A 72,089-nucleotide genomic window follows, 5' to 3' on the forward strand; every position below is an offset into this window, starting at 1 on the left:
TTGGCCTTTTACCGCATGTGCAATAATTTCAGGCTTCAGTGAAAATACAATGTAAGTATTGATCACTTGAAGGTATGCAATGTGTAGAGGGGTTTAGGTCATGTCACTTTTCCTTTATTCAAAGTTTGAGATAATTCGGAAGTTGTGTAATGCATTCAATTCTTATTCAAATGCCATATCACGGGTGATATTTTCCCCCAGAATGGCATTCCTTTCTACCCATTCTCATTCCTCTTTAACAGATTTCCATTATGCACTTTCGACAAACTCAATTTTCAGCCCTGGCCATTTAAATGTCTGAAATGTTGAAGACGGCCTTGGTTTTACCCTTTACACGAGACAGTCTCGAGACAGTCTTGTTTTGAGGGAATGGAAGGAAAAGAGTTGCTGTCTGTGTGAGCGTAAAATGGCTTTAATAGGAGCTGTATTCAAAGTAATTATCTATTAGTCAATGTAATGTTGATTGTGACACATCAAGAAAACTTATTATTTCTAATATATTTTCAATAAAATTGCAAACTGGTTTAAAGAAAACTGAAAAACGGATGCAAAACATAAACTTGGAACTTCAAACTAAAGAAAAATAGTCTCTTTTAAAATACAGCTCCGAGCTCAGGTGCACTAAAAACCTCCCCTATTCACCTCAGCCATCCAGGAGAAGTTGATGTTGTCAGACAGTGTCTCTGTCTTTCTGTGTCCTTGCTCTACAAAGGTTATCCTGCAGAATCAGATAGGATGGTGGCAGTAAAGAATCACTTCTGTGGTCGCTGCATCGCCCACGTATGGTCTATGCCACCTGTCCCCAGAGGATAGTGTGTGTGCGCTGATGTCTATGTCTGCACAACAATAATGTGTCTGTGTGTGTTTGTGCGTGTGCGTGCTGTGTGTTGATAAATATATCTCAATGTGTGTGTCTGCTTGTGCGTGTAAATGGAGCAGGTGGCGGTCCTTGTATAGGAAATGTCTACACCAATCAACAGACACCCCCTCAACCTTGGGATCCAGGGTCCCACCCAAGCCTCAGTCACATCGTTTACAAAGCGAAAGAGACACACAGACAGAAGCTGTTATCCAGCCTTATTTACTCCCCCACTCAGCAACACACTCACTCCTCAACACCTTTTCCAAAGAAAAGCATGGGGGCCCCTAAAAAGAAAATCAGCTCAAATTAAACTGATGAAAAATAACTTTGGTTACTTTATTAACTTAACAAATGAATCATGAACACGAGCTCATCAGTAATGGCTCTGTTATACTGCTGATGAAAACATGAGTGCAGAACAGATATCACAAGCATAATTTAGCTTTCATTTGGCTATCTCTTAACATATGGTTTTGCCCCGGGTTCTACCTCTCAGGATGCATACAGACCGTCCTGAACTCCTCATTGATGGAGCTTCTTGGCGCTGAACACGTTTTTTTTTTCCAGGATGGCAAAAACATGACCTGCCCTACTCAAGCAGCAACCTCTGAGGTTGAAAAATGAGACTAATGAAGAGGTGCTAAAACTGCAGTTCCTTGAATGGCCACTTGAGGCTGGCTCTGAAATAGAGTAAATCTCCATAGACCCCCACGTTGAAATGCCTTTACAGCAGAAATAAACATGTTTACATCCTGGTACAAAAAAAGGTTTTAAGCTCTACCTTTACAGGGAGGGGATTTTTAAAAGCTCATATGATTTTATTTTATTAATGCTTAAAGTTTTTATTTCCTATTAGGGGGCGGGGCTATTTGAGTGACAGGCTGGCCACTAGGCGCTGCTACTCTATAAGTCCTCTTCAACCCTCACTCTCCCACAGCTCCAGCCTCTTGCCCAAATATGATCATTTCTGGCTCCAAAAGTCCAAAATGTCTATTATTTATACAGTCCTTGGCCCTACTCTGCCTCTGCCTGGCTTACCGTGATATTCTTACCCTAAGCCTAACCAGTCAGGTAACAGATACTGGCCAATCAGAGGGAGAGTAGTTGGTCGGGTAGGGAGGGTCATGCCGTTACCACACAAGAAAAGAAAAAATGGCGCTGCATGCAGTTTGTGAGGAAAACCGGAAGACACTACTTAGGGATGAAAAAAATAACTCAACATGCTCATCTTCTTATCTTTAATTACAAATTATTCTATCTTAATTTTTATTCACACCTTACAATGTGTAATTAAAACATTCTCCAAAAAAGACACTAGAATTGAGCATCATTGAAAAATAAAGCAATGCATATTACCAGTAAGGTCTCTAATGAAAGGTTTGTATCCAATAATACAGCAATTTACATCTGCATGGCAGTTTTCTGTTGGTATTAATGTGTAAGATGAATATAGTATACGGTATGTAGATTTTATTTTTCTGAAGCCAGAAACCCTGACCAAACCTACATCCTACACAACAGCATGTGAGACAGACATAGACAAAGTAACTTAAACCTGCTGTAGACATTAAGCAACTAATGTAAAAAGGAAGTTGATGCTTGCCTGGCAGACTCAGGATGTACAGTATGGTGAGTTTATCAGACAAGGCAAATGATGAGACTGAGTGGTTAAGACAAAGTATTGCCCATTGGTCCCGTTAGTGGGATTCCAGCCAGCCAGTGCCGCTGACAGCGAGCAGCCGGGACAGCTCCAGAATCAGCACCCTGGACAGCGGCCGTGGCATATTGAGCAGTGTTAGAGAATTTTGGCAAACAAACATGGTCTGTATGAGGCAGAGTGCATTTTTTCACGTGAGCATTTGGCTACATGAAAAGGTTTACTGCTCCGGTAAAAGTACAAACCATGATCAGCAGGCTCATTGCACCAACAGACATTTCACCAACTAAAGACTGAGCATTTAATGGGATAGTGCACCCCAAAATAAAAAACAAAACAAAACCAATGATCTATTAATATTATCTATAATAATCCATATTATTTTAGTGTGCGTTGCTGAGTACCGGCGATATGGGCCATAGAGATGTCTCCCCTCTCTCAAATATAATGGAACTAGATGGCACTCAGCTGTTTGGATTCAGAGCACCAAAAAATTCATTGGAGAAACTCATAAGCAATGTCTCTTCCTGAAATCATGACCTGGTTACTCAAGATAATCCACAAACCTTGTTGTGAGCAGTTTTGTGAATGAACTATGTTCCGTCCACCAAACTATACCCACTGACTGTGAACATTACAGCTCAGCTGAGAAGAACACCATCAAAGTTTACATCTTGCACTGTCATAAACACGAGCCTTTCATCCATGAGTAGATGCACGCCTCCTTCTGTGCGGTGATGTGGTTGATGGAGTTTTAAAGAAAATAGTTCCTATATAAAACTGCTCACAACAAGGTCTGCAAACTATCTTGAGTAACCAGGCCATAATTTCTAGGAAAAGACATTGCTGTTGAGTTTTTTTTAGATTTATTGATTTATTTATTCTTCATTTATTTTGCCATACCATACCGGAAGCCGAGTGCCATTTAGCTCCATTATTTTGGAGAGAAGGCAGACATCTCAAAGGCTGATATCTCCAACACTCTGCAACTCACACTAAAACAATCTAGTTCATAAAAAGCACTACAGGTAAGAGGGAAAATATGAATATTTGATTTGGAGATGAAATTTCCCGCGAAAAATACTTGTTAAGGTTATGGTTAGACCTAGAAACTATAATGCTGACTTAGCATGGGATTAGTTTCTGTTAATGATAATCATAATATCTCTAAATATAGAGTTAACAGTTAAGCATGTCAAAACAAACTTGATGTTGATATGGCAGTTTCCATTTTAAGCCTAGAATCCATTTTAACCCTAGAACTGAAATTTCAAAGGAAATCTTGGGATTCATTTATATAAGATGGTCTGCTTACTTGCCACGAGTTAGATGAGAATATTGTTACTACTCTTACCCCCATCCAGTAAATATAAAGCTACAGCCTGTTTTATTCTCAGCTTGGCATAAAGACTGAAGACAGGGAAATGGCTCCGTCCAAAGGTAACAAAATCTACTGACCAGCACCAGATTAAAAAATGCCATATTGTGATTTTAAAGGGGCCACAGTTTGTTTTTGAGAGACAGTTTTCCATTTTCAGCACAAAAGCAAAAAAAATAACCAACCCTAATTTCTATATTAAATTCAGTTTTTACAGAGCATACCCTGTTTTTGTCTTGGTCGATTACCTTCATGCCTTGAGCTTATTTTAAGAATTCTGATGCTCCCCCATATTTTAGATTTGGTCCAGTGGCTCAGATGTTTGCAAGCGTCCCTGTCAACATTGTGTTGCAAGTCTGAGAAACAACTGACCCAATCAGCAAGCAGAAAGTCAGTGACATTATCAAGCTGTGTTAGAGCCAGACAGATCAGGACTCCTCAGACAGATGTAAGGTCAAAAGGTTAATCACTGAAACAAACTTAATATTCTTTGGTATTTTCTTTCTATATTCAATGTTTTCTGCTTGATTCTCAGTGCAGACAGCAAGTCACATGAATGGAGATGCAGCACTGCCGACAGTATTTGTAGAATTGGTGATGTCTTACAGGTTATACTTTCAAATTTCACCAGCTTACTCATAATTCAAACGACAACTGAAATAAACTGAAATAGGTTTCTAAAATAACAAAATACTTGATGTGCTGGAGTTCTTTAGTTTGATGGTTTTGAGCTAATTTTTAATTTCAGCAACCAATGAAGCTTTAATATGAGGGGCTTTTAGGTTTTTAGAAACACAGCTTTTTAATTTTTTTTAATTAATAACTTCAATTATGAAATCTAAACAAAGTTTCCATTTTTATTTCATTAAATAGCCATCATATAGTGTCAACAACTCTCTCCAAGTTTCCCCAATATAGCGAATTAATGGATTTGCAGAGCAAGTTTTCCATTTGAGAAGCAAACCGAGTCATGATTGCATTCACTCAGCATTAAAGCACATTCGAAAACTGATTTAAAAAGGAGGTCTGATTTGTTACATACTTTTCAATGAAACAGTCACTGTTTGTCTTACATCAAAGTTGGCTTTGAACAAAATGTTATCCACTGATTTAGATATCATTCGCATGCAGTGGGCTTTTGGATTTGCTTTCAAGCTTCCAAATAACAGTTAATTGAGAATATTAGCCTCAAGGAAGAATATGTCATATCATGGCAGGATTTAATGTTTTAAAATGATGGGTTTATTTTCATCCATGGTGAAATGCCAATACACAGGTGTAGTGTACTTATTGAAGCAAAATTGGGGAAAAAACCCTGAAATACCAAACAGTGGATTTAAAGAGAATCCAAGATGAAAGAAAGTGTTCACAGCCTGGACTGTGTTTACATCTTTCTGAAGTTTTGACCAATGATCTCTCTTTGCAAGCATGTTAAGCTGGACATTATTAAGTGCTGAACTAGTTTGGTACTAGAGTCTTCATAGAAACACAACAAAACAGGGCCCCATGTCCACCAAAGTGTCTTTTCCCAGTTCAAAAACAGTTGCCTCTAAGGAAATGCCCATCTGGGAGCACTTGAGAACATTTTAGAGGCGTAGCATGTAAAAATGTAAAAAAAAGTCAAAATGTTGGTACAAGGTATAGTACTTGCTCTGGATAAGGGGAAGACTGATGCATGTATGGAGAGAGGACAGACCCATGGGTCTATGTGGGTTCACGAGAGGAAACTTCCATTAACGTAGATAATATAAATTAACATATTTCTCCTCCATTGTTCAGCACTTGTAGCTTTACTGCAAGATGTGATGGTTGGTCTTTGTGGGATTTAGACACTCAGCGCCCCGTCATGCTGCTTGCGTTTGTAGCATTTCATGAATATGCAGTCCTCCTGTTGCAAAGAATTAAAATAACATGCTGGCCCGGGAATCAAATGCTTCTGTGGGCATGGCCCCTAAGGCTTTGTTTGAGGCTGGGTACGAGCACTCGAAACATTAAAGGTATCAGCCAAAATAACCCAGTATCGAGTAGTAGCAAAATTTCACCAGTCAATTCTTGCATTCGATCCCTGATCCCAGACTGTCCTGACTTACAGCCAGATAAGCAAACTTTCTGTTTTATGCTGTCTCCTGCTCTCTTCTTGGAGAAAGGACCATTAAATCGGCTGTTAAATGATCCCAGCAAAATCAAGCTGACACAGAAACAGCTCGACTTAACTTATATTGGTTAGGTAACGTTAGCCCTGCGTCTGTGCAGGAGGACTCTCTGTCCCGGATGCAGAGCTCACACTCCTCTAGCGGCAGTCACAACTATTGACAAAGTCGTCAATTCAGTGTGCCGAGATGCCACAAAAATGTTTGAAAGTATGGCTATGCAACATGTCACTCATTCACATTATGGGTAGCGACAGAAGTCCCAGTATCACTTTTGGGATACTGATATTGGTTACTGATATTGTCATTTTTAAATGATACCCAGCCCTAGCTCTGTGTATGGGAGCCTCCAGAAAAATGCAGGGCTGTGAGCAGTTGCCTAGTGTACTTATGCCACAGGCCAGCCTTCATGTAGTCCTTTGCAGCACAGCTTTATGGTAAACATGATGCATTCATTTGTCATGGTTCCTCATGAATTCATTTGTAAGGATTTTAAAAGTCTGTTTACGTTTTGAGTAGATTTTCCTTGCAGCTGCACATTGTATTTCGGTCTCATTGGCTTAGCTCCCATTTGAGATGCTTATCAGTTGCTTGCACTAGCATCTGTCATCTCCACTATGCGTCTTGTCAAATCACTCAGTTTGCTCAAAACACTCTAAGGGGAAATGTACTTGTGTAATGCCGAGCTTTTTCTTGGCTTGTCGGTGAGCACAACATCAAAAAGTTAGCGAATAAAGAAGTTCTGCCATAGAAAGAGTAAAGAAAAGAGAAGCCCTCTGTGTGGGATTTCAATTATGATCTTTTTTTCCTCCACCTTTGTTTCTTTAATAGAGGTCCTCGATTAATTTCAGAAAGGTTTTCTCCCATTTTTCTCTCAGCTGCCTCATTTTCATTAAATGTCCCTGTTGGAGCTCGGCACACTGTGTATTACATTAGCCAGTTAGCCAGGAGAGAGCAGATACGTTGGTCCACGTTTTATTACAACCCGTGTCTTTGAGATGCAATGTAAATCAGCAGGTCAGGGGGTCAGCAGAACACATTAATTCAACGCCGTGGATGAAACGATGAGAGGAGCCTTGCCTCCAAGGCTGTGTTTCATTGCCCCATCCTCATCACATGCAATAATATCTAACACTGAACAAGGACCTTTTAAAATAGTATATAGTTAACATGAAATTAATCTCAACTGTGGTGTCTGTTACGTTAAAGACATTTCACTAGAGTACAGGAGCACAACATGAGGGACATTAAAAAACTGAAATAACATTAAATTCCAATTGGCCTATTCTTTTTTATTTTACCAATGCAAATAATATGTAATTTAAAGACAGTGACATACCAGTGTTTTTTTTTTTTTATACAGATGTTTCCAGTTAGTTCAGTATATGAGTTTTCAAAAAAGGGAAATTGAATCGATGCATTTAGTTTTGAGGTGACATATGTAGCATAATGCATTGAAGAGAGGGTGATCACCTCTTACATAAATGGCTGTTTGTAATACTCATTGAATACTCCATAAGCATGTTTTTAAAAGCAAGCGCTAAAGAGCATTATTGTTGATTTGTAGTCTTTATGAATGTGGCATTTCATTGATGGTCATTGAACATCATACAAAGCATACTAAACCTTTGCATCACAATTATCCAGCATGTATTCATCTCCTGGCAGGGTGTTACAAGGGTTAGCAGCTGAAGAGGAAAAAAAAATTTAACAATTTAACCAGCTGCTTCACTTCAAGAAATGTATGGCATTATGTATTTCTGCAAACCACAGATATGTTACATTTGTACATTTCATACATATGCATTTTCAGTGGCTTTATAGCCCCCAAAAGTTGGTGTTGGTGCATTGCTTTGTTTCCACCAGGAAAAGTGTCATGAAGCACAGTTGTTTCTACCGAGACATTGCTATGTTTCCAGCTGGGATTGGCCATCAGAAGAGGGTATTTTCTTAGCAAAAACATCTTTTCCTAACCATAACCTAGTTTTTTTAAACCTTTTTGTGCCTTAACCTAACCATATGTGCTGTTGGAACATAAAAACAAGCGTAAAATGTAAACACATCCATGTCATTATAATGTACAAATGTAATGTATCTGTGGTTTGCAGAAATGTACAATGCCAAAATGTATTGTGGCGACTGATTGATTCAACTGCACCAATAATCACACTTTAATAATAATAATAATTCACCCATATAGTCAATGGTGTACAAGGTGCAGTCCCATGAACAGAAATACTAGTTTATACAGTACTTTTACACATACATTATATTTATCAGGTTTTACACATTTTGGGAATGCTAAATCAAAGAGAGCGTACTGTATCTCAGCTCAGGTCAGTCAACAAGAGCAGCTCTACAGCTGCATGTTTCATGTGAAGGTTAGTTAAGTGAGACACAATGTAAAATATATCTACTGTGATATCAGCATGTTGTCTATTCTGCTAATGTTTTGTTACAATTGAAATGCTAGATTCAGTTGACGAGGATTTTAGGATTACTCCTTTAGCAGTAAACTGTGAATCTCAGATTTCACATAATATATAATTCTGGATCTTTGGAGAATATTCCAACTTTGACATCAATTTACAAAACATAATTTTTGAGACATGGAGTTTTGTTTTCTGAAAGTGAGGCAGCCAAACATTAATTCCAATATCCACACAAGTCAGATTACGCAGATGAAATCAGCATAATAATTTTTGGAAGTTTCACACAGTTGGTTGCAGCTGCTCATTACTGTTGTTGCCTATTTAACTTAGTGGTCGGCCAAGCAGTTTTTTTTTTCTTCTTTTTGATCTTTATTTTTTCCTCAGCAGTATTCATCAACCTTCCCTTTTCTTCCTCATTCAGTGTATTCTTTGCTGGAGAGGCAGAGCGCGCACTCACAATAAGATGCATGTTTAATTTATGAAAAGTCAGACTGTTGGTTTGCATGTAGAGTAAAATTTCATTAATATGTGCATAAAGAGAATATGTCCATGTGTGTTTGCTCAAGTTGAAAGATAAAGAAACAAAGAAGGAGAGAAAGAAGGAGATAGAGTGCAACCTTGTGTGTGCACTCCTCAGGTGTGTACGTGCACTGTGCATGTGACTCTGTGTGTTAATGTGTGTGTGCACAGAGAGCATGGATAGGTGTGTTGGCCAAGCAGTCTAATCACCTCCTGCTACAGTGAGTCCAGAGCCCTCTCAGCAGACGCCCCCTTTGGGCCGCCTCCACCAGCGCCAGATCTCCTCTGAGTGCGCACTTTAATTAATAATCAAGCTAATTGGATTGAGGTCCCCCATTGTGCAGCCGATGTGTGGTGTGTGTGTGTGTGTGTGTGTGTGTGTGTGTGTGTGTGTGTGTGTGTGTGTGTGTGTGTGTTTGTGCATACCATACATATAACATGAGCACAATTGGCTGCATACGACAGCATGTGCAAGTGTGTTTTTGTGCATGTGTGCGTTGGAGCAGGAGAGGCAGCCACCGTTTAGGTTCTGCTCTCCTTGTGCAAACTAAAGACGATAGTAAAACTTGATGGTGCTCAAGAGGCGGCTCCCATTTTATAGAAATGTCTTCCTTATAGGTTGTAAAGCATGTACCTTTCGCTACCCTCCACACTCCAAAGGTACAATAAAGTGATAAAGTAGCACATTTATTGCATTTATTGTATATAAACACCCGAGGAAAAACAGCATTTCATCCAGAAACTTGACTGGATATTCCATCTCTTTGACAAGCATGACAATTTTGTAAATAAATTAAGGAAATTCTACAGAACCAATTCATGAACATGTAGTTAATCGCAGATGTTAGATGTGAAATTTTAAGCTGTTTCAGTTTCATTAGCCCTTATGTCTAATGGTGCATTGTGGTTTTTTGTCAACGAAATGCCACTGGCGACAAAGGCAAAGGTACGTGCCAGGCACCCTTGATATTTTTCTCGTCTGTCAGTCTGTGAGGATATATTGTAGCATTTGTATTTAGTTACTGTATGTCTTTCTACTGTGAGAAGACTTCTGAGAATTTAAACTGACACACCTCCCCCACTCTCATTTCACCCCTCTCAATATCTTGTCCTCTAACGTTCTCTCCTCCGCTCCTCTTTTTTTACCCCATCAGTTCATCCCGTCTGCCCCCACGATGTGTTAAATGTAATCTTAAAAGATTTTGTCAAGAAGCTTGAGATATTAGAGAGGGAATAGTTAAAAGGCTTTTGAAGCAGTTATTAAAAAATGTTTTTCATGTGAAAACATAATTTTAAAGGTTATTATATAAATGTGTATGACTGAATATGTGCACGTTCAAAGGTAGTGTAATAAAGGGCTTAATAACTTTAAAACAGTTCAGCTATTATTTTTTTTATAATGAAGATTTTTCTTTGTTTCCCAGACACAAAAGGGGGGGAGTCTCACTTTTTCACAATAGCTACATTCCTCCAGTGTAAGGGATTGCATTTGTTTGAGATTGGAGGACAAAGGGTAAAAATGCATCTTTGAGCTGATTTTTCATTTTTGTTATTTTTATCATAATATTAGAGATGCAACGATTTGTCTGCCGTACATTGGAATCGGCTGAAATTCACCTTGTGTACTGTCATCGGCTTATCCGCAAATAAGATGATTTCACAGATGGCTTTAATCAATGTTTTTCTGTTTTGCCACATCAACTTTGCACAGTAAATTTTTAACTTTACTCACGATGTGTTAAATGTAATCTTAAAAGATTTTGTCAAGAAGCTTGAGAGATATGTTTTTCTGTTAGAGAGGGAAACATAGATTTAAAAGGCTTTTGAAGCAGTTATTAAAAAATGTTTTTCATGTGAAAACATAAATTTTAAAGTTTATTATATAAATGTGTATGACTGAATATGTGCACGTTCAAAGGTAGTGTAATAAAGGGCTTAATAACTTTAAAACAGTTCAGCTATTATTTTTTTTATAATGAAGATTTTTCTTTGTTTCCCAGACACAAAAGGGGGAATAATTAACAACCGGAACAAAATAAACAACAACAAAAAACATCAGTATGGATACTGGCTAAATTATTTAAACATCAATATCGTTGTTGGTATCAGCCAAGAATTTCAGAATCAGTGCATCCCTACATAGTACATTTGGATCCTATATTATTTTCACTCATTTACCTGAATACTAGTAGTTTTAGAAGGAAAAATATTCACATGCACTGTATGGATTGACACAAATGCTAAAGAACATTTACCACATTATTCCAATCCAAATGACTTCATCTAAATAACTGAGTAGTAACTGAGAATCTGTCTGAATGTTACTACATCATTAAATTCTGCACCAACTAAATAGCATTAACAGATTATAAGAGATTGCATGAGTTCACACTATAGAATGAATTAACAGCAGCAAATGTTCAACACCTCAGAACGGTAAGCCTAAAATATAGGAGTTCATGCGACATCTTTCCCGTTTATGATGGTATAAAAATCATGAGCATACGACCTGTGCGTGGTGTGTGTGTGTGTGTGTGTGTGTGTGTGTGTGTGTGTGTGTGTGTGTATGAGAGCGCATATGTGTGTGACACAAGGTGGAGGGTATACAGGGAGATTTCTTGGATGCATGAGCTTCAGTATGGCAAATTAAATTTGAATGCAAATGCAGCGGTATTTCTTGACAGTCGGTGATAAAAACCCTATTATGTTTTAATGATATGCTTTGTGAATGTGCATGAGTGGAGAGTGGTCTGCAACTCAGAGGGGGCCATCTTCAAAAGTCTGCCTACCCTCTCTCTATGGTGGCTTTGAACGGTGGAGGTGCACAAAATGTGCGTACACTTTCTTATGTGCATGTTTTCACCACAAGGCTACAGATTCCCTCTAAAAGACTGTAACATTTAGCTGAGCTCATCGAACCTCTGAAGAATTACATGAATGCCTTAAAATACTTTGTGAATAGCTCAGCTGAAGTCGTGTCCTTCACAGACTTTCATGTTTTGTTTTTTTTTCCTTCTGGTTTCCATGGTGCTCTCCGAGCTTTGCTGAATCATTCAAACATTGCATGCTTCCAACAATGTGGCATTGAAACATTTCCTTGAATTAATTTATTGAGTAAGACGTCTTATTTGTCAAACCTGGAGGCACGGGGAGATGAACAGGGGTGTTTTATTTCAGACTACGTACGACGTGGCTTTCCACAAGACATGCTGAAAAGGGTTAGGGGTGTGTGTTTTTCTCTCTCTTCCTTTTGTATGTGTGAACGTGGTGTATTTGTAGTGTGAATGTGTGTGTGTGTGTGTGTGTGTGTGTGTGTGTGTGTGCATCTAAAATATGAGCTGGTTGTCTTAATGAGGGAGTGAGTGTTTAGTGACCTGTCCATTCACAGCCTATTGATTTGGTTTGATGTCTCTGTAAATAGCCAAGCACTTTGTGGAGATGCATAGCAGGCAGAATCATAAAAACAGATGCATCAGTCATCGTACAAACATACTCGTTATGTCACCACATGGCTGCACACAGGCACCAAATCCATTTCTTAAAAACAGTCCCAATGGTTTCAAAAAGTCCAGCCACAACTGTAGTTAAAAGTAATGACAGTTTCCAAAAGATTTCATGTTCTGTCATGCTTAGAATCTCTTAGAATCTGCCCTGGTTTGGTCATTTCCCTTTTTAAAGCAATATTACTAGCCTTGTCAGGTAGCAGGGGCAGTATATTTGAATCCTTTATAAGCACTTTGGTTTGATCGTCCTTGAACTACTGTTAGGCTTTTTATGTGAACTGTCTACAGAAGGTGTTGAGTTTCATTAACAGCTGTGAATGAAAAGAGGCAGAACAACAAAGTAGAAGCTAGAGAGAAAATGACTGAAAACAGTATTTCTGTTCAACATGATTTGTTTCTACTTACAAGAGGCTTTGCTGGGCTTTGAGCGAACATGCTCATTATAACAATGCTAACATGTGGATGTTAAGCAAGTAGGCTACGCTGTATGAGGACAGCCCCGTTAGTCCCTAAAATGTCCAATTGAGCTAAAAAAGCTCTTTTCTCCATTAGCCCTTTATCCTTTAATGGAAATATCATTTGCTCCAAAGTCCTGTTTCTCTAAAAATACCCACTCCCCACAGTTAGAAAACCTACTCAGCAGAACAAAAATAATTGCATCGTATGTTTTTGTAAACCACAGATTAATTCCTGTGGCGTCATCAGTGCTGTGGTTAGTGTGCTGTTGGGTTTAGGCAAAACAAAAAAATTAAAAAAACACTTGGTACGCTTAGGAAAATATCATGTTTTGGCTCAAAACACCCATGTTTGGTAGCACAAATATCGCTATAAAAGCAGGGACACATCGGTGAAAACACCAAGGACTGGTGACTCAAACACCGCTGAAAAGTATCGGACAATGAAATTTTGATCAGATAATGGTACATGCCACTGTATGAAACATGGAAAGATCACCAAAGTTTTTGAGATTCATCCTGAGGAGATCATGAGTGTTGTTGGCAATCCATATCATATTATGACACTTCACTTACAATGACAATCATAAATGTCAATCTGCAGGTGGCGCTAGAGGAAAAGTGAAGGGATCAATAATGCCATTAGGATTAATTATTTGAGAGCCATAAATGTCCCAAATTTTGTGCCAGTTGGCCTGATAGATGTTGAAATAATGTTCAGGCTAAGGGAAAACTATGATCTGTTGGTGGTACTACAGGAAAAGTAAGAGGATCACCAGAGTCTTAGAATTCATCCTCTCAGCACCATGGACAGCTACACAATTTCATGGCAAGCCAACCAGCAGCTGTGAGACAAACAATAATGTAAGCTTTGTGGTGCATTAGAGGAAATATCAGGGAACACCAAACTTATTAGGATTCATCAATTGGGCACCATGGATGTCTGTACAAAATGTCATTTAGCCCATTCAATTATTGTTGAAATATTCCAGTCTGGAGCGAAGTGAAGGACCAACCAATCATCAGACAGACGCATGGCAAAACAGTGGCTTTCAGGGTGCAGCGGTGCCATTGTTGCGTTTGCTCTGAAAGGCCCATTAGACTTGTCAACCCATTTTGACTTGATTTCTTTCAAAAACTTTGGGAAAGGTAAAAAAATAGAAAAAATAGTAAAATGTACAAGAAAATAACTTAAAAATTAGTGTGAAAAAAATAAACAAACTAAACAGGAAAAGACTTGAAAAGTGCTATTAAGTATATTAATAATCTTTTTAAACATTTTTAAATATATAATTATGACAATGAAAAATATGATTTTAGGGATTTTTCCCTTGCTTTTAAAAAAAAATTATAATTTTCCAAAATCTTTTCCAAATCTACTAATTAAACACTTCTTGCCAAGTTGCTCATTGCCTTTTCCCTTTTTTTAAAAAAAAAGAAAAACAAACCCGTTTGCTCAGATTTTGAAGGCTGAAATACTTGTGGATACATCTGAATGTGGCACAAGGAAAGTGATGTCAAATAAGGTTTCACAGTGTTAAGACAGAAACAAAGGTCTGCATCTAATAATGGACTGCCTCTCATTTGAGATAAATAAACAATAGCATTGGGGGATTTGTACTAATTACATGTAGTGTTATTTTAATGTAAAGTGTTTAAGACTTGGCTCTTGTAGTAATACTTTCTTTGGAAAATATATTACAAACTGTATTTGGGGTTTTCATTCAAAGGGTCAGTGCTTCCTTAGCTGATAAACTGGACAGTACATTAATGCTCGGCTGACGAAATGCATGAGAATGGTTTATTAAGCTGTATGTTTTGCAGCTTGCATGGTAGCAGCTTTGTCCTGTGGTGGGGCTCGGGGGTTGGCTCCAGCCAGGTGGAATGAGAACAAACAAGCTGTCAGAAGTAATCACATCTCCCAGACACTGGACATGTGAATTCACCAACATATCTGTCCATCAGAGCCTCAGAGCCAGTGGCCAGTGTCTGGGGGCCCCCCGGGCCACATCACAGACTGACAGAAAGGTTAGCACTGATGAGGGCTGTTGTCTTGATATTCCACAAAAGAGGAAATTAAGCCATTCTTGGAATTTATCTCGCCTGAATTGACCAGCATGGGCTGTGCTATAATTGTCTTCGAATGTATAAACAATAGAATATAAACCAAGCAGTGGCTTGGCTTTTGAATCGTGAGATTGAAAATCCATATATAATATTGCCAATGACCAGTGTTTCTTTGAGTGAAAGTTCCTCCAGTTAAACACACAAACAGGAGAGAAACACTCAGCACCTCATAAATGAATCTCTTAAATGCTTGTCCCTGGTCTCATTTAAGTTACTTATCATTTCAGTTCATTATTTCATGTTCCTAATGCAATTTTGTTTACTTTCAAACAAACACAAAGTTTGAGGGAGGACTGCAGGGAGTCAAAAAATGAACTGGAGTGGAATAAATATGCTTTACTGCCAAATCCACGAGGGAATGTCCCTCCCTCAAAACCTGTTTACCAGCAAAAAAACATGAGCACTCTTTCTAGTTTTAATCCTCTCCTTTTGAATGACAGGATTATTTTTTGTGGCGAGAAAACATTTGAGATAAGTATCACTATCTCTTCTTCCATCACTCCAACTGCAGGTTATTGAATATCCCAGTGGAGGGGAAAAACTAATTACGAAACGTGTCTGGCTAAGAGAGTTATCTGCGAGATAGCCCGCAGTGCAGCCATGTTTTAGCCCTTTTGTTTTTTTGTTGTGCAAACTAATTAGTTTTTTTTTCTCTCTTTTTTTTTAATGGAGAAATGCTCAGCTGCTCCCCAAACTAGTAATGACCTTCCATCGGAATTATGACACCGGCAGATGTAAAGCTTTTGATTAAGCCCATTTACATGGAGCCCGCACTAGTTGAGATGTTCAGCTCTGATGCTTAGGATTATAAGTCCCATTCTGTTTTGCCGTAGGTGGAGTGCTTTTCCAAATTGCTTTCATTATGAATACTAAATCTCTTCCTAAACTTTGATGAAACCTTGAGATGATAGATTTACTTAGGTTTATATTTTTCTGAGCAATTTCTTACAAACTTTGAGAAGCTATCGCTTGCACATGCAATTTTGTGTTTGCCAGTTATTAATATAAACTACTTCAAACTAAGCTCCCCCATTTAAAAACTGAAATTGACTTGGCTGAAGTAGTGTGGATGTACTGTATTAGTTTGGTATTTTGGTCCTTAACTTTGGGATAAAACAACAACACAATTAGCCGCTCTAGCGGATGACTGCTCAAATCCCTGAAATGTGTTCGACTAATAGACTCTGTTATTAATGCAAGTCAAAAAGTCATGTTGACCATTTTGACACCGACAGATTACTCACTGCATGCTTAGGTAACTTAAACTACAGTATAGTAATTAAGAATGTGCAAAGGATTTAAGTTGGTTCGTCTCTAATAAAGCTGCTGATTCTATTCAACACATTAAGAAAAGCACATAATCACTATTTCCATAAAAGATATTCTTGTAAAATGTGGATCCACTGGAAGAAGAAAAAGTCATTTGATGATTTATGCATTTTCACTTGCTCTTCTCATCTTTTCATTAAAGATGAATACTTTGTTTGTACTGACGCTCTCCCTTTGATGATCTAGTGAACAAATCTAAATGCAAATACACAATAAGTTCATTGACATGGCCAAGACTTGTTTAACTCTGTTCAATTAAAGGAACAGTTAGAGATTTGGGGAAATATGCATATTTATCTTGCTGCCAAGAAAACATCTATACCACTCCCATGTCTGTACAATAAATATAAAGCAACAGCCACTTAGGTTAGCATAAAGACGAATTTTTTTAGGTGTCGTGAGGTGACTGTGAGGTTGTAACCAAGTGCTTACCTAATTTGGGTAAAAAATGAAGCTAAGATGGAAATGTCAAAGTATGCAGTTCCTGGAACGGCCACTTGAGGCTTGCTCCAACAGCGAGTCAATTCCCCTTGTTAAAATGCCCAACTTACAGCAGAAAATAAACATGTTTACAGCCTGCTACAAAAACTATTTTGGTCTCTAAAGCTAATGTTCCTATTCATAACCACCGCTGAATTTTTATACAACTTATCTGTTTACATTTTAGCTTAACGCTATGGCATGTTTAAGCTCTTTAAGCACAAGAAAGTGAATGGTTTTATTTACCAAATTTTTGAACTTCTCCGGTAAGCTAAACTATCACTTACACCCTGTCATAATTGGTTCAACAATTAATGATATTATCAGTTCATTGCCAGTTTACATATGATGTTGTGCAGTATGCACTGATAAGCCATAACGTTTAGGCAGCAGAACATATGAGATGGAATTTGTCACTTAATGTGAGACATTTAGAGAACTGCAGGGTTCATAGTGCAGAAACTGGTAATGGAGGGCATATATCAGGACCCAGCTTTGATGTGAGGGGACAGAAATAATAATACATTGCTTTCTTCTTCTGTTAGCTCGAAACCTAGGTATATTAGGAAGGCTTGCCTGCTGTATAGGGCTGCTGAGAGAATAGAAATGGAAGGGAAGGGATGGGGGGGTGTCAGTGAAAAAGCAGGAGGAATAAAAACGAGTGTTCTCTCTGTATGTGCCACAGGACCTCACCCCAGGGACTTATCTCCCGTGCCCGTGTTGCCGATCCGTTAATGGCTGGCATCATAACTCTCTGCGCAGAGGCTGTTTGCTGCGGCTTCTGTCACAGGTTCATCATTACGCTGATAGCTTAACACTCGGCAAGGAAACAAAGTAGCCTCCCACTGGTGTAGATCAATCCTCTGACGCCAGGAGAAACCCTGAGAGTACATCCACAGCACACTAATACAACCCACTGAGAGGATAGAGGAAGGTATATAAAGCTATTCAGAGGCATAGACTGGAGAACTAATAAAGTGCTTCGAATCAGCATAGCTGTTTGTAACTAACTGATGCCACAGAAAACAGTTTTACACAACCAAAATGATCACATTGAACAGCTGATTTGATTGAATGCAAACAAAATATCTGATTGTTTTTCCTGGTTTTTCTGTCAATCTGTTTTTAAGTTTTTTGCAAACAGAAAAATAGCGCAACAAATTTTTAAGCCTTTCTACAATTATAATCCATCTCATAATTCAATTCATGGCTAACTCGTTATCACGTTGTCCCTCTCTGGCAGGAATAGCACGTATTCTTTAACCCTTTAACATCTAGATCGACATCAGTTTTCTTGTGCTGGGTTCAGATGCCTTTGAATAGTATTTAAACCTCTGAAACCTGAGACAATTGGTTTGATTGTTTTTTTAAAACATGGGTAAAAGGCAATAAAGAACTTAATAAAGAGAAAATGGCTTACAAATTACAAAAAATGTGTTAAAGATGACAAGAAAAATGACCTGAAAATTAGCTGGGGAAGGGTTGATTATTAGATATTATCAAAAAAAAAACTAGGAACAAATGTCCAGAAAACTATATTTATAATTCTTCTAACTATATCATAAAATTTATGTTATAATAAAGAAATATTTTTTTTTGCCCTTTTAAAGGTAATTTTCTCTGCTGTATTTATTTATTTTTTGTAATTTCCTTGTTGTCAATTTTGAAGGTAATTGGTTTTAATTTTTTTTACTAATTTCTTGCTAATTTTTTTGGCCAGTTCTTGTTAAGTTGCCATTTGCCTTCTCCACTTGTTTTTTGTAAGAATTCATGGCAATTTAATCAGGTTTCAGAAAATTATGAGAGAAAAAAACAAAGAACAATACAATTTATATACACAAGCAAAACAAGACCTTCTGTGATTATAAAACTTCTCTTTATTAGACAATGTTGGCCAAACCAAGCTCTGTAAATGCTGCCAAATGGGCTATTACAGCTACAGAACATTAGATATAAGGTATTACCCCAGCCCAGTAAGATCATGCAGCTCCAACTTACAAAGCATTAAGAGTTTATTTTTCCTACTTTAACAAAAGATTTGGTTCTTTCCTTTTCAAGCTGTGGCTGAGCTCTATCTGATCTGACAAGAAACTGGACAAACAACGAAAACGTGTTTGTACTAAGAAGTAAAGAAAATCTCTGTTAATAAGCCACATACCATCTAAATGGAGTGTTGTGTTTGCACTTCTAATCAGATTGTCATTTAAGTTTTTGTTAAGTTTATGATATTTTTCCTGCCATGAAAAATGTCCCCAAATACCTTGCAAATCTATGGCACGGCTTATTTTCACAGCACTGTGAAGTATACAGTGTTAATACTGCAAAACCAAGAGAAATCATTTACAGTGTTTACAGTCCTTCTATTCCCAAAGTAGTAGCTTGTGTGTCAGACTTTATGGTCAAACCTTCACATGGTTGTCTTCTCAGAACATTGTAAAACACCAGATCTCCCAACTTTTAAATGACTTCCCTTGGGCTGCACTGAAGAACCACCATAAGACAGAGGGGCTTGGCTTTAAACTCAAATTTTAATATTCTATGCTGAAAAACACATTTCACACATACAAGTTTTAAGATCTGTGGCTGTGAACTGAAGTCGAGAGCCTCCGGTTAAAGCTTTATACAGTCGCTGGCTCGTATGTTAGTTGGTAACAGCTGTCAGGTTCATTTCTGCAGTGAAGTGCTTAGGAGACGTTTCCTTTCTTTAACACAGTCATTTATAGACAGCCAAAGTCCTGCAACCACCCTCCCCTATAGCTGACCTGTGTCTAACTTACTTCTGTTCCCATAGAGGTTTTCTTTGATCAGGTTTTCTGACAGTGGAATTTCCTGTCAGGTTTTGAAGGTAAATGAGTATCTGCTACTGTACTCACAGTGGAATTTGAGCACCTCATCATTTTATCTTGTTGGGATTCGACTACAGCTCTCACAAGGCTTTGTGGCGCTGGTGTTTGATTTTGGAGAGCACATTTATTTGGAAAATATAGGATTTCATCTGAATTTTATTATGATGCTCATAAAACTAATATTTACAGTATAACAATGCTTGTTCTGCTAAAAATACTAAGATTTTCTGCCATCTGAGTCATATGACTCCAAGGCTTGTGTGTTTAATCATTAAGTCTTAAAGGTTTCTTAGCCCATCATTCCACATGCGTCATTCTACTTACAAGGACACCCCTTACATTTTAACCTGTGTGGGTTGTTCACACCTTGATGTCACAAAGGACTCATCAGCATCATTAAGTCAATGTGGCAGTTACTTAAGATGCAGAAATGTGAGTTGTTGGGAAAACACCTGGGGAGAGATGCCAGAACAGGATGTGACCTTGATGACTCGTGTAACATCAACTTGAAGAAGCCACACAGGTTAAAATAAATTTTTCCCACTACGCCTAATATCTCTATTCATACATACAGCTAAGATAAATGTGCACAGCACTTTCTGTTAATAGTTTTTGTGTCTTCATGCTCTGCTGTTCACTGCATCACACAGGAGTTAGTTCTCTGCACTTTGAGATGAGGCTTGTCAGCTGCTACCACATTTGGCTTAAGAGGTACTGCTATTAGTGCCCTGTTCTCAGCAGGGTCAGTGCCTTTACAATGGTTTCCCTCTGCACTTATAAAGATTGCTACGTTTGTCTGGTCTGTTGTGGGAGTATAGGGAGACCTGGACCCTCTCAGAGGACAAGACCCTGTATGAGACGGAGGTAACAAAATGCAATTAAACATGTGTTGTACCATCTGTAGGTCTGGGGAAATAGCTCATATGCAGTGACCAGAGCAAAGGATGGCATGGTGCAATGCTGTGGCTGTTTGGCTGATGACTTCATTCGTTATCAAGTTAACTATTAGCTGATTATTCTGGTTGATGTCACTGTGTATCGGTTTTATGTCTAAGATCACAGTAACTGCTGGTATTCAGAAGCTGCGGTGCCTCTATAGAGTATTCTGTCTCTGTGCAGTGGGTAAGAGAAGGGAGACTTGCCACATCTGTACTGTTCTGGTCTGTAAATCATTGGTTAGAGAGCCTAGAGACTATTCATGCTGTCAATGAAGCTTGCAGAAGTGAAAGGCAACAGAGAGAGAGTTTCTGTCGCAAATCTCATCCTCTCCTGACACCTGTCATCATTCACTTTTTTTGCAGAAGAAGAGCAGTTTCATTCTGTGGACCCAAGAAGAAAATAGTATTGAATAACCCCCTTGGTCAAATATTTTTTGAGGAACTTCAGGCGGTGTGATAAATTAGGTGGCCCTGTGGATCGATAGCGCCTTCTTTCTTCATAGCTCAAGATGGGATTTGTCAAATTCAGGGCTAGAGAGAGAAGTCCATTAAGTTCATCACAATGACTGGCTGTAATTTGGAGGTAAGGGAAAACCAACTGCATATCAGGACTGTGTGTGTGTGAGCCTTGGTGGGTGTGTATAGAATCAGAGTCACAATCGGGTTTATTGACAAGTAGATTTTCACATACAAGGAACTTGCTTTGGTGCATAGATGAAAAAAAACAAAAATATACAATGAAAAGAAACAAAAAATATTTTTAAAATACCATAAAAAAAAATTGGGTTAGGTGTTGTTTAGATTTAATTGTGGTTCAGATTCAACTCATACAGTTTTTATTGAATCCCATTTGTGATTCTTTGTTTGTTTTTTTATATATATTACTAATATTTTATATATGAATTCAGATAATATAAGTTTTATTAATTTTAGTTTAGAATTAGCTAATTGTAAAGTAACAGAACACAAGATTGAAAAATACCCTCAGGCCATGGCAGAATGAAATCTTAATAGGTTAACTGCAAGATAAATTATATTATGCTGTTATGTAATGTTGACTTTGAGTAATTGTTGAGACAAAACTCACTGAAGTTATTCACAAACATTTAATTTTGTACTGGGGGCATCACTTTAATTAGATTTAATTAGACGTCTGTCACTTGCAGGCATGTTCTAAAAAAACAAATTTTCCAATCCATGACAGTTATAACAATGATGATATATAAGCAAGGACAGAAATAACCACAAGAGGAGTACAGTTTTAAAAGTGTGTAAAATGTTGGGTTTTTTTATTGCAATGATTTGTAAACTGATTTCTTATACCTCTAATAATTTGGCTTTTTTTGCCACTTGGGGACAGTACATCAAGCTCTAATTTCAAAGGGCCGTCCACATATACATCAGTTATAACAATAACGATATGAGTATCCACAATGATAAACAATAATGTTTCGTAAACAGTCATACCAAGCACACACTGCACGCTCTAGCTGTGTCTCCACTGCACTCATTTTAGTTGCAGTGAGGACTCTGCCATCCACTTGCATTACGTATAACAATTTTTAAGACTACATAGTTATTCCTACACTTACTGTCTTGGAGTGGACAGCCCCCAAACATTACGTATTATGACTATGAAACCAAAACAATAAGTTAAAAGGGGCTGAAACATGCTGAAGAGCTGTGGAGAAACTGCAGCATTATGATTGTCCCTAAGAGTGACCCCTCCCACATACATGTAATCTCATTGTTCCTTTTAAGATATTGACTGGCAGCATCACTTGCTAAATTTGCACACAGTATTCCTAAACAGATCAATTTACATGTTCAGCCCATTATAAATGATTTTTCATTTTTTCATTTTTTTTTTGACAGATACAGGGCAGACAAGAACGGCCCTACTAAGAACAGGAAAGTCTTTCCTTTGCGTTATAAAAAAAATCCACTTTCATATGATAACATTGTAAAAACAATCCTTGCGTACATGGATCCATACAAACAACCGAAAACGCTGTACCAGGCCAGTAGGTGGCGGTGTACCTTTGTAATGACACACCACAGTAAAACACCTCATGCGTTGCTGAAAGTGCATGATGTCACCGTTCTCACAGGATCTGTGCGTTGCCAGCTTCCACAGCGACAGCTGCTTGAATTATTTACAGTGTTCTGCCACACATACAGTAATGATTAGATGCACTAAGTTAATCTCTAAAAATTATTCACTCTGCAAAACTGTACTATATGCCTGAATACTTAGTGAATCTATGTGCATTCAACTGCACAACCGCTGAGTGTTTGTGTTTGCCGCTTGGGGAAGGTCACCGTGGCAACGTCCCTGCACAGTGTATCATGTGCGTGCTCTTTACCGCAATAATACCTAAAAGAGGGATTTAAAGAACATCAACAAGTCAAAAGTTTTAATTATACACTTTATTTGCCTAAAACAAAAAAGTAATTCCTTGTAACAATGAATTTTGCCATGTACATTATACAGAAGTTATAGTGAGGAACACTATAAAGCTGTACACTGGAGCTGCAGCTTAGTAATGTGTTAAACTGTGTGTTCTCATAAAGTATTCATGAACTCAGTTCAGTTTAATGCTGGAAAATTGAAGGGAAAACAACATAACAAAAATGCACAATTAAGGAAGAGAGAATCTCAGCAATATTAAATCCTAATATTATGTCACTTGGTTACGCAACATATACAAACATAGCCCTTGATTACACAGCGCTGTTCTGGATCACCATCTAAAGAATATTATGTCATCAACGCTGTTATCTTGCAAATCCTTCTGCTCTTCTTCCCTCTTCATCATGCTGCCCTATAGATTCTTACGTGACTCACAAATTTGAAAAAAAAAAAAAACAGGCATCCTGTCATTTGCTTTTACATCGGCACCATTCGAACAGTCCAACTTCTGGCATGCTAATGGCTGGCAGTCTTAATTAAAATGTCAAGGTGGCGTGATGTCCCATTAAGGCTCCCCTCCCCTCCCCATGCCTTTTCTGCTTCTGATCCTCCCCAGGGACCTATTAGCCCAGGCCAAAATGATTGAAGTTCAAAGAGGTGAGCCCGAAGGTTGGACGCTCATCGCTTCGCGCTTCGCCGTCATCCCAGCATCCTCCAACCCTGACCTTTAGCAAGACAGCCGTCCCCGCTAATGTGCTCGCATATCTAATGAGAAAGGGCTTTAGACTCAGACCTCCCTGTCAGCCATGTAGGCGATAATGCCACCAACAGTTACCCACCCTCCTCCTCCAGCCCGCCTCCATCTACCTCCGCACTGACTAAACAAATTTAAAAAAAGGCAAAGCAATTTGTCAAACTCTCCTGTCCCTCATTGTTGGACCATCGTTTGGCACATTGCATCTTTTTGATTCACCTTTTCTGTTTTCTCTCTCTCTCTTCTTCTCCAGCTGTCCTTCTCTTTTCTTTACAGTAGCTGTTTTGCCTCTCCCTGTCCTCTTCCTTCCAAGGAAAGGTTATTGGAAAGGACAGGGCAATGCCTGCTTTTCATAACAGGCTCCTGTGGCTGTCACCAAGTGGCAGGGCCATTCTAATGAGCCTTTCTCACACACATAAAATGGCGCTCCAGCCACATGAATCAGATTGTGTCAGTAATATTTGTCTTATTGAAATGAGCAAACCAAAATAGACCTCAATGGGCAATTTGGTCCGGTATTTGAAGAAATCAACTTGCTGTCCAGGTAGAGCCATCCTCCAGGAGTATAAGATCACAGGTGTTTTACAGCTGCTTTACCTGAGGACACGATGTAATAGGGTCAAACTTGATCTGTACCAGGCATGCAGATACTAGCGACATAATTGACCCTCCACATCTGAGGCCCCTGACACACAAGGCTGTTGGTTGGCTGTCAGTCACTGTTGGGCCACCGGTGAGTGTCTGTTGTCTAAGTTGGATGGTTGTTTTAACTAACTTTAGTGAACTTAAGTCTTTTGTTACAGCTGAGCAAACAAAGAACTAATGTTAAGAGAGCGTAAGGTCGAAACAAATTGTTATGTCAGGTAAGATATTTTATTAAGCCATTAAGCTCTTTTGCGGTAACGTATTGTAAAAGACTGCAGTTACACGCATACAAATTACGCATGTATGAGGCTTATCCAGGTTGCGATCATATTCGGGATCTGGTGTTTACATGAGCACAGAGAAGTCACGTTATTCACAGTCCTTGTTTACATCCTAGTTTTCACAATATTCAGGCTAGCATATTCAGGTTTCTCATAAGCGGAAAATGCTGTTTACATGCTCAAACACAGGGAATACTCAAAAAACTTGATCATAAATGGGTGATTTATGTGTTTGTGTTACTGTTCTCTAGTGCACGGTAAATATCATTTGTTCTTCAGTATTAGGTTGTTAATGTGCTAACTGACGTCTTGAATCCGGCCTGAAAATCTTCCATTTTCCCTTTTTGAATGACAAATACAGATTATCATCACCTGCTGATATGCAGAGTCATTTCCTCATTGGTTAAAAGCTTTGCTGTATCTTCAAGCAACATGCTCTCGCTCCCAACTCGTCAAATATAGAAGTTTAGTCAATGGCCTGTCATGTTAAAATATGACACACTTGGCACTCCTCCTGAGTCAGCTTTGGATGTTCCCGAATGGCGTTATAATTGTATTGTTGCATGCATTGTCTCGTTTTAAAATAAACTTCCATTTTCACAGGTAATGTACATTTTTTGCTTGGTAAATGCACACAGGCTTTTAAATTATACAAAGAATATACGTAAAAAAAAAAAAGTTTTTTAGCTTTACTTTGTTATTTTTTGGCAACAAAAGAACGTGGTCAGGTTTAGAAAAAACACCATGGTTTAAAATAAGTACACTTTTTACTGAGGTAATATAATAACACATCCGCCGCAAGCATATCCAGCACACTGCATCATTATTTAAACAATTCGATGACTTTTGGTTTCACATGATCTTTTTTCATTTATATTGTAGTATTGTCCTGAGCGTCAACAAATGGCACCAATCAGATCATCTTATACTGCTGCTAAGAATGTCTCTGCGTCACTACAGAGTGAGACCGGCTTGGTTCAAGTGCAAGTTTTTGGCCAAGACATAGGCGACATAAAGCGACGTAACAGTTGGCCTTCATCACTGCTAGTTTTGATGCGGTTTAGATGTCAGTTTGGTGTGTCTGGGCCTCAAGACAGCATTGGCATGCAGCTAATGAACTATAGTGACCATGTGTGTGGGGAGCCTTGTCTCCCTTGAGAACTGTGGTAAGGCAGGCCAGAGTGGTTGTGTTAATGATGTGCGTGTGTGTGCGTGCATGCGTGTCTGCACATGCACACACATCTTTCAACAGAGCATTGTTCGCATCTCCTCTTGTACTTCCAGCCCATCTCTATCACAATAGCCACGCGCAGCAAAGCACACACACCTCTTGTTCCACGTGTCTAAAACCTTTGGGACCTCCCCAACCTTCCCTCTTGACCTCCCCAGAGACAATTATCCCTACCCAGCAGCCCCCTCCACCCCCACTTCTTAATGGCTATGGGTGGGATGGGGTCAAGGTAATCACTGGGCCATGAATATTTGTACCCACTCACTTCATCAGTGTGAGATTACCAACAGGGAAATCAATGAGCAGTGCCCTAATGAAGGATCTACACTTGTGCCCAATGGACCTGTTAGTTTTTATCTTTTTCTCCTAATATGGTATCAATGAGGTCCCCAGATACTGTGGCTCATGTATCATACAGTATGTGGCATTGGTGTATCAGTGCACATGGCCATGCAGAGATGGAGGAGGGCAGGCTATTCACAAAGTGTGCAGAATGTGCAAACTTTCATCATTTTCAGGTTGTTTTAGTCGTATTATTAGACTATACACATCAAGCAGCAGGGTTACTTTCATTAGCAATCGAGCTGAACAAGTTTCCACATGCTGAGTGGGCCATGTTACATTCATGCCGTAAAATAACTGTGTTGTGTCAATAAAAATAATACAACTCTGACAATGTCATTACGGAATAATACCAGTGTTTTATGGCAGTGAGAGTTGCCTTTGTTCAAATGATCTCTGCTGAAATAACCCAATAAACAATGACACTTTGTCACTGAACACGGGCTCTTGTAAACTCCAAAGAATTTGTGGGTTTTGCAGTGTTGTGCATAGCAAATATCTCGTAAACAATGGTGGCATAGAAAAAAAGCTACAGGAATGGGTTGGAATGATGATTTATAGTTTCTGTTGGTTGTACATCTTTTAAGTTTGAGCTTACAGTGTGTTGGCACTCAACTGTCCTCCATCTGCAGACATGAACTAAACACACATGACTCACATATACTGTACTGTATATGATGCATGCACACATTCAGTAGGTGCGCACAAAATAAAAAACGCACTTTGCTGGACAGAAACACACATTCATGCACGATCTCTCTCAGGTGCACGGCACACACACACACACACATTCAGATACATACGCAAACACACAGAACTGCTTGGCCCTCGGTCTGCCGCGCTCCAGCGACCCTATCTTATTAAAGCCTGTCAGCATAGCTAGCACTATCATAAGCTTTTTATTATTGACTCGGAAAATATGATAATTTGGAAATCACAGGCCGCCTCCTAAAGACTCCACCGTCACTTTCAATTTTAGCTGCTCTCCCTTCTTTTAATGGGAATGATGAGATAGCAGGAACTTCACAAGCTTCACGAGTTACACACTTTCTCCCTTCTCCCCCAGTATGTTAAATTATTTATTTATTTTTGTTTTTTTTTAATTAGTACACTATAATTGAGGTCTGTCACCTATTGCACCTTCAAAGAAAGCTAAAACAAATTTAATTAAAAGCGGTATCTCCTTTCATAGGGGAAATTGAATTATGTTTGAAGTAGGAGAGATTGCCAGCTGACAATATGTTTTCTTTATTAAATCAGTTTCTTTACCTTTTACTTTCGTTTTTATAGCGTCCTCAGAATCCAATGCAAATCCATTTCTGGTACCCAGCGCATTGCCAGTACTTTTTGTTATATTATGTTAAATAAATGTATGCAATATTCATTTTCAGCAATGTAAATGAAATTGAGCGTCAGTGATGTGAAACTGAACACACTGTACGTTGCATGAATTAAAACATGGTTTCTAAAGAAGCAGTTAGTTTACAGATAGTGAGTTTATAGCTGAAAGTACACCGACCGAGATCTCTAACTCATCCACCCACAGATTTTCACTTCTTCTCCTATCAGCTCTTGTCTCCCTCCTCCCTCTTAGGGCTCTCAGCATTCTGGGATTACCTCCCTATCTATTCTTTGCATTCCCAGAGGCTCGCCGTGTGATCCATAATTCAACAGTGCCCCTATTTCTGGCCAAACTAGAATTTGAACTGTCCCATAATCTCCATCTGGCACTTGGAGGCTTAATCGGAGTAAACACTGTTGCTTCAATATTTTATTGACCCTCCGTCTTGATAAGACATAATTGGCATTTCTAATCTGAAGCGAGGAAATCTCAGGAACAGGTCCACGGTGTGGTGGTGAGTGGTGCGCCACATGGGCGGTCAGTCCAAGGAGGTGGGGAGGGAGTTGGGGGTGGGGTGGGGGGCAATATACAGTAGCGTAATCCTTCTTTTTGAAAACACTCTTGTGTTAACGGAGGCCCTGCTCCCTCCTGGAAGGTGTAACAGGAAGGTAGCCCTGAGCTGTGGTCTAAGAGAGCACTCTGGCTCTATGATTGTGGATACATAATCCTCTCTATTTGAAGTGGCTTGACCTGCAGAAGCTGCTTCAAGAACAATGCTGGAGGGCACGAATAATTTTGAGAAAACTGAAAGAAAAAAATAGTGCCCTTTTACTGTTTCAAACAAATCTGATTGCCCCAGTTAAGGCATGCAGTGATACAATCAGTGATTTTCTAAAAGAAGAAGTACTTCATCCAAAAAATGATTGTTTCTGTATCAATTACACACCCCATGTTATGTTGAGTAAGTGAAGAAAACTGTTTTTCTGGCATGCTTCCCTTTGAATGAAGAAACGAAAAACTGAGAAAATTCTTGATGAATTGAAGGCATAGGTGACAGCATTTACCAAAAGCAAAACTATACCAAAACAACCGTGCACAAACTGTCACACAACTCATGGAGTATAATCCAAGTCTCATATATCCAGTCAGTACTTTCTTAACACATGCACTTCTGCTAAAACTATATACTAACACTTACGCATATAAGTAGCACACCAACTCCCCCAAAATAGCCTTGCACTTTGAGGCCAATTTTATGTACTGGCCAAACGTGAATTTCCAACATCCGCGTCCAGTGTGATGCCAAAAAGGCGTTTTTTTAGTAGACTTACATTGTGATACAAACATCTGTAAATGAGTTGATTGACTTTTGTTAAACTTAAAAATTCCTGTGAAATGCCTAGTTTCACCATAAGGATTTGATCAGTTTGGTCTGATAACATTTTGAAAGTTCAAAAGAGCTGTAAGTCACTAGTGCGCTCACTCTATTGGCCCCACACAGCAGAAGATCAAGAAGATTTCATACCAAGAAAATCTAGGTTTTTTACTTCATGTGACATTGCGCAACTTTCATAGGAAAAAACAGGGTCCCACCTTGAACATTGTACGCACTTCTCTTTATACATCCATAAGCACATGAGATTTCAGAATCATGTGCGTCTCCATGTGTGCTTCTCTTCCATGTGTGAGACTGTTCATATGGAAGCGTTTCAAATGGTAGATTTAAGCAAAATCTCATATATAGGTAGTGCTGGCCAAAGTACCAGATAAATGAGATTTGGATAATATTGCAAGCATTTTACTCTGATTCATCAAGAATTTTCTCCATTTTTGGGATTCTGCATTCACTGTGAATGCGAAAAACATTACATGGGGTGAGCAAATGGTATACAACTGATCTCTTAGTGGGTGAAGTATTAAAAGCAGCCTGGTAATGCTTTACGATATTCTGATTATTTCAGGCATTAATCCTGTGCATTTAGTGGTTTTGCACTCATATAGTTTTATCTGGACTGAGCAGAGAGACATCTTAATCAAAACAGAACCATGTGAATACATCTTTAAATTAAGACTTTTTGTGAATTGTGGCATTTTCCTCTTCTTTCCATTGTGTGGGCCGCGGGACAAAGATATTACAAATAGCACCTTAAATGCTGCCACGCTCGCTCAGCCAGTGATGCGATTTTGAGGGTGGCTCTCCAGCACACACCCCCCCCCCCCCCCCCAAAACCTCCCCTTCCCTTTGATCTTCCCTGTTATTGTCGTCTCACAATCCCAGTTTTGAGGGGGTGGCTTCTTGGCCTTTTGCCCATCTCCCAGGCTTTTCTCGGCAGAGGCACGGCAAGAGCAATTCCTAAAACTTTCTCCTCATAAAACTTTTAACTCCGGTCAAAGAATGAGCAGGACTGATATCCTGTTAACAATCCACACACCTGCATACAATTTCACACTGACTTAAACAACAGAATGGGTTAGTGGGTAGGGAGAGCATCTGACAGATATGTATCCATGCACATTTTGCATTGAAAACAGATTCCATTAGGGCCAAAGGTATTTCTCCCTGGGGCAGATCTTGTGAAAGTGAGAAAGATGGAAAAATGGCGAAGGCGAGCAGCTGAGAGCTAATGGATCAAAATTACCCCCGTCACAAAGTTTGGACGAGAGCTGACAAAATTGCTTTTTTCCGCTAACCCCTTTTCTCTCCCATCCCTCCCTTCCCCTCCTCTCATACACCCCGCATCTCAATATGAAACGCAGACAGAGAAATCCATCTGTAACGCAGGCATTGTCAGCGACTCGCAATTTACACCCATCCTTCTCTGCAGCTGTTCCTGTGCTTGATGGCGTGATAAATTAATCTTTTTCCGTGCCACTGCGTCAATTCTTTTAAAAGAATACATTAAGACACGTTAGAGACATTTTTTTTCCTGAAGTAAACATTTTTTTCTATCTCCCCTCTCAGTCACCATGACAAATCATATTCTCAGATGAAGAGAGAAAAAGCAGAGAGAAAAGAGGGGGTGAAAGGAGAAATGAGAAGCGAGAGCGACAGGGATGAGGAGAAAAGAGAGATTTTGGAGAGCTGAAGCACAGAGCTGCAGCCTCACTCAAAGCGTGTGATTTAAGTATTCGTCAACATTTCCTGGGGGCAAATATAGTGGTCATAGCTGATCAAGCATAATGTCTGACATTCATTCTCATTGCCAGAGATGACAGAATGAGCAGTGCTCAGGCTGATTCCCCCGGCAGTCCAACCCACGAAAATCAACAGGCAGCCGTCATTTGTCTCCGTTTGTCTCCGAAGCAACTCAAATTGTCCATCAACTACAGCACGCATCATACCGGAATTTATATTGCACCTCCTCTCCTCATGCATTTTCATTGTCATAAAGATCTAAATCCCTGTTTCTGTTGCTGTTTCTGAAAGATACCAGCAGCCAGCTAAGACTCTTGTTGAAGATTAGGTTCTCAAGTGACTATTAGCTGAAATGTGTTATACAGAGACAGACACAGAACAGCAAAATATGTTTCTCCTATGATTAATGCTGATGTTATGGCTGTACTCCCAGCATTTGTTGTCTTAATCAATACAATATACAATGTGCACACATACAGTACTAAACAAGGTGCACATCATGAATGTTTACTCTTCACAAGTGATTCCCAACCTGACGTACTTGTACCCCAAAGGGTACTTCTGGTTGCCAGGGGGTCCATAGAAAATGCACTAATAGGATTTTACTGCAAATTGGTGTAATGCTGATATTATATATATTTACAATCACCAGTAAGACACCAGTTATAATAGACTGCAGATAGAAACAGTCGCTAAAAGAAAGGGCTAAACAGTTGAAAAAGATGGCTAATATTAATGGATAAATGGTTAAAAAAAAAAAATAAGGCAATATCCACTCTTGTAATGTGAAGGCAGACATCATTAGCACCCAAGTGTCTATAGCCAGCAATGCTCTGTGAACCAAGTGTGAAATAGCCAATGTGCCTATTTAAAACACCAGCATTATGGCATACGCAAGCACCCAGGTTTCCTTGGCCACCAATGCTTTTTACACATGGATAGTTAATAGCCAATGTTGCTGTTCACACACACAGGTGTGTATCTTCAAGTTGAGTCAGTTGTTTGTGGGACCCATTCATCAACCCTCTGTCAACCAACCCCAAATAGTACGCAAACACTGACTCACACGAGACTCAAACCAGTCTGCTGTCTAAAAGTCCTGTGCTTGACCAATTCATCCACCATATCTTTCTCCCCTCCCTGGACTTTGTAGCTCACTGTACTACATCACCTGGTTTTCTGGCAGTACATTTGTGCGTTTTTTCCCATAAATTTACCATTTTCATCTCAGAGAACATCCGATTAAGACCTTGTTGTCCTGATCTTAACCACTCCTGACTTTGATGCATCAACGTGACAAGTACAAGCCTAACGGCACACATTATAACACATCAAAGGAATGGATGTAAACAGTCAAATAGCTGCATTGTGACTGTTCTCACACAGGAGCAAATGAACACTCTGTAATGTTAAATAACACCACTTTAAAGGTCTCTCAAAAGAACATATTTGGAACATACGAGGTAGTGGTGGTGCTGCAAATGTTCCCAACATTTGATTAAGGAGAGTCAGACTCGATAGAGTTTCTCATCACATGGTGCTTTTGAAGGTAACTTACTGGGGTTGTTACCACTTAGCATTGCAGTTAGGTAACCCCTTGAATTACCTTCTTTCAACACTGTATTAAACCTTTAAGCTTCACATGGCAAAGGCGTGCCCCACAGTTGGACTAACTGGGATCCACCTGGCTTTCAGCATAGCCAGAGAAGGGGCTTTGAACGAGAGAGCACACAGGTGCACTTGGAGATGGATGAGAGGGGGATCAAGATCCTCCAGGGACACTGAGACCTCCAACTCCCCTCAGAGCAGCAGCCCCTGCTGGGCTAATGGATCACTCACCCTCTGGTTCTCTCAAAACTCCTTAGATCACTCTGAAAAGAATAAAAAAGCACCCAAGAGTGCAAAAAATCTACTTAAGGGAAGATTTATATTTACACAGAGAAAGACTGTGACGATAAAAAAAATCTTTTAAGTAAAGAATGCAAAGAAAACGCTCATGTGTACACCCACACAGTGCCAGACGTATGAGAACACTCACACATTCACAGCACTTGCTCCTACAGCATATTGAAATGCCCAATATATTCATGCATTTGCATGGCATCTAAATTCCATGAGCTTACAAGCAGTGTTGGAATAATGTGAATTTAAAATAATTTTGTTGTGAACACAATTTACATGGCCAGTCAGCATGGGAGAATTAACTCTTAAAGGGACAGTTCAACCCAAAATAAACATTTTTTACATGTAGTGCTTTTTTATCAATCTAGATTGTTTTGTTGTGAGTTGCCGAGTGTTGGGGATATCATCTGTAGAGATGTCTGCATTCTTTCAAATACAGTGGAACTAGATGGCATTCAACGTGTGATGCTCAAAGACCAAAAACATACTTTTAAAAAACTCAGCAGAAATGTCTCTTCCCAGAAATCATCACTCAAGATAATCCACAGACTTTGTCGTGAGCAGTTTTATGTAGTCAACCAAATTACACCTGCAAATTGATATGATTGGCGGATGTAGTTCTGTAGAGAGAAAATAGTTCCTGCATTTAACTGCTCACAACAAGGTCTGTGGATTATCTTGAGTGACCAGGTCATGATTTCTGGAAAGAGACATTGCTGTTGAGTTTTTCAAATGTATTTTTGGCGCTTTGAGCACCACAAGCTGAGTGCCATCTAGTTCCATTACATTTGAGAAAAGGCAGATATCTCTGTGGCTGATATCTCCAACACTCTGCAACTCACAACAAAAAAATCTAAATTGATAAAAAGAGCCACAGGTTTGAGGAAAAATTAGTATTTGTGATATGGGGATGAAATGCCCCTTTAAAATATAGTACTGAACAGCCAGTGTGCATGCAGGAGGCTCATATGTCTCCTCAACACTCCCTGTCATGAATTTATAAGTGTAGCACATATATCACATATATATATTAAATCACCTGTCACTTTGTCTTCTTCTTAAACTCAAGCTTTCCCAAAAAGCAATTTACCTAAAAGTGAGTTTCTGTTCCACACACTGAGGACATACTGCCACAGCAGATGGAGCAGAGCCACATGTAAGGAGCATGGATAGATTTACAACTCATCACTTAAAGAGTAAAACTGGCACATACACCGCCTGTGTTTTATTATTGCATCACTGAGACCACACAGATTGCCCATAGCTCCTGTATCACTCTGTACTATTCTGAGATCTTAAGCCCCTCTCACCTTAGGTGCTCTGGTTATGAGAGACAATTTCATGTGTGCCAGTTCCCATGGAGACTTGCCGAAGACCGCGGTGCAAGTGCAAGTCTAGCAGTGAGGCGAAGAAAAAAAGTTAAATGCTGCAATACTCAGATGGTTTGGTAAGCTCAGTGAAACCCACAGCTCATCATAAAACATCGAAGAAACATATCATGTTTCCCGTTCTTTGTGTCAGATCATTAAAATAAAAAAGAAGAAATGACATTGTACTAAAAGACGTGTTGACTGCAAAATATTCACAGTCATGTTCATGAACTTTGCGAGGTCAGGCGACTCATCTGGGACATTAGGGGGAGCACTGACTTTTCTTGCCAGAATTTCTTCGTGCAGAGTATAGTGGAAGGCCCCTGTTGTGACCAAATTAAAGGATCTTCTTTTGTTTGACAAACTCCACAGGGGAGATCAAGCGTAGGCAGAAATCCTTTTTGCCGCTGTTTCTAAGATTTCTCTTTTCTTTTTTTTTTCCGCGGAAGAAAGGATGTGAGGCACTGTCAAGACGAGCCCCCTGCAAAGAAGCAATTAAAAGCTCGGCCTTGTGAAGGTCTCGCTGCAGTACAGCCAGAAAAACAGCCTCGTGGTCGGGTGAAATGGAAAATGAAAAGCTTCCATCAGTTGTTTGATAGCAGTAGTTTGTTACAAGTTTACCCAAACAGCAGGAATGTGCCATAAAGGAGACTCACACATGCTTGTCAATGATAAAGTGCATAAGACCAAGTTGAAATACATTCCTTGGCTGGTGAAACATGCCCACATAAGACTCTCAAAGGCAGGAAAAACAGAGCTTTGATACTGTAAGTAAGTGTCAGACTGCTTTTTGGAAACTGGAAGAATAAGACAGCAATGACAAGCAACCAAGGTTTTAAATCCTTTCATACCTTCTAGCAATCATTTGGGTCAAGGAGTCTTTAAATGCACTTATTTGCTACTACAGCGAATGTTTATTCTGCTTTGCCAAATTTGGTTTAAGAGGCCTGTTGCAGTTGATTCTGCACCACTGATGCAATTCAGAGTAAGGTTTGCTCGCATTACATTTCAGTTTGTCAGCTCCTTTCTTTGTGTAATTGCGGTGCCAATCACGATGGGGACTGTTTGGGTACATGTCGAGCATTTATGGTAACGATGCTAAATTGTTGTCGTGGTGAATTAGCATTATCGTGCAGTCTGTGCGTAGGGTGACATAAGAGAAACTTGTCTTCGCTTGCCGCTGCCAGTTGGCATCAAGAAATGGGGTTTTGAGACACAGAGGAGGAGTGTGGGATGGAAAGAGGATGAGAGAGATTTTCAGAGGAGAGGGGGCACGATTATCGCTGCACTATGACTTCAGATGGATGAGGATTCGTGAAATCAGACACAGGAGAGTGACAGAGAATGACACAGGGCTGCTTTATTACTGTACGAACATGATTTAGAAATGTAAGGGGACACAATTCTGAGCAATGAAAGGGCTGTGATCACGAATGTAAATAATAATACATTCAATAATAATACATGACTGACATAGATTAACGGGGCTCTTGCTAATTTTCAGGTAATTCTCTTTTAAGTTTTTGCTACTTTCATGCTATGTTTTGGGCTATGTGTTGTTAAGTTGCTTACAGCCTTCCTCCCATTGTTTTTGAAATCACTCAAGCCACTTTGCTCAGTTTTCAAATGGTTAATGAATAAATTAGTTAAAACGGCAGTGTAAATATGTAATTCACATTACGGGAACAGAAAACTGTGGTGATCACCACTGATTTGGGGATAAAAAGCAAGGTAAATCATTATTAGCATTAGTTCTTGGTATATCGTTTAAGGTCCACATAAGAGTAAAGGTTACAGGTGTAGTAGTTAGCATTAAGCTGGATTTATAATTCTGTGTAAGTTAAACTGCACTTATGATGGCTACTTCCATAGGCTCTGAGGCCACACCATATTTGACACATGCCTTCTCCAACATGTAGCCTAGGCCTAATTACATTTAAAGGGACAGTTCAACCCAAAATCAAAAATACTTGATTTCCTCTTGCCTGTAGTGCTATTCATCAGTCTAGTTTGTTGTGGTGTGAGTTGCAGAGTGTTGGATATATCCCCTTTAAAAATGTCTGCTTTTTCTCAAATGTAATGGAAGTAGATGGCACTCGGCTTGTGGTGCTCAAAGCGCCAAAAAATACATTTGAAACCCTCAACAGCAATGTCTCTTTCCAGAAATCATGACCCAGTCACTCAAGATAATCCACAGACCTAATTATGAGCAGTCTTGTGTAGGAACTATTCTCTTCCCACCAGATTACACCCGCCAACTGTATCGCAGCGCAGAAGGAAGCGTGTATCTACGGCTAGCTCACCTAGCACCACTGAGCTAGCTAATGTTACATGTTGTGAATGACTTACGCAAACTTATCCGGAGACAAAACTTTTTTCTCACATGCATTACAACTAAAGCCTTTCTATTGTGGATAAACAGTGTAGGCATGCTACTTGCCTGTGAGACTGTTTATCCAGCAGGGTCACAGTCTTAAATGACATCACACAAGTGGGGTACAGCACATGCACGTTGAAATCTGGTCTGCAGTTTCCGGGCAACTGCTGACCAGATTTCACTGCACATGTGCCCTACCCTAAATGTGTAACATCATTTGAGACTGTGACTTCTCCTCTTTTCACCCTCTTTGCTGTTTATGGGTAAATGTTTTAAATCGTAAGGTCTCAGAGAAAATGCTCGTGTTCACTGAAGGCATATGGCTGGGTAAATGAGACTTGGATTATACTGCATGAGTTGTATGAGTTTGTAAATGAATGTTATGATTTAGTTTTGTTGTTGTTAATCATGGCCCCCTTTTTACCGCAATTTATCAAGAATTTTCTCCGGTTTTGGATTTTTCATTCATTGTAGAGGTATGCAAGAAAAACAAAGTTTTCTTCATGAATTTAATGTAACACAGGGTGAGTAATAGAGCTTGGCATCATGATGTCACGCCGCAGTGCACCACGGTTGCTGATGGGACTGAATCACCATTTTGTGTGGCTGCATGCCGTAACTGCGGTAATGATAAGTCAGGCCCCAAGGAAGTGTTCCTGGCTTTACAACACCCCACCCCCTGTCTTTTTTAGAAAGCTGGCTTCATCAGTCCAAAACGTCCTTGTGTAGCAGGCCTATACAATGGAAATAATATGAGAAACAGCCATTTTTCCAGTCCACAGAAATCACACTTTCAATCAATAACCTTTCTAACACAAGCTTTATCAGGTAGAAATTCCAAATATCTTGACAGGTATTTCTTGAAGGTTGTTATTTAGCTTACAATATTTATCACAAATCTCCTATGCGTTCTCCCACTGTATATCATTAAAGGAAGACCAAAAATCTAGGCTAGATGAAGGGACAGTAACTCAAAGTTTTTCTAATACTTCTGTCAGTTCCACATATAAAACTTTTTTTCACACAGAATAAACGGGGTCAGCTACAGCGCCAGAGTATCATAGAAGTAAAAGAACACTATCAGATATAGCATCAAAAACAACTGCATACTGCTTTGGTTTAACAAGTAAATCAGTACTAGGCTTTATCATTTGATTTGATTCAACTACTTGTAAAATCTCATATTCACAAAGCTACATTTTCCAATCCTTCCTTTTAAATATGTAAAGATGAACTCAAACAGTAGGCCTTAGGCTTTGTCAATATGTTACTCGAAACACAGGAAAGCTGCTAAAACTTTTAATCTGTGTACTGTGTAACATTTCATGGGCAGATGTATGATTTCTTATAGTGTTCTGATCCCCTGGCATTATCTGTGTGTGTACTGTACTGTAGGCTATGTAGGCATGTAGGCCGAGAGTTCATAATGTTTATTTATAAAATGTTTAAAAAAAAAAAAAAAAAAACATTGTTAAAGAAATGTCTATAAATATGCTAAATAATTCTGAGGATTTTTATTGAGCGCCACGTCCCCCGCGAAATGACTCGTTTCACCACCAGAATTAGATCAATTTGGTCGAATTAAATTATTTTGTCCCTCCTCCCAGAGCGCCAAACCGGATACTGCCGGCGGAAGTCTCTAGTGCGCATGCTTTATGGGCCCGGTAATGCGGAAGCAGCGCTGCTCTCTTTACACACTCATGCAGTGAGTAGACACGGGCTCTGCGATAACATAAAGTGTTTTTATTGGCGTGATATGCGTATAAAATACTTTTAAGTCATGGGTGGAAGTGCTTGCTGTGTCGTCGGCTGTAACGTCCGCTCGCACGACGGACAGGGCAAAAAGATAGACAACGGTTTGTCTTTCTACAGTTTTCCTGCCTGGCGCCAGAATCAAGGAAGTTATGTGTCCGAGGTGACGAAGGGGAGACGGCTGGCTTGGATATCAGCTGTAAGGCGCAAAGACATCAAGTTTTCCAACATCCCGAGATCGTTTAAAGTGTGCTCCAGGCATTTTCATTCGGGTGAGTGTTAAAGTCAAACGTGTGCTCAGTATTGCGCTGTGTTTGGTCCTGTTTTAGCACGAAGCATTGTTGTGATCCTCTGCCGTGAGCAGTCTGCTCCACCAGAAAGCCTTTGCACGTGTTAAACGTTGTGAGTGGGTCTATTTTAACTCGGGCAGTGATATTTTTCTTACCCACTTTGTGATGTGTTTTGCTTTTTTTCCACGGAAGTTACTTTACACTTAAAATGTTCTTTACCCTGACTGGCCTGCTCTGTTTATTTGAATAGCAATGTGCGTTTCACTCACATTTAATGTCTTTTGCCTAAACCTATGCAAGGTGCGACTGAAAACTGATGAGACTAACTTATATATATTTATTCCTCAGTCTCTGTATTAAGATTCAAAGAATAAAGATACACATAAAAATACAACAACCAAAAAAATCAGAGCAAAATGGCTTCTTCAGACTGAAGTCGATATTTAGTGTGAAACATGGAATCGTAAAACCAGAACAGAAGGTGGCGCGAACAACAAATATTGACCGTTGGACATGTTTTGAATGCAACCTGGTGTAAATGCACCAGAAGATTAGTATTGTAAATCTCATATTGTCTGCCCAAGAGAGTTCAAGACATGCTGAGTGGAAAGGGAATCACAATAAATACTTGCAATTTTAGCTTAGGGAAGTCGTTTTATTCTGAAATATTTGCATTTTTAGTACTGTACACATATCTCCTGTATGTTCTGGATGTATTTTAGTAAAGAAACTACTGAGGAATAAATATGCATGGTCATTATAGCCTTGCAGAAAAACAACAAGTATTATGTTGGCCTAAGACTTTTGCACAGTACTGTATATGTAGTTATAGACATACTGATGGATAGATAGGTAGGATAAAGTTTTAATTTTAGGAAATATGGTATGTGCTTTGCATATGTGTTTATGACTGTTGGTTGCAAATAAGTTATATCAATGCAATAGAGGGTTTTTTTTTTTGTCCTGGATACTAATTCATCATTATGTCTCCTTGAAGGTAAACCATCATACGAAATGGATCAGTCACATCCTGACTGGGTTCCAACGCTGCACCTTGGTCACTCAGAAGATGAGATTGGCGGAGACGGGGCAGAGGTGGAAGTGGCAGTAGATGAGGAACATGCAGACCAGGATGAAGCAGAAGCAGAAGCAGCAGAAGATGAAGTGGCACACAGTCCAACGGCTAAGAGACAAAGAACAGAATGTCAATTCTGTGAGCGCAGCAGTGCAGAAATCAACCGGCTGTTGCAGGAGAACAGGGAGCTCAGGTGTGAGCTGAATAAGAGGAAGATGGATGAAAACTTCTTGGAAGCTAACACAGACAAGGTCCGGTATTACACGGGACTTCCATGTTTTGCCATTTTAGTTGCATTGTTCAACAATGTTAAGCCTTTCCTGCCTGTTGTTAAGAACTTGTCACCCTTTCAAATGATTTTATTGACACTCATGCGTCTGAGGCTCGATCTTCCAGTCCAGCACCTCGCCCACCTCTTTCATGTTTCATGTGAAACTTTTTCCACCGCCTTTGCCGACACCATAGATGTGTTATATGCACGCCTTAACCCCTTGGTGCACTGGCCCGAGAGGCATTGTTTACAAGCCACAATGCCAAATAAATTTTTGGAAGCTTTTGGTCAACGTGTTGCTCTTATTGTTGACTGCTTTGAAATACAAACAGAAAGGCCGTCAAAGTTAAAATCCCACGTGCAGGCTTTTTCCCACTATCAAAGTATGGACACATTGAAATACCTCATTGGTATTACACCACAAGGTGCAGTATCATTTATTTCCAAGGGATGGGAGGGGAATGCCTCCGACATGCACATAACAGAGAACTCTGGCCTTCTTAACAAACTTTTACCGGGCGATGTGGTGTTAGCTGATCGAGGCTTTGATATCAAGGAAAGTGTGGGACTGATGTGTGCAGAGGTTAAAGTTCCTGCGCTCACCACAGGACAATATCAACTCGATGTTAAGGATGCTGAAAGCACACGTGCATTAGCACACCTGAAGATTCATGTTGAAAGGGTGATTGATAGCATGCGAAACAAGCACACAATATTGCAGAAGACGATACCGACTAATTTGTTACTTCAGTGTGAGGATGAGAAGATAACAGTCCTTGACAAGATTGTGAATGTTTGCTGTATTCTGATTAACATGTGTCCCAGTGAGGCTGTAAAACCTAATGACTCTGAACAATGTGCATTTTAAAAGGATACTTTTAACCAGCTATGTATCATAACGATGTGGGTAGGATGTGTAAATGAACTGTAGCAAACTTCCCTCCATCTTACCAGCACTAAGATCTCCCTGCTCATCTCTCAGCTCAGGATTTCGCTGGCTCTCAGGTTGTCGTTGAACTTGCAGATTGTATTTACACATTTTTGTATGCCTGCCACACAAAGAGTACAGAGGCAGATTGAGAAAGAGACCTGCTCCTCCCCTTCACTTTCAAACTGAGATCGAACGGTAAAACTAAGCAGCGCTGATCTAATATAAACCCAGATTCTGTTGCTGCATTGCCTATTTTTACGCCTCAGATGTTTTCAGAAACATGCTTTGGTTAACTGTTTAACTGAGATTGTTTGTTGCCAGCCGGTCACCATATTGTTTCTTGTGGAGAAACGGCCAGGCTGCATTACGTCCACTTCCAGTGGGAGTGTTTATCGGTCCGATGCAGCACAGTGTATTCTGGTAGTTGCAGGTTTTCTACCTCTTTAGCAGAAGCCACAGCCCTTTCTCGCTGTTTTCTCTGGTCATGTAGCACTAATGTCAAAAGTATTTGTGTTTTTCTACTGCATAGACACTCCAGTTCTTTCTTTCCAGCAGTATAACCTGTAAATATTAAGGATGTTGTTGCCATATATAAGTTTAAATGCTATGGCTTGTATGATTTTGTTACATTTTTTGGTTTCCGGAAATGTTTTTAGTTAGATGTTTGTTTGTAAGCTTCACATTAAAATGGATTACACACTGAGATCTGGTAAAAACTTTGCTTTAATATAGATATTTTTTAATTTAAGTATAATGTGTGATTTTTGGGTGCTTGTCATAGTGAAGGTGGTACTCTGCCTAACTGCACTTTTTCAGCATGAAATATAAACAAATATCTTAAGGCGGTATAAGCAAAGGTCACAAATACAAACAGTATATCTTAATGGAAAAGAAGTAACAATAGGGCTGCAACCAACAATTATTATTAGTGATTGATCTGTGATTATTTTCTTGATTATCAGTTTCAGTTTTCTGTGCTGTTAACCCTTTGAAACCTGGAGTGACTTCGGTTTTCTTGTGCTGCTTTCAGACACCTTTGACAAACATTTAAACTTTTGAAACCTGAACAAATTAGTCTGATTTCTTTCAAAAACACGATAGAAAAGCAACAAGCAACTTTGTAAGAAATGTTCCACAAATTGCAAGAAATGTATACATTTAGAAAATTTGTTTTTAAAAAGCTAGGGAGAATCCATAATGATAATGATCATAATTCCATATTTAAATTATGTTACAGATTTATTGTGATTTTTGAACCCCTTTTCCAGATCATTGCCTAGTTTGTTTGTTTTTTAGCTAATTTTCCTGAATGTTTTGCTAATTTTTTGGGCCTTTCCACTTTCTGTGCTCTTTGCTTTATTCTCATGTTTTTAAAGATATCAAGCCAATTTGCTCAGGTTTTAAAGGGTTAAGATTATACAAATAAATAAATTTGAGCAGCAGAAACCAGTGATTATTTTTGGCATTTTCCCTCTGAAAAGGACTGAAACAATTAATCAAAATAATGATGAATCAACTAATAGATTCACTTAGTAATCATTGCAGCTCCAACCAATATGTACATATCATTAAAGAAAAACAAATATGAAAGACCAGTAGGTCCTACATAACATTATGAATGATGCAAAAAAAAAAAAAAACAATACATTTCAATGTTTATTCTTAGTGAGTAAATGAGAATTTTCAGGTGGTGAAACGGGCAGGATGCTGGAGCGGCTTTAGCGGCCCTGCAACCACAGTAATTCACTCACTCCTGCCGAGGTGAACGAGAGCAGAGGGAGAGAGCACTGTGCTGCTGTCAGAAGTTATCTGTTTATTTTTCACTGCAACAAAATGCACTTGTGGCTTGAGAGTGAGTGAAAATTGTCAGTTCCATGTGTCTTATGGTAAATGCGAGAGTTGGTAGCCCTATTCATAATTTGTCTAATAATTTGTCTTTTTTTTTTATCTATTAGGTGGATTACACATTTTCAATTCCTTTTCAAAACTATCCCACAAATGAACTGTTTGTTGTTTTGCATTACCTCTAATCTTTGTTTTTGTAAACACACATAGAGCAACTTCTGGATACAGTCTGAAAGCCTCTTATTTTTTACTTAATGCGTTAAGTGTGCCGTTTTAAAGTCCACATCTCTAAACTTTAGAGCATGTGAGATTATAAATAATTTGCTGGTTGTTTCATGATAATTAGCTCTGTTTACAGTTCTTATAGCTCTCTTCTGAGCATAAAAATTGGATTTGTATGGATTTCCCCAAACCTTCACAAATTAGTATTTAACTTTTAGGTTTGCGTGATGAGGGGCTCCGCTTTTAAGGACGGCCTTGCGAGCATCACATCTCATGCTCGATGCCCCATTTGGCTGGTGTGGTAGACAGTGCGTTGTGAGTTGCACATCTGTTTCACAACTGTCAGCACTGGCCTTTCCAAACTGGCGGCAAATACAGCATGCGTCTCTGAAGCTGTATTTCTTCCTGCTTGACATACACCCCATCTACTCTCTGCACATCTCACAGCTGCTGCCTGTGCATCAGCCACACTTGCAGCATGCCTGTATTTCTCAAAGTGCAGTAGGATAACCGGCGGTTCATGAATGCACGCTTTTTAACATAAAGAGGGACTGAGGTGCTGCAGAGGGCTGCACAGCTTCTCTACATAGTGCATAATTTTTCTCCATCCCTGACAAACCTACAGCCTTGCTTTGCTGCAACAGTGTTTGTAGTGGTGGAGATAACTCCTCATGATTACCTGGTGGAGTTTTCCTTTTTTTTTTTTGGCATTACTCCTTATGGCTGACATGGTGCAGCATACACTTATGCAATGGTCAAGCACCTCCTTCTGTGCAGCTTAAGAGGTAGCTATAGTCAAATCCGTATCCCACTTAAGGGAGGATCCTGCTTAAATTATTGAGCAAAACCCATCTATAACAGTCTTTGCTCAGTGAATCTGAACAGTAGCCTCCAGTTTGAATCACAGAACACCTACATGGGTACATGTTTCAGCTACTCCGGCCATGCATGTGCAGTGGGCACACTCACTTCCACTGCAGCTGACGATTACCCACGGCTTTAAATTTGACTTGCTGAGAGTGTGAAACCTAACCTAACCCATTTACGTACAAAACAATAGCAAAAAAAAAAAAAAAAGAATAGCCAATGGGTGAAAGTGTATTCTATTTACTTTATTATACTAATATACAACAAAGAATGCTAAAAGAAAGCTTAGTGATAACATTTAACGTTACAAAATGACACTCATGCACTGCCATCGGCATCACACAAACTATGAATATGCTGTATAAAACACATAAGCTAGGTGTCATCACGTCCATGCAAACAGTATATCTTAATGGAAAAGAAGTAACAATAGGGCTTCATTCATTTTTGATTATTTTCTTGATTAATCAGTGAGGATGATTATTATTAACTTGATTATAGTGTCAATATGCTTACCACAGGCTTCTGAAAATTAAGGTCTAAAACAAATAAAACAAATAGCAATGTGTCATCACATACACTATACGTATATATATGAATGTATGAAGATAAAGAGATATATCTATTTGCTAATGTATGTGCAATGTACATTAGGTCAAAAGGTGAAAATTAAGTATTTCACTGCTGGAAAGATGGTCCATGCAGTAGAAAGATGCAAATTTTTATTTGAAATTGGTGCTATATAACAAGAGAAAACAGGAGAAAGGGGCTTTTGCATTAGCTTTTGTTCAGGAGGTAGAAATCCTACAACTACCAGAATGCACTGCACCACACTGGATAATAAATACTCTTGCTCATTTGCAACACAATGACAGTTTGGCATTTCTTCCTGTTTTTCCACAGGAAAGAAGCTCTCCTGGCCTGTAAAATGACATACAAAATGACATACCAAATTACTACATTTGGAACAAAAAGAATATTCAATATAAATTGGCTGACAATGTAAATGTATTGGTGAAATAAATTGGCAGAAAATTTGGGTCGTAAGGGACAAATTCTGTCTTAGTAGTAAAATTAAAGAGGTTTCCTTTAAGAGCAACCAAAAAATAAATTTGAGAGATTAAGACTAAATATTTAATTTACTTGTACTTTCTCTGAAATAGAAGAAGAAACAGAATCTGTTATTTTTTTAATCACTATTTGTATATCAGAATAGTTTGAGTGGCTGTTCATATAAGAAGAAAAAGTGGGCATTTTCATGCGTTTTGAAAGTAATGAGGTGGAAAAAGAGAGGATTTTTTTTGTACAGTTCATTTCAATATTGGAAAATTCCACATACACAAGGGGTGGGTGGACTCCTAACTGGATTTTGTCCTTTTTGATCAAGAACAACAGCAATATGGCATCACAATAAGAGGCCTTAAGAATAAAAAGACTATCAAAAGTAACGATGTGCTCCATATGAACAGATGATACAATATTCTGGATTCATAATACTTTTTTTCTTAATTAAGCCTGCCTTGATTTTGTTCCTTTAATTTAGCTATTTTTGTGTAGTATTATTACTTCTGTTAATGATAATGTAATTATGTTTGTTAGGATACTAGAAAGAAGTGAAGTCTAAATAGTGGGTTGTTTAATAGAATATAGCAGGGTTTGTTTTTCAGTTTTATTGTATTTTCATTTCTACTCAATAATGTCAGTTAGATCCTGTATGCATAGTCCAGTAATATTAGGTGGCGATATGCACATGCAAGTTGGTATTGCAATCCACCAGCAACAAATAAAGTTTTTCAAAAGAAACAACATGGCCGCCGGCTGGTAACAAACACAGTTGTATAAAATATGTAACAAACTATCTGAAATTACAGTTAAATGCTAAGATAAATATGTTTCTGAAAATATTTTAAGTGATAAATAGGCAACACAGTAACAGAATCTTAGTTCATTATGCTCAGCACTGCCTATGTTTACTGTTTGGTCTGAGTTTAAACGAACGAGGGGATATCTCTCTTGCTTCGCCACTATACTCTTTGTGGACGTGGTGGTGACGCAAAAGTCCAGGACGAAAATAAGGAAATACTATCTGTATAGCTCGAGCGTGGGCTGTAACAATATATAATAGAGTTCGAGCAAATTAACCAGCGGGGATGAGGAGCATTTGAGCTCAGAGGTGAGCAGGTAGATTTTTGGAGCTGGTAAGACGGAGAGAAGTTTACCGCACTTTGTTTACTCATGCTACCGATACTGTCATGATACAAAACTGGTCAAAAACCTGTAGTAGTAAGTCACTTTTTAATTTGTTCTAAATGTTGTAAAAACCGTTAATGAGGTTAGGGTAAAAATGCTGCAAAACGTAACAAACAAACAAACAAACAAACAAACAAACAAAGACGTCGGGTTTCTCGTGGTTTGAGGGGCATTCTGTTGAAGTGTTTCATAAAATGTTGGTAAGCGTTAAGCTTCGGTTACCTAATAGTTGTATTTCTTCCACAGCAATTGTAAAACTGGAGTTGTGCCTTGAGGACACGCGGACCTGTGGCTGCCTGGGCTGTGCGAACTTAAATATCTGGTTTTTATGTGAAATATTATGCCTGAGCCAGAGGGTATGTGCAATTCTAATTCTTTTACTTTTATGGTGGGCTAATTTAACTGCCACTATTTGTCTTATTTTCAGTCCTTGGCCAAATAATTAGATTTTATTAGTATTTATTACTTGTGCAGGTTTTTAATATTTCAATAAGGTTTTAATAAAAACCAGCTCCTCTGTCTCTGTGTAGGGTGTCTTGGTAGCAGCCTGTTGGTGCACTGGGGGCAGTCTCCTTTTTGCAGGTGAGTGGTGTGTTTTGGTTCCTAGTTGTAATGTATCAAATCTTAACTGCTATATCACGTATATCACCTTTTAGTAGCCCGTTTTTTTTAGCCACTAGCAGATAAAATAATTTTTTATCAGATGTAATCAATATAACTGCATGCGTAGTTTCAGCGCTTCAATTGGCCATTTGACTGTTGTATTATTTTAAAAAACAAATGCACCTGCACTCTGTTGATAGACAAGGGGGTATTAGGCTAAGCCCTAGTTTACAAATCTAGCAGCAGGATAGCTTGCAATTAGCTGCACACAATTTACATGTATGAGAGCTTGTGACTATCAGCTGTTGAGGATGTGAATTGAAACAAAATACATTTTGTTATATTTTTACCCTTCAGATTTTAATTGACATCTGTTTTGCATGTTAGTTCAAGTGTATTCTCATAGGCTTTTTATTGTTCCTTTCCTTGTCTGTGTGCTCCCATTTTACCATGACAATCGAGTCTCTTCCATTTTTCTGACAGCTATGTTTTATTTGTGTTATCATAATGTTTAAGACTTATACATTATAGTTAGTTTTATACGGGAACTTTTAAGCACATAGCGTCTCATTTCTTCACTTACTGCTGCACACAGCCTATGCCTTTCCTTCAGCCTGATTTCATCCCATTCTTCTCTGGCTTTCACCATAATGTTCTATCAAATTCTCAGCTCAGTTCAACATACTGTATCATATGCCTCAAAGCAAATGCTACAGAAACCGGAACAAAATTCATATTACTTTTTTGCGTTCCATGTGTCAAGCCGTTAATGGACGGTGAGTGGAAGTGAAAAGCAGGAGCATTTTCATCTTTCCTTTCTCTGTCTCTTTTACGCACGGCAAGGAAGCACATGTAAATTGGCTACGAAAGGAGAGGTAGAAAACAATTATGGGAGCGACGCGCCTGAGAGAAATGAGTCTATTGCTTGACCTGTAATGAAGTGGAAAGTTGACAAGCCGGCTTTGTGTGACTCGCAGATTTGAATGCAAGGAAATGACTCTTCTGTACTGTCAACCAACAGGAAAAGATTGCCAATTATAAGTGCTGGCCTTCCACTGGCGCCTAGCAGGCATACTGATGGGCGAGGATGGACATGAATATTCAGTGCGCATGAATATTAATGCTAACATTTTATAATAATGTTGCTAACAAGACCTTAACAAACTATTAGTTAATGATTAATTTAACATGAAAGACAGTCATTAATCATACTATAAATATATGAACATTATAAGTCCATCATTTATGTGACAGGAGTTAAGGAGCTGTTTTGTAAACAATAACATATATGTCGATATTTTAATCCCTTTAGGAAAAAAAGGACAACATAAGCAGACTCTAAAATGACCACAGAGTTTAATCGACATCTTTCAAAAGCTGAACATTATAACCTTCATGAAGTTGGATTTATTGCAGGGCTGTTGGATTTCACTGCATAGTTTTAGTTAGGTGTACCTTATGAATTGGCATTTGAGCATATGAGTTAACATAGCAATAATTCAAAAACCAAGTTCAACTCATTTGACCTACCCAAACGTTACAGTAAGCATATCTTGATGCAATTTGATAACAGCTGTGTTCATCTACATGATGGATTTAGACTCCTGGTTGCCTTTTTAAAAAGAGAGTTTAATCTAGTGCAGAGTCCTTTTTCTCTCCTCAACATTATTGGCATATTGGATATCTTTGCTTTCACTCTAAAATTGGATTTCTTGTCTAGCTTATGTTTATTAGCAGTCTCTTTTCCTAGTATTGCAGAGAATTGATATATGCATCAATTGAAAGGACCAGTGTAAGATAGTGGGATTTAGTGGCACTTGGTGGTGAAAATTGCAGATTGCAACTAGCTGAAACTTTTGATTAGAATTCTTCTTCTTTTAATTTTTATTGTTCAGGAGGTTTTAACCAGGAGCCAAAATATTCATTATTCACTACCCTCTCTCTAAAAAGAAAAGGAACAAAATGAAAAAATCTGAAATATGAAAACAGTTGAAGGAAACAATTGCTCCGCACTGGACAGACTCCCTCCTAAATGGTCTGGAAGTGGTCCAAAGCAGGACAAGCATCTGCAGTGGGCCAGCACCCTCCTCGGGGCCAAATGCAAGTTTTCTCTTAAATAAAAACATGTGAACTAAAGTAATCCCAAAATCACCAAACACAACTTGTATTCAAGAAAAGAGAGAGGGAGTTGGAGGGGTGCCCTTTGCAGCCCCTCCCTCCTGGATATGTCTGGGGCATTTGGTCGAGGTGCTGTGAGGTTTTAGGTGGGGGTCATACCACGCTTGCCTCCCCTCTGTACCAGTCAACAACATTCAACAACATACATTCAAACTCAACACAATAGTTACTATGGGCCACTTTAAAACTAGAATTTCCAATTATTCTGCCTTTGAATGTAACTGCTTTTAATGACGTTGAGCCTGTTGTTGTTATTTGTAGTTTGTTCTTTTTTTGTGTTTTCTGTGCTCTCTACATCATTGAAAATGAGGGCTTGCCCTCAATGATTCCTCAAGATTTAAATAAAAAGTTGAATGAATGAATGAATGAATGAATGAATGAATGGACATTGCACTAGACCAGCACCAGATAATGTGTGCTCATCTTCTTCCTCTGATAATTTAGGATCCAGACGTTCAGGAGTTTGTACCTGGAGCAGAATTATCCACAGTGGTCTCCTCCTCTCCAAAACAAGCAGATCTGGTGATTTAAACAGGTAAGAACACAGAACAGTTTCACGTTTTAAAAACATCATTGTTTTTCCAACGCTCTCATCAAGAAGGGGCTGCTAACTATGGTGGCTGATGTAAAATTGCAAATGGCCTCATCTAGATCCAGTGTTTGGCTTGTGTGTTCTGGGATACTGTCGAAACATGATGGTGCAACATGGTGATCTTTGTGAATGAGAAATCGCTCAATATGTAGACGGCTTTCTAAGGTAACGAAAACACAACAATTATTATTTTCTGGTGGTTATACATAAAAGAACATACCTAATATATTAAATTCCATTTCTGACAATGTATCCCTTTAAATCCTACACACGGGACCTTTTAACGAATGCATAACCGGGTATGCAGGTGGTCGTTACTTCACTGGTCACAAACTCAGGGGGCGGCCTGATGAAGTGATCCAGGTGGCCTTAAAGCTCCCGATCAGGTACACTTTGCACCTTATCCATCCTTGTTAACAGAGCTGCTGAATATCTCTGAGTCACGCACAGCTGGTGCTACTGCAGCTCTTGGGATGTAGTGCTTGCCAGATTCAACATGAGGTCCCTTTTATTTGCCAGAAAATCTCCCCCGTGGAGCCCAGATTAAATATCAATTAATAAAACCCAGGTAGGGATCTAAAGATTGCTTATTTGTGTTGAAATATGTGCATCGCTTGAATATTTTAGGGGATGTGTGCAGCCTAAAACTGTGTGCTCAGCTGTATCTGTGTATCTGTGAGGGTGAGATTTAGGTGTGTGTTTGTGTGGGTCTGCGTGTGTATGTGTAGGTGGGGGTGGGGTTGGGGGTGGGGTGGGGGGTGCCTTTGTGCAGCGCGGCTGTGTGTATCCAATTCCAGTGTATTTAACAAGATATCTCACTTCCTCCTTTTTTTATCTTGATTCCATTTCTTGCCAGCACTCAGGGGAGCAGAATTCATTCGCACTCGTTTTTCCTTTTCCCTTTTTCTCTTTACTCTGCTGTGCACAAATTGTTACTCAGCCATTTCTGTGCAGCGGGGACGTTCTTCAGCAAGTGATTGTCATTCAGTTTCAAATTAGTTTGGGCTGATCTACCATGCAATAAAATCTCAACATGCTGGACAGAATGACATGCTATTCAGCATGATTGTAATAGCCCGAAGTTGAGCGAGATGTGTTGTCATTGTCTCACAGCACATTGTGTGTCATCAGAAAAGTTACGGCATGCTGCCTTGCAAGCTGACAGCCTTGTTGTTTCTTTGGCATGATGTGTTTGTATACACACAAACATTTATAATGCATTTTGGCATGTCTCTGCCTGCATATATGCATTTGCCCTTGTGTATATAGTGTATAGAGTCCATACAGTATAGGCCTGCCTTGTTGTATCTGTATGGCTGCGCATGTGCCACTGTCTGTCTATCTGAGTGACTGACTGACAAAAGGCCCCCAGAGGATGGAGGCATGACAATCGCTCACCCTTCCAGTGTCATTCAGCATAGTACAGGAGCCATTAACTTTTAAAGGCAGGCCTCTCTAACAGCAGGCCTCATGCCGTTTAGCTGCCCCTCTGCAACACTTCAAATGCCTGTGATGGACAGGAGTCAGACCTCTGTGTCTTGGTGGGGTTGCGGGGTGGAGCACTATGCCCCTGTCCCGCACTGTGGCACTGTTGGCACTGCTGGCACCTGGCTCCGATGGTGTGTGTACGCGTATGTGTGTGCGCGCAGTCTGTTGGACACCGAGGTCGAGAGAATGCATCTTGATTGACAAGTCTCATCAGGGATAACTTAATGGCACCACCACCTACCAATTAGAAGTCATCAAGGTCCCCAATTGAAAGTGGTTAATAAATAATGTATCGCCACAGTAATACCACATAATCTGGATATCAGAAAGTCAAAGGTGGATGCATTATTAATGGGGCCAAATTGGACTTTAATAACTGTTCCACTGAATCCCACACCGCAGCAGAATTCACTTATGTTAATATGCCTTTATTATTAATGGGCAGCCATTTTCTAAAATGTTAACTGACTGGGGTGCTCCGGAGGCAGTTGCCAAGATTGACGAGCTTTGTGTCTGGGGAGAAAGAGGTGTGTGTGTGTGTGGTGGTGGTGGTGGTGGGGGGGGCTTGCTTATTTATTTATTCACCTACCTGTAGCACGTCGGCCCACATCATTGTGTCAATAATTCCCTGGTAAAGCCATTAGGCATGATCACAGAGGCCCAATTAACTCTGCAATGTGTGAGATGACAATCGTACATCATTAGCCCTATAATGGCATGCAGTGCCACAGCCTCTTTAAAAACAAACATCAAAGCTATTACCGGGAATATATGCCGTTGTCAACGCTGCTGCTTCCAACCGTTCTGACTTGTGCTCGAATGCTCTGCTGGAGATGTGCATGTCAAGTGTTATGGGACATTACACCAAATGTGTTTCAATGAACTACTATGGGTTTTTCAGATTGAATGCATCTTCATCAAGGCATATTTGTGATGATCAAGTATCTGCATGCGATTGCCGCACAACACAAATTAAGAGATGTACTGTGTTGGAGCTGATGTGTTGTTTGGAAGAAAGGGACCTATACATTTGGAAAGTAAGAGGAGCAATACAAAATGTCCAAAAGGCTGCTCTGTCACCCTGATTTAAATTCACCCATTCCTCGGCTCAGTGGGAGCTCACTGCGACTTCTGAGACAATTTGGTGGAGGCATCTCTAAAGGGGAACCGATAGACTAGCTAATATGTTCTCTCATGGTATTTGCATAATGTCCATGGTGCATCGCCAGAGAGCTGTTCTGCTCCAGTTCCCCCTTGTAATATATCTGGCAGCGCTTCTAAAATGCAGTTGTCGCTGGCACTGGCTTACAAATCAGACGGTGAAGCCCCATCCAGAATATCAAAGGAAACACGGTTTCAAAAATATTTGTTTACCATCTGCTTTTGGACTATGTCCTGCACAAATCAACTTGATGAGATTGACTCTTCTTTTTTTGTGGTGTACAAGTCCAGGATTTTTTTTTCTAGTCTCGTCAAAGGTATTAGACCTCGAAGAAAAACGCTGCCGTGGTTGACAGCAGAGCATACAGCTTTTTGCTTTTGTTGGCACAGCAGTTCAACATCGCCTTAAAAGCTCCCCTGCCCTCACATTCATAGGAATGTCTGTCTTCTAAATTGGTGGCAGAGGTGGTATCCATCTGTGTGTCACTTCTGCATGAATTATATTGTGAATGTTTGTCTGAAGCTTGTTAAACTTAGTGTTTTGACATTCTTACGCAGATGTTGCTGTCATTACTGACCTAACCACCTTTGTGTCTGCATATATTGCAGTATAGTTCCTCTAGATGCATTTAAATTCACCTCACACTGAATGTTTACATTCTCATCTTGGCCTGTTCTCTCAAGCCACTTCTTTCCTATCGTGCTTTATATTTATTTTGCTCCGTTATGCACGATTTGTATTCTCATGCTTGTGTGAAAATAAAACTCCAGGACACCCTGAACTGTCTGACCTAAACTCTGTTCAAATAGCTCCAAATATTCAGTATGTTTTTTTAAGGAGAGAAACCACAAACAAGGTCTATCCTCATTAGTACCTGAGTATTTTTGGGCTTCCAGTGAAAAAACTGAAAGCCATTTTTTGTTTTGTTTCTCTGTCTCCCAGTCAAGCAGCAGGCATCAAAGGAGACTATGAACTTCTCTGGGGACATGCTGTGATCTATACATAGATAGAAACCATACCATTATTAGGACGCAGGTGTATTCAGTATTCAGCCTTAAACTATTGCATATATAGGATTTTCATCGTTCCTCGAAAAATATTGGTTAGAGACGAGAGCAAGAAGGGTCAGAGGCTGATTAAGGTAACTGCTCTCAGATCACAGCCTATCTGCTGCTTTTCACAAACACAGCTTTACTGAATGCCGCCCTCTCGCACTGCTAAAACCTAAAATCTTGTTTAGTAACAACTAATGTTTGTTCGGGTTGATGAACTGCCAGTATCGATGAAATAATTGACGTAACACTCAGTCTCCTCCTCTGTCACTCCCTCCTCATTAGTCATCTTGCCTCAGCGCTTACTTGACTTTGCGCTTCCTGTCAGTGGAGGCATCTAATCGACTAAAGCGGGTGTTTTCTGCCTCAGTAACAGAAATTTGCAAGGGTATGAGGAGACGGGAGTAAGCAGTGGAATTAAATGCACTGTAGAGGGATTGAATGTGACAAGGCTGGGTTGTGTAAGAAAATCCTGTTTTCCAACTTTCTGACATTCAGTCAATATATTGACAGCGTTTGTCACTACAGTACAGCTTTGGCGGGAATAGCAAGATGCCATCCAACCCGGGCTGACCTGTCATGCTTCGATTCGCTGTCGCAATGGCTTTTTGCAGGTAAAAATCCCGAAGCACAGACGACAGGTTTCTCTGACAGTGAGGACATTTCTTCCCCAGCATCCAAAACTGACAACCATCTCTTCAGGCGTCACAAACACAAAACTCTGCAAAAAAGTTCCCTCAAACATTTTGGATGCTCATGGTTGAATAAATAATACCACTACTAGTGATGCTTCTGTAACTCTAAGAGAGAGATGAGGGACAATAACTGCTTGTTAGCTCAATTAAAAGCAAGGTTTATTTACACTCACCAGGGAATAAAAATACTGCTCAAAACCACAGACATGTCAATGAGACAAGTGGCACTAGAGGTAGAAACACTAACAAGCATGTGCAATTGGATGAAGGTAAGTAAACATGCAATCAAAACGCTTTCGGCTAATCCACTCGGTGAACAATTTTCAGTAGGCCATCTTGGAGTCCGGTATCCAGTTCTAATTATAAATCTGTGGTTGCTAATTTTAAAGCTGTTATCATTAGTACGTCCACCTAATTAGCTTAGCATTACTTCCAAGGCCAGAAATTGGCAGATTTGTGACTTAGTACTTCAGTTTGTGGGGTGACAGACTACAAGTTTATTTTATTTTTTTAAATTTATGACTAGAACATACACTGTATTATTTCCTCAAAGCTAAAAGCCGGTCCTTACGAAGTCCCTAAAGTGAAATCAGTGTGACTGACCGTTCAGCTCAGTGCAGGAGAAGAGAAACAGAAGTGAGGAATGTAAACAAAGGGCTAAAGTCAAGCTGTTAATGTGCCACCTGGCTAACTAGCGTCAAGACGGTCTTCTGCTTTCCCCTTTGAGTGACAGTTACAGACGACCACGGTCTGCTTGTATGGAGATTTATTTCCTATCACACAGGTGCAGAACATATGGCTGTTGGTTTGGTGTGCTCATGCTTAACTTTTTGGCCGAGACATGGCGACGCAGCAGCTTGCTTTTGTTAACGCTAATTCTCTGGTGTCAGTTTGTTGTGTCTTGGCTTTTGAGTCTCAGATGCTATCAGAGTTTAGGCAGAGTTTAGCAGCTCTCTCCTGCTCTGCATTGGATTTGGGAATGCTAACAGAAACTGCAACCCCAGCCAGTGTTACCCAAGATAGTCTAAAGTTTAAGAAACCCATCAGCTAGTCCTCATCCTAAAAGTATTTTATAATATTAAAACAGAAATCATACAGTTTATAAATATACAAAAGTATATGAGCTAAGTAGTGCAACATGGAAGAAATGCTAATCTGAGATTTTTCCTTGTCATACTTGAAGTACAAAGAACTGCAGTACAAAAACAATGCTGCTCCTTATTTACATGTCTTCTACATGGAACATTAAGTGGCAAGGATGCTGACTTTTCACCAGGAACCTGCAGTGAGTCAGCAGGAAACTTTAAAAAGTCAGAGTCAGTGTTTTTAACAAACCCTTTAGAGCTAAATCTGCCACTGTTGTCACTGTACACTGACTATATGATGTACCAGTACAGATGATTGTAGATGTGGTTGTAGCAATAGTAACTGAGGGGAATGGGGCTCAGAGCGGTAAGTAAAGATGGCTGGCAACAATTTCTTAGACATACTAACCTCTAAAGTGTGGGGGTGTTTAAAACATTTCTAGCACCTTGCGTGTATAGGCTAATTCTTATACTTTCAGACTTTTTTTTAGTCCTGCAATCATCAGTTTCACAACAGCTGTTAAACACTTGAGCTCAGTACCACGTCTCCTAATTAAGACGCCACTCAGAATAATGCATATCTGTCAGTGAGCAGATGAGGTTCTGACTTAAACTGTACACAAATAGAGAAGTTTAACAACTCACTTTCTAACATACAATTTGGCAGATTTCATTCAGATTAAAAAAAGAAAAAGAAAAAAATCTTTATGGAAATGAAATAATGGGGTTATTATAGATTCATTTGTATGTGGTGGATAATGAGACATTCAATTACTTCAGCAGTAAAACGGGTAATTGAATAGTAGACAGTAGAAAGAGATGAAAATGCACAAAAACAACATGCAAGTTTAATATTTGAAAGAACAGAAAATGGCCTTCATGATGACTTTCACATGGGCTCTGCTCCTGCCGTGGAAAATTGCTTCTTTTGGTGTTTGTGCGTCTGCACTGCACCCTTTCAAATCATAACCAAAGCTCCTAACAGGAACACACCGGGAGGTTGGAAATGTCAAACGTTCCTCTTTTTTTCCCCTCCCTTGGTATTCCATTGCTATCTCACGACTCCATTTTTCCTTGCCTCTTTTGTGCCTGTCCTCTCTCCCTTTCAGTAGAGATGGAGAGGGTGAGGGAGTGGTGCCAGCAATGTCACGGCTGGAGAAAGCTTATCCTGGGTAGAGGGGTCTGTGTATAGAGTCAATCAGAGCTGTACAAACCCTTGATTGCCATTGACATTTACCGGGGGCCCATTTCCAATTAATCTTCAAGGGCCTCCACCTCTTGAAGCCTGATTACGATTTTCCCCCCCGACAAACTGGCTAATTTGTAATTGGCCATGTGTCTGGCAGAGGAGGCTCTCCTTTATCACTGCTAGATTGAGACATGGGGAAAAGGGAGATAAATCGGGGAAGCATCCCTATCCAGCCTTTCTGCAACCCTGAATTATGTTCGTACATACAATACACAATTTTATATATTTTTTCATTAAAATATTTAAGATATGTATTTCCTTAGGGTCAAAGTCAGGTAATTTGGTACACTTTTTGGTAGATTACCAAGAAAGCCACCTTAAATTTCTGAAAACCACCTTATTTTTTATTTTAAAACTTATTATGAATCTCTGCTGTATCTCTATACAGAAAATATGTTGCTAGTTAAATATTTTAGAAACTTTGTACCTTCAGACGTATCAAGACCCCGTACCTCACTCTGATGAAGTGTTCAGGTAAAATGGGACAGTCATGTGGGTTTTTTTTTACATTGTTTAATCCATTTATCAGTCCAGTCATGAATTCATTAAATCATAAAACATAAATGTGACCTAACTAGTCATTACAAAAGATAGCCCTTTATATAAAAAGGTCGTACCTCCATGAAGTACCTTCTTTACGCCACCATTGCTTTCTTACACAGAACCAAACGACGGCATCATGCTGCTTTAGTGTGTGATTTAGGCAGCATGTCGGCATTGCAGAAGCAAAAGTGGCATGACGAGCTTGACATTTAACACAACAACATCTGCCTCTAGTGTGACATATAATATACATGCTGGTAGTGCTTTCCAAATAAAAACAATGGCATGACATAGTAATAACATTTCTTTCTCATCTCATCTGAATGCATTAAGTATTCACTGAAAACCCTTTCCCTTAAAATTAAAGTGTATTGTGAAAATATTTTGATAATAAGTCAAACAGTTGCTAAAATGCAACTTATTACAACAATTTTTGTTGTGATACCTAAGTTGTTTTAGCAGCACTGGTATTACCAAAAAAAGAAAATGCCACATTGCTTACTCTGCAAGCTCTTGGACCAGTGATTAGTTTTGGGTTTTTTTTGGTTTATGGCACTTTGTGTATAACTCCATAACAGATATATATGATTGAAGGCATGCTTTAGGTTTGAATGTCAGATTTCATTTAGTTCAAACTGAACAAGTCGTTTGAACTTTGAAAGTCGTGTTGCCTTGCACTGTTGTGTACAGGTTCAGAGAATGTATCTCGGCTGTGTTGTGCTGCAGCGCTGCTTGTGCAGAGCTGCTGGTGAGGCGGCATGCTGCATGTTATTTAGACCCTCACATATAGTGAGTAGATCACATCCTGCTGTGAAGACAGACACATACATACACATGCACCGTCTGCATGCTGGGAGGTACTTATTCAGACCGCAAAGACACATGAATGTGCACGGGAGCGCACATGCAGTACACAAGAAGGAGAGAGAGGAGAATGTATGTGAATATATATGTATATTTAGCTTCACCACACTCTTTTCGGATTCAAAGAGGATCTGCCTCTGACTTCATGGATATTATTTTGTAAACATACCCACACACAGAGCATCGTCGTTATCAAAGATACTGCACGTTCACATCCTGCACCTCTTTGTGTGTGCTTTCCTTTCCTTTCTTTCTCTCTCTGCTTGGCAAACTAACGCACACTCACAAATGCAGTTATTTTGAATAAAGTGATAAAGGAACATTATGTCCCTCACTCATCTGTAGACAGTATCAGTCAGAGAAATTTATATGTACACAAACTCGCATATAAACACATTCTTTTTTGTCAGGGTTCTTTATTTTTTCCAATCCTCTCTGCTATTTTCCCTCCCTCTGTCTCACCACCGCTGCTGGATCATGAAGGGAGAGGGAGGGCAGTAGTGGAAGTAGGATTCCCAGACTGCCCGTTCGCCCAGCCCAGCCCCTGCACTGGCTTGATAACACCTTCTCCGTCTCCCCCTCCCCGCCGCCTCCTCGCCCTACTCCTCCCTGTGCCCCAGGCTGCTGTGCTCTGCAGACCCGTGCCCATGGCAAAGCCACCCAGGAATCTTATCTCCTGCCCAGGCTCATTCCTGGCCCTGCCTGTCTGCCTGCCTGCTGCTATGCATGCCCTCTGTGTGTGTGTGTGTGTGTGTGTGTGTGTGTGTGTGTGTGTGTGTGTGTGTGTGTGTGCGTGCGTGTGAGTGTGTGTGTGTGTGTGTGTGTGTGTCCATTTCTCTCTGTCTCTCTCTCACTCTTTCTGCTTTGTCTGCTTGTCTTTCCAACTGGAGGACTACAGTCTTCCTAAAATTCCTGACGCTGATCACGTGCCAATGTGGTCCTGACCTGGTCACATAGAGCAGTCTCAGTGTGTCTTTATGTGTGCCTGTCGGACAGCCAGTTTTTCAACATGTCCGTCTTTATGCCTGTCCACCAGTGTGTGTGTCGTCCTCTATCACTGTCTGTCCGCCCGTGTGTCTTTCTGCATGTTTTTCTACCTGTCATCTTACTGTACATGCTTGGCTGTCTCCCTATCTGCCAGTCTGTTTTCCTGTCCACATCTACCAGCTTGTGTATCAATCGTTCTACCAGTCACATCGCTGTCTGTCCGTCCGTCTGTTTTCTTCACTGTCTGCCTCGTCTGTTTCTGTTTTCCACCATGTTTATCTGCCTGTCATCTTATGTTCTTGTCTTTCTCTGTCTTTCTCTCAGTATGCTTGTTTAATGTTTTTTGTCTGCTCGCCTCATTGGTCGTACATTAAGCTACAGCCCCAGAGGATATCAGCTAGGAAGATACAGTATGTAAAAGACCAAAGAGTGGACAAAATGCACAAGTTTAAAGCTGCTCTAATTAATATTTTTAGAGCAGCAATGAATCAAATGGAGCACTTCAGTGTTTTTTGTGTTTTTCCAGCCCCTAACTTTACTGTTTTAAGGTGTAAACTGACATCACAGAACTAGTGGCAACAAAGGCCGACTGCTGCGTTGCATCGCATTGCCTGTGCCAAAAAGTTGCACTTGAGGAAAGCTCATTGTACAGTCAACAGCCAATTCTCACATACTTTCTGCGCCTGTCGTAACACAGCAACAGTGGTACTCTGTATTCATCAGTCAAATCCGAGTGATTTTACTCTCTAACGGACTCTGCTGTCTCTACCAATGATTCAGAATCCTGAATCAGCATGCTGACATGAGTGGTGCAGGACACACTGCAAAAATGTGGGTGGTAGACCGTTGGCATGACATTTGCCAACAGTCGACCATCAGCTTGGTGTGTCAGGGCACTTTGTTCACCCTCGTGTCTCATTCATCGTGTTTTCCAGGTGTAGCAGGCAAATGTTTTTAGCCAAAATTTACCCACTTAACACCAAATGGCAGACAGACAAACATAGCAACTAGCATTTGGACATAGTGGAACTTTAGCAGCTAAAAAGTGCAATATTTCTCAGGAGTTGGTGGAGACCAAATATAGAACTAGAGGGAGAGTAAATAATGAACACACACTCATTTACTGCAAATGAGTGCTGCTTCATGTCTACTTGGTGAATCATAAGCTGCTGTTTGGCAAAACTTCTCTTCCCTGGTTGTTGTGTTTGGCCTCAAGTCCATTTGTTTAGTAAAGATATAAGTAAATAAGGGCTGTCTGCGTCTATTGCGATGTGATCAAGGTCTGTAATTAACCCTTTTCCTTTTTTTTAAATTTGCGTTATCGCTGGCCGAAATTACTGACTTTAAGAGATTGTACTTGAGTCTGAGTTTTAAAGCTAGAGTGATGATACTAGGATCAAACTGGTACCAATCATGTCAATTTAGCCTCTCAGTAAGGGGGCTTAATAACACTCCATTTTTAGGCTAAAGTTTGGCGATGGAAAAACGGCATGGCCATTTCACAGGGGTCCCTTAACCTCTGACCCCCAGATATCTGAGTGAAGATGGGTTCTATGGGTAACCAAGAGTATCCCCTTTACAGACATGCCCACTTTATACTAGTCCCATACATTTTTTTTGCTGTTATGTAATGCAAAATAATGATATTGAAAACATGTGATTTAGATTTTTAAAAATGTGATTAATTGCAATTAACTATAACAATTATGCCATTAATAGTTGTTTACAGCCCTAAAATTAACATATCACAAATACATAGTTTGAATTTTAAAAAAGTAAATACAGCATTTGTTGGGGAGTTTTTTGCAGCTGTAGATTAATACATGTTTGATGCTTTTCTGAGTATTTATGGCACCAGGATGATGTATGTGGGATTGACTTTGAATGTACAGTGGCCATGTTCATGGCAATGTATGAACAGGTCACCCAGTGCAACAGTGTTGCTCATTTATATAAATTTTGTTTTAGTAGTTTTATAGAACAAGGCTATGGCACAAGAGGCTTTGGCTGAACAGGCAATAGCCTACTTGTCAGATTTGTTCACTGTTAGTTTTGTCTTTTTTTCCCTGAATTTTTTGATAAGGAAAATGTAGAATATCCCCAGCCTTATCTTTTTAACAGCTAGAACTGTTTCCTGGGACAAATCAAATCTGGTGTGTTTCCGCTTGACTGTGTGTGCGTGTGTGTGGGGGAGAAAGTAAACAAGCGTTGACGTGGTTTGATTTCTTTGTGTGACTTTCACGCTGCACGACGTGTGTACATCACCCATTATTCAATTACATTAGACAACAGAACAAAAGGCGATCACTACCTTGAAAACTCCTGGATTTGACAAGAGAAACAGCCAGAGAAAGCGGGAGAGAGAGACAGATGCCCCAGAGCACTCATCATCTCAACAATTGACATGAGTAATAATCAACGTCTCCACCGACACGCCATTCAAATCTCCTCCCATCGACATCTTTGATATTGCTCGAGGCATTGTTCATTTGTTGTTCCACACGTCCGTCATGGTACAACTAGCCCCCCCAAACCCACACCCACCCTCCCCTAAACACACACACAAACACATACACACGCATACACTTCTCATTCTTCCCTGTCTGTGGCTGAAATGACTATTGACGTTTGGGTTTGGATTTGAAATGTGTTGGAACAGAGAAAGGTGGCGCGTGCGGTGCGGGAGGAGGGGGGGATTAGTTTGGACATAAAACAGCTCTTCCCTAGGAGGGCAGAGAGAGGGCCATTTCACAGGGGGTAGTCCTGGATATTATGTTCATTCCCTTTCTTTGTAATTTTATTAATGGGGAGAACATTAATCCTTACTCAGCCTGAGACCACACAGTCGGCAGCGGAACAATTTTTTGGTGGTGGGTTACAAGGATTTGTTGTTCATACCGAGAGGGGATGAGTTTTTACTTTTCTTTAGCCTCCCTGAGTGTCTTTTCTCCGTCACACTGATGCGATGAGCCCCTCACACCAGCCTCTTTGGCTTGTTATTCTGTATTCCTGCTGGAGGATTGTGTGGCTGTTTGTTCCCCAAAAAACAAAAAAAAAAAAAAATACAAGGGAAGGAGGAGGATTAAAGACACTGCTGTGCATGTGTATTTACCTTGTCCTTGTGTCTTTGTCTTTTCCTGTCTCTTTTGGTCTGTTTACCTCTCCGTGATGGAGGTCAGTCATATTATTTCCCAATCTAAATAGTGAACCATAATACCCGTGCTTTCTTAGTTTCAGTTCATTTAACAAAGGATAATAGAGATTGATGTAAATATTCCATATGACATATCATCATTCAGCTAATGATGTTTTGTTGATTACCACATTAGCTCTCCTAATTCTACCTTCACATGAAGAATTAACAGTAAACATGTTGTTAACGTTGAATGTCTAATGAAAGCCTGTAGCTTCTTTAGGTCGGCCATGTTCACTGGACCATTTTTGTAACATGGGCAACGAAAATGAGGCGGCTCGCTCTAAAGTCAAAGGAAATTTAACATCAATAAATCATTACTGTGTTAATTTCAAACATCATAAATCACAATAAACAAGCGAGCCCATCACTGAGCAAAACTGGCAGGCTCTATCGTTAAAGCTGTCAGATTTTTCTGACAGTGTTGGAAAAAAGTTTGATGGAAGACAACTTTCAGCGTGTGTAACAATGCCAGGGAACAGTGACAGCATGGGATAAGGCTTATGGAAAATGCAGTCTTCATTTTAGAAACTCAATTATCACCTCGACAATGTCCTCATTTGTTATGGTAATTATACAGTGCTAAGGTATCACAGTTGGATGGCACAGAGGCTCAGTGGTTAACATTATCGCCACACAGCAAGAAGGTCCTGGACTTTAGCGCAACCTGCAAAGACACATAATCTCTCTGTGTAAACTAATTACATTTACTTAAGTACTGTACCAAAGCACAATTTTGGGATGATTGCACTTTACTTAAATATTTCGATTTTATACTATCATATACTTTAAGTCCACTGCTTCTTAGAAGGAAATCTTGTATGTTGTAATGTGTACTTTTATACTCCACACTGTATTTGGACTTGCGTTTAGAGTTTATATAACACATGTTAAAGGTTAAACTGCCTAACAGTATGTAAAGTAGTTAAAATAAGCTCTACCGTGGTCAGTTACAAGAGTAAAATGCTGCTTATGCCTTCATGTGTCGGCATTAGCAATATAATTATATACTATATATAGAAATATACACCGTATCAGTATATCAGTACTGTAACTTTTGATACTTTAATGTGCATTTTGCTGATATTACATGACAAAGATGTGATGGCTTTTTTTTTCTCTTTTTCACATCGATGTATTCCTATTATTAAGGGCTCTGGCTCACCCCACAGTGCAGACTTGCAGCAGGTTAATTGAAATGTGAATGCAGTTGTATGAGTTCTCTCCCTGTAATAGATGTATCACAATTGATTAAAAAAAAAATTACAGTTGTTGTTAATGCTACTTTTGAGTTATTTGAGTGTATTCCGATGATAGTTGTTCTGCATTCTGTACTTACAGTGTGCTGAAGTTTATTATTAATATAAATTATGATGATATAGCCAGTGTATGCAAAATTACACATGAAATAAACAAATTAGTGTTTTATCGTCAGGTGTTCTGCTTGCAAATAATCAAGGATGTGCACAGAGCAGGGGAATAGAAAACAAACTGCCGCAACGCCATAATAGCTTGATTCTAGACATTTTAAGTTTTAGAAATGGAGCAACTTTTTGTTAACAAGTCAAAAATTTTCTTAGAAGTACATATGTTTGTGCCTCCGTTTTTGCAATTCCAAAACGTTTTTCTAAACCACATGCATGCACATAGCCTTCTTCTCTGGCTGGCTGACAGATCAAGCAGTTAAAAGCACAGATCATAGAGCCGGACCAACTGATCGCCATTCAGCATTGATCACCTTACAAATGACTGCACAGTTCACTGAATGAGGTAATTCCATAGCTTGCTTGTTACAAGGACGCCCTGTGTTTCCTGTAGAAATGTATTTATGTTATGTAAGTAGGTGTACCTATGTTCTGGAGGCACAGATAGTGCACATTCTGTATAGTTCCCAAAGGAGAACTGTATTTCCAATCTGTATATCTACCTATTGTAGAGCCCTAATGCACAGTAACAGTGGGAGCTGTCTTACCTTAAAGTGTCTGCTCATCACCAGGTTCTGTGCAAATCTATCCAGCACCTTTATGAAAGGCAGGGATCTGGCCAGATCGCTGCACTGCAGAATCTGACAAGTTGATCTTACTGTATGAAATCAAGGAAAATTCTTAATCTTAAATTATGTTATTAAAGTTTACTTAAAATTCAGCTGTATTGACTTGATTTTGTGAAGTTGTTGCAACATAAAGTGGAAAGGACAAGTGCAATTGCATTGTTCTCTCTTTAGTTTTAGCATTATTAGTAGTTAGTCTGACTTTACTTCATCATGGAGGTTCAAGGGGATTTTTCCAAAAATGAATTTGGGAGATCTGTTAGTTTTGTGTTGTAAACATGTTTAAGAAAATACAAATTAATTGACTAGTTAACTTAGATTAAGTTCATTTCACGTTATTGTTATTGTTGCAACAACTTCATAAGGTTAAGTAAATTAAAATGAATTTTAAGTAAATTTAACTATGAATATAAATTAAACATAAATAAATACTAATAACTAATAATAATATAAATATATTAGGAAACGAATAGCCTTGAAAAATGTAAGTAAATTTAAAGTAAAATCAGCTTGTCAGATTTTAAAGTGTGGAGCTGATAGATAACTGCTCTGAGGTTAGGGTTAGGGTCTCTTCATAACATTTTTTGGTTTATACTCTCAGTGTGCATGCACATCTTACTGATGCTGCTGAAGCAATGCATTTCTTGCCCTAACTTATCATTTTTTAAACTTGTTTTTATTCTCCTATGACCTGAAATAAAACGACCATAAATACATTGACAATATTTCATATAACGACTACATTAGGATTTGTTGGTTTTTTTACTTAATGCATTAGCTGGGTTCTTTTTGGACCAAGTCTTGCAGACATAATTTTCCCATCTATATCCATTTGGGTTGTGCTTCCTTTTTTTGTTGGATATAAATGAATGGAAGTGGAAGCATCAATTCCACAACACGCCTCAGAGACATCTGGTTCCCTGCAGGCTTTATGTCAGAGCCGCACTTCCAGGCAGGTGCATTCCCTTTGTGTTTGAGACAGGGGAGCAGAGTACTGCAGTGTAGAGGAGATCGATCCACCCTGGGAAGTGTTGTCTCTGCCTCTGCATGACATGAGGTTCTAACATAAAGGGAGAGGTCACCCAGCGAGAGTCAGGCCGACACACCTGTGTCCATTAGGCATGTGTGTGTGCGTAGGGGTGCACGTATACATGCACATATGGACACAAACCTATACATATGCTATTATTCAAACTCCTCTAGTGCACACGACCAGATCTTTTTTATTCAGTTTTATTCATACTATAACAATTTTGTTTGTGAATCTTTACTTTCCTAATTTACCTTCATTAAAAATCCTTTTTTAAAACCACTTTCAAGTAAAGGATCACTCTTTTCTATATATATATGTTCATTTGTGTAGGATGAAGTTGCCTTGGAAACATCTCCTAGCAGCATCACCCCTGTTAACTTCTACCTCCTAATGATTCAAAACCGCAGTAATGAGATCTAGGCGGGTAATTAAGAGCAGCACCACATCACGTTTTTCTCTCTTCAAGCAGTTCATTCAGTTCAATTCAGAAGATTTTATTCATTCCTGAAGGGCAGTTCCTGGGTACAGGCATAGTAAAAGAAACATATAACAGGATGTCAGTACAAAACAGAAATGACACTAGACAATCCGGTCCACAGCGCTGATAATACATGTCCAACAGCAGAAGTGACCATGTACCAGAGATAGAGTCCAACAGTAAGATGTCCAACAATAATTAAAAATAACTTGAAAGCCATAATAGGTCATATAGTATGAAGAAAATAATAGGGATGTACAGATTTTAAAAATTTGGGCCGAAACTGATAGGATGTTTAAAATAACAATTTGGCCAGTACCACTGTTTGTGTCTTGTTTTTTATTTTGTTTTTTGTTGTTATTTATTACCCATCCTGTGCCCTTAAGAAATTTACACTGTAAAAAATAAGTTTTTAAAGTAATTAAGCCTCTCATTGCACTACCTTTGAAAGAGCACAAATTCAAAAAAAATCTAAATTCTAATAAAATGATATATAATTTATCGTGATTAATAATTATAATTGATAGTATATCATAATTGTATTTTGTACTGTGAAAACATAAACAGATTTTCCCATCCAACAGCTTATTTTTCACCAAAATCTGTATTTTACCTGATGACATTAAGACATCTTGAAAACATTATAATTTACCTTCACCCAATCATCATTTTTACTGAATAGAACCTCAAAACCCATCATAATGAAATTTAAAACATCTGTTACATGAACACCGGCTGCTGAGAGTTAACGTTAACTGGCCCTCTTCCTGCAGATTTAAACACAGATTCGTTATTCACAATGTAGCATTATTAGGGAAACAATGGGGTGCGTCCTCTGACACAACAATAGTGAGTTTACTGGGTCCTTTTGTCCCGGAGACAACCCGAGGAAGATCTCTGTTTCTTCATCTCTTCATACAACAGTGAGACCACAGACCCCATTTGCCAAATAGTCTTTCTTTTCGTCTTGTACCTGCTCATTAATTAAGTTTTTTGACCGTTAGTCTCCAGCCCTGCTTTTTGGCCTGTTTGACACCACAGAAAAACACTGCCCACTGCAGTCTGTGAATGTCATCTTATTTGCAAAAGTCAACAAGGCAAATATCAGTCAGTACCGTTGGTCAGCCACTACATTGGTGCATCCCTAGAAATTAACATTTCTCACATTTTTATAAACAAAATTGGAACTCCTTATCATTATTCAAAATGTACTGAATATGTGAAATATGCAAAACGACAAACTATCAGTCTTTTGGTGCACTGCCTGTATGTTGTATAGTTTTTTTGTGTGTTTTGGAATACTGTTTTAGCTTTTTACTCCATAAACAGCTCCCATGGAGCTGATCAAACATTGTCTATTTATGCACGGCACTCTAAAATGTGATTTCAGGATCTGTAGTCGGTATCTAAGTGCTACAATTCGTAAAACAGTGCTGTTAATACATTTTTCTTGTCAGCTGCATGAGTGAGTTGGAAGAAAGATAGTGAACACTGAACCTAGGCCTTGTGATATGTCTTTCCCTGTGGGCTTACTATATCCAGATTAAGGGAGAGTTCACAGATAGGCGACAGGCTCCAGCACCCATATCCAATCAGACGGTCCCCTCAGGGGAACCATGTGGTGCACACATATGTGGCCACAGCCTCACAGCATGACACCACAGTGTCCTCCAGGAGTCCTCCATGAGGATCATGGGAAGCTGTGAGGGAGAGTGCAGCACTTTGAGCGAACACTGGGTAATGTATTTGAAGATTAGGCAGTGCGTTTATGAACACTGGCAAAATATGTCATGGTTTATATTGTGTTCTCGCTGCAGCGTGAGTACAAGTAGGAAGACAAGCGTAGGAAGGGAGGGTGTGCTCGTGTGCTGTCGTCTGCCTTTTTGAAGGCTCACACTCTTCAAGGCTCTCCTTCCTTCTGCTCAAAAGCCTCTCTGAAAGTCTATTTGTAACACTGCTTACTTTTTCCCAGCTCCCTTTATCCGACAACACAATGTGGGTGTTGTATCCACGTCTGTGTGCATTGTAATGAATATGTGCGTGTGCACGTGTGTGTGTGTGTGTGTGTGTGTGTGTGTGTGTGTGTGTGTGTGTGTGTGTGTGTGTGTGTGAGAAAATGCTTTATGTGGTCCAAATGTGTGTTGCACTGCCAGCTGAAGAATGAGTCATATTTTCTCTATCAAAAGGAGACACAAACTGTATAATGTACATTCACCTCCTGACTAAGATATTTAGGAACAGCCTTCTCTCTTTTGCTCCCTCTCCTTTTCTCAACTCCATTATAAAATTTCTCCATTGCAGCTTCACACACACACACACACACACACACACACACACACACACACACATATATATATATATATATATATATATATATATATACACACCTTTCCACGGTTTTAGGACTGCATTACATTTTATGAAAAACCTCACACAATGACATCGGGCCCTAGAAAACCAAATAACCCAGCACCACTCCCAGAGCCATCACACTTGATCCGTGTGTGAATGAATCACACTATGCTACCATTTTCCTCTCATCTCCCTTCCTGCCCCTCTACAGAACCGGAGCAAAGCCATAGCTCATATTTTCACTGACAAAAGAGGTGACAGTGAAAGGAAAGTGAAAAGGCTATAATAAATGCTACGGGAGAGGTACAAGGAAGAGAGTGTGGCGTTTGAAAACGGTAACCTTTTTCAGATGCTGATTTAGTATTCATTATTAATGACCTTTCCCTACCTGAGCAAAGCTGTTGCCAGGAAGCCCCTCCGTGTTTGTGTCTGCCAGGAGCTGGGGGCAGACGCTACGGCCTGGTTCAGACTTGTTGGCTGATGAATTTTAACACTCGGTATGCGTCTTTCGCACAAACACTGTTTAATTTGTCCCTCCGAGCCCACGTACTGAGTAAAGAATAGTATGAACATAGTGGACAAGATGTTAAAGTTCAAAGAGGCATGCTCGACACAAATTAGTGGTCAGACAGGGAAGATTGGTGTTTTGGTATTTCTATTGTCTGTCTCAACCTGAAGGGAAGCAACCCAGTCCACATAAGAAAATGTTGCCGTGCTATGATTCTGCAAATCACAGAAATGTTAAGTTTGTAGGTTTCATACATATTATATCAATGGTTTTGAAGTGACATAGTTCTTATTACATGTGTATGAGCTGACTTTATCATTGAAGATGGAGGGGATGTTGGATGTCATCTAGGCAGTATGGTTGCCCATCTGCAGACCATTTATTTGGGACCAACAAATAACAAAAGCAGTTGTTTTTTTAGAAAGACATTGGCAGCAATTACAGGCGATTGTGCCACCAAAGCAGGTGATTTTTAGTAAGACACTGATGGCATTTCCCACCATGACTGTGCTGCCAAAGTTTTTTTTTAGCAAGACATCTATGGCATATCCAGCCTTGATTGCGCCACCAAAGCAGGTATTTTACTGTAAGACATTATTGGGTTTCCAGTCATGATTGTGCCGCCAAAAGTGGATGTTTTGTAACGAAACGTCATGCCATATCCTCCTCTAATTGTGCCAACAAAAATTTTTTGTTTTGTTTTTTTTTAACAAGACATTGTCAGCAATTATAGCCACCAAAAGTGGTTGTTTTTTCATTGAAACATCAACAGCATTCAAAAAAATCTTTTAGCAAGATATCAGTGACATTTCTAGCCTTAACTGCACCACCAAAGTAGGTGTTTTGCAGTGACTCATGGCATTTCCAGCTTTGACTGTGCCTCCAAAACATGTGTTTTAAGCTAAAACATAATGTTTTTCATAACCACAGACATAACTGCCAAGTGGTTTTTGTGCTGAAATATAACCGCACAGCATTGAAGGAATGTAAAGTTTCAAGATATCCTCTTCATAATAACGTACAAATGTTACATTTCTGTGGTTTGTAGAAAAATACAATGCCAACATTTATTGTGGGGATTGGGTTGCAGCGAGAAGAAATGCAGAGTTGGATACAGACAGTGTGAGGAACCCTCCTTTCCCCACAGTCATCTTTCATTTACTGCTTTCTATCTCATCAAAAAGCATTTTTCATGCTAATTGAACTTAAAGATCAACCATGTGTACAGCGCAGTGTGAGTGTGCGCCTTGGAATGCGGATGTATGTTTGTGAGTTCGAACAATCGCCTCGAACGTGTTCATTCAGGCTCGATATTCTATTCACAGAGCCCACACACTGACAATCATTCCTACACCGTGAAAGACATACTCCTAAGCACATTCGAACTTCACTGGCAGGCAGTACAGTAAAACTGATCTATCTATCTATCGCTCCACCTGTCTGTTTATCTAGCAATCCCTTCCATCATTCTGTCATCCTTTTGTCTGTCTGCCTCCATTCATCTGTCATTATCAGACAAAAAAAAATGTAACACATACTTCCTCTCCCCAGCCGATAAGACTCCACACATCACTCATGAGCAAACCACGGGGGCCCCGGAAAGACACGTACATGCACCAAACTCTACAAGAACTCACCTCAATTACACCATTATTTCTTTTGTTGTCATTTTTCTGTCTAAGACTTGAAACACATTTCCATGCAGCCTCTTTTGTCTAGGCAAATGCCAAATTATTATATTACAATCATAGGCTCTTCTCTGTGCCAGGGATTTAACTGCATCGTCAATATTCGCTATCACTTCCCCTTAGCAGCTATAATTAGACTGCTTACTGGGATGGTATTGTGAAGAACTTCAGCCAAACCAAAGTCTCACAGCCTTCTGTGAGGAGAGGGCTTTGAGAATAACAATTAAAAGACCTTGTTTTGCCATCATCAACAAGTACATGGGACTGTAGACTTGCCAGATCCAGTGGTTCATTGTTATTCGGTGGTTCGTTTTCAGGTGGTTTTATCACAAAATACGAGCTTAAAGAGCTCTGTGAAGGAGTTACCACTGAAGAGGTTCGGAAAGCAGAAAGCTCTAAATGGAACATAGTGTACATATTGTAAGAAAATGGTAGCACTTTACTTTAAAGTTATAATCCTTAAGATTTCAGTCCTGTTTGATGTGGTGACACCTGTGCTTATAAGTGCAGTTTAATACTACAGGTCCCAAAATCCCACAGGCAGATAATTGTGCCACTACTTTGTAAGAAATAAAACAGAATGGCACCCAGTGTATCTGCTTACAATGAAACCAAACAAATTTGTGTTATAGGTGTGCATAGGTAGTAGGGCTGCCAAACCAAATTTCAATCATTAATTGCAATTAATCACATTTTTTAATCCTTACTTTTCAGTTCCATTATTTAGCATTAAAACTTTTATGAAGTTCATATTAACAAAGTAAAGCAATTACCAGACTGTCTTGATTAATAATGAAATGACAGCAAAAAACTGCCTGGAACGACCATAACGTGGGCATGCCTGTAAAGGGGAGGCTTGTGGGTTCTTACAAAATGCATTTTCATTCAGATATCTTGAGGTCAGAGGTCAAGGGACCCCTGTGAAATGGCCGTGCCTTTACATGCCAAAATTTAGCTGAAGTTTTACGTTATTTCGCCCCTTTACTGAGAAGCTAGCACGACATGGTGCTGCCATAGTACTGCTGGGATGTGTAGTTTCCTGTGATACCACTATCATCACTCTCAGACCTAATAGATAGGCAAAATAAGTTCAAGAGGGGAATGATGGGCTCTGCCACTAATCATGATAACAACTACATAAAAAATATTTACAGAATGTATTTACATTGATTGGTTATTGCTGAAGAAATGCCAAACCTTAAAATAGGTTTGATGTAAAGTCCTCCTTGAGGCACATTTTAAAGTGAAATACTCTTCTGTGGGTAATATTTTAACATGCACATAAAACAGTTTTTATAAAAAGTCTAAGGCCAGAAACAGATCTATCTCTTTTTACCTAAATGAGAAGTAAGGATCTGGCCTCCTTCAACCTCTGCTTGCGGTAGGTTTCACCTTTGATTTCCACTCTTACTACTACCAGCACTGGGTTGACCAGTGAAAAAGCAGTGTACATCATGATGGCTGGCATTAGTGTCAGAGGAAACATCGAAGAGATTCAGCAATGCATGCTTGAGCCTCAGTCAGACCCAGACTCAGATTAGGAGTCTGTTGTGTATTAAAATTGGCAACTAGCTGGCAAATAAGAATGCTAAGTGCAGCTAACATATTTTTTTGTTTATTTTATTTGTTAGCTTGTAGACTAAGCAGTAGTGGCTGACACAGAGTTAGAGGTTGTGATGAGGCTTTTGGTAGATAGTGTAAGGAATCTCCAGGGTCCGCTATACATCCAAAAACTGCACACTCTACTGTGTGTGCTGTCAAAACTTTCACTATGCTAAAGAAAACTCTCACTCTCTGTACTGACAAGTCCACTCTGAGCCAGAGTTGTGTTGAAGTGGGTTCCCTCTCTTTTTGTGTGCTTTATGTGTTAGACAGTTATTGGCTTTTGTACAGTATCTCATCTTGCTTGCCCAGCATACATTTGAATCTCAGTCTTCAGGGAAGTGCACAGACATCGCCGCCTTCAGTGGAGGAATGTGACAAACTTTACACAGATTCAGGTCAATAGAGTTGAGGTCGGACATTTCAGGGGACATTAGAAGATACGATGCACATTTTAAATGGACTGTACCTTTAATTAGTAAATTTGTAAGATATATACAGACATGTAAATGGCTTACAACACTCTGTAGTGTAAATGCAAGCACATTTTAAATGCCTTTAAATTCTCAGTTTTTGTCAGCAGTTAGAATTCTTCTATGAAGACATAATAATACTGTGTTTTATCATATTGTCATTCATAATTTGAAATTAGTAATACATTGTTCACAAATACGTTAAAACCTTTGAAATCTGGGCAGATTGGGTCATTTCTTTT

General features: G+C 39.4%; 1 protein-coding gene across 1 annotated transcript; it reads left to right on the forward strand.

Annotated features, from left to right (window-relative positions):
- The first annotated feature begins 38,147 nt into the window (after nucleotides 1–38,147).
- LOC121950801 lies at nucleotides 38,148–41,445 on the forward strand. Its single transcript, XM_042496922.1, has 2 exons — nucleotides 38,148–38,493; nucleotides 39,509–41,445. Exons 1-2 carry the CDS (start codon nucleotides 38,250–38,252, stop codon nucleotides 40,723–40,725), a joined length of 1,461 nt encoding a protein of 486 aa, XP_042352856.1. The 5' UTR covers nucleotides 38,148–38,249; the 3' UTR covers nucleotides 40,726–41,445.
- The last annotated feature ends 30,644 nt before the right edge of the window (nucleotides 41,446–72,089 follow it).

Source organism: Plectropomus leopardus, chromosome 2 (genome assembly GCF_008729295.1).
Source record: "Plectropomus leopardus isolate mb chromosome 2, YSFRI_Pleo_2.0, whole genome shotgun sequence".
Classification (NCBI taxonomy): domain Eukaryota; kingdom Metazoa; phylum Chordata; class Actinopteri; order Perciformes; family Serranidae; genus Plectropomus; species Plectropomus leopardus.

Coding starts and splice junctions, on each gene's coding strand:
- LOC121950801 (XM_042496922.1), top strand. CDS start 38,250: ATGGGTGGAAGTGCTTGCTGTGTCGTCGGCTGTAACGTCCGCTCGCAC. Junction 38,494..39,508: donor CTCCAGGCATTTTCATTCGG/GTGAGTGTTAAA, acceptor GTCTCCTTGAAG/GTAAACCATCATACGAAATG.